The sequence below is a fragment of the Zingiber officinale genome, chromosome 5B (assembly GCF_018446385.1).
Source record: "Zingiber officinale cultivar Zhangliang chromosome 5B, Zo_v1.1, whole genome shotgun sequence".
Lineage (NCBI taxonomy): Eukaryota > Viridiplantae > Streptophyta > Magnoliopsida > Zingiberales > Zingiberaceae > Zingiber > Zingiber officinale.
In genome coordinates this window covers 121,673,587-121,745,675 of record NC_055995.1, presented here as the reverse complement: position 1 = coordinate 121,745,675, position 72,089 = coordinate 121,673,587, and the positions used below count along the sequence as shown (strand labels likewise).

The window sequence follows — 72,089 nt, the reverse complement described above, 5'->3', positions numbered from 1 at the left end:
ACATGAAACAATGCACAAAAATAAAATTTTTAATCAATTTAAAGGGAGGAGAGGTTCTGACATGTGTCAAGGGTTGGAGGATGAGTAATTTAAAGATAGTAAGAGGTTTTGACATGTGTTATGTGTCAAGAGTTGGAGGGAGGTAATTTTAAGGGAGGGGAGGTTCTGCCATGTGTTAAGAGTTGGATGAGGATAATTTAAGTGTCGAATTAGGAAAGTAATCTAAAGGAAGAGAGATTCTGACTATGTTAAAAATTATATAAAATAAAAAAATAATAAACAAAATTAATTAAAAATAAAAATTAAATAAAATTGGGGAAAAAATAAGAGTATAAAATAAAAAAATTGATAAAAAATAATAAATAAAATTGATTAAAAAATAAAACTAAATAAAAATTAAATAAAATTTTTAAGAAAATTAAGTAAAGAAGTGAGGGGTATAAAGGTCATTTATATGGGAGACAAAATCTAAAAAGGGAGAGGGGTGGGAGAAGAAATTTATATAATTAAATAAAAATAAAAAAATATATAGGTATTGATGAAAAAAATAACAAATAAAATTAATTAAAAATAAAACTAAATAAAAAATAAATAGGATTAAAAAATAATAAATAAAATTAATTAAAAATAAATCTAAATAAAAATTAAATAAAATTAAAAAAATATATAAGTATGGATGAAAAAAATAATAAATAAAATTAATTAAAAAATAAAATTGAATAAAAATTAAATAAAATTGAAAAAATAAAAAAAAAACAAAGAAAAAAAGGGTAGAAATGGTATTTGACAAGGAGAGAGAGGAAGAGGGAGGAAAGAAAAAGAGAAAAAAAATGAAATTTAGAGAGGAATAATAGTAGAATATTAAATATGGTTTTATCTTTAAAAAGTATTTTTATAAAAAAAAATATATAAGTATAGCGCATAAATATTTTTAATTTATTAATCAACTTAATTTATGTCAGTAAATTAATTTTTTATTAATGGGGACCCAATTGTCTTGAGCGACGATAATCGGTGGTGGAACGGTCAGTGACCGGCTATTGCTTCTGCCTCATAGTCAGCTAAATTTTTTTACTATTTTTTACATAATTTATAAATAGTCATTATTCTTTATAATATTTATTTTAATAAAAATATATTCATTATAATAAAACATTTAACCTAAATATATAAAATAAAATATTTATCTAAATATTTAAAAATAAAAAATAAAAAATATTTTTTAAATATATATTAAATTAATTGAATAATTTTATTAGATTTTAATTAAGTCTATTTAAATTATTTTTGATCATAACCGGAAGTTAATTAACATTATTAAATTAAAATTATTTAATTAAATCTAACTTTCTCGCTTACAAGCGACTAGTTCGATGCATCGCCAGGAGACGCGATGGCAAAATAGCGGTGGCGGTGAGCACAGCAGTGGCGGTCGGAGGTGAGTTACTGCCTACAGTACCACCTCACGCCCGCCTCGGCTTAGATACTGCTGCCGCAACTGATAGACACATCCAAATTATACCCTCCCAATTTTAGCTCATGCTTTTGTCTTTGGGAACCCATAAACATAGGTGTGAAACAGCTTACCTTCCCAGGTTCGATAAGCCCCTTCTCCTCTGCATCAGCAATCATGCTATACCCAATCCTGTATTAAAGATTCACCCCATCATAGAAAAACCACATCACGACAAAGAACAAGATGAAACTATTCAATTAAGAACCTAAGAAAAGCAAAACACTGATTCATCGAGACCTGTCCTTTACACTGGAGCAAGGCTCCATGCTCTCCAGCTTAGCAGCGATCCGAGCGACGCAGCCAGTGGCAACATCGTTGAGGTAAACCAGTGGAGTCTTGCCAATTAACTGCGAATCCGGAAACAGATCAACATAACAGATCCAAGGGATGTATCATAAGACCAAAAATCTTACCTCAGTGACATCCTTTGCAATCGAATCACCTTCCGCCATCCGTCAGATACTTACCTGTAACAAAATCATACATCCAGCACATGAAAACCCAATAATCCGGAAGAAAAAAACCCGCATGCTTTTAGTGCTCCGACAATGATTTTAAGACTAAAACCAGCGAAATCGATTCTAACAAAATAACTAGAGAAAAGAAATTACTCTAAGAACGCAATCAGCCGTCTCTGGGAACCACGAAACGGAAGAGAGGGGGGGATAAAAATCGATGCGAAGGAACGGCGACGCGAGTGTCGTATTTGTAGCGGCCCCTTCCGATGAATGCGATGTTTGATCCCTTGATTATATCGGCACGGCCGCTACGGTGCGGACTTTTCCGTTTGAAGGGGATTAACGTCAATGAATATGATTTTGCCTTTGGCCAGCTCCAGGTGAGGTGTATCGGGAAGCTATTTTGGTCCATTTAGTCAACTCTTTGGATATATTTGCAGGAAAATTCTCCTTGAGTCACTGTTATTTATGGACTGTTCCCAGAGTAATTTCTGCAAAATATCTGGGATTTTAAGGAAGTATCATCAAGAACGTTAATGGTGTGTGGCTAAGGACGAAGATAAGAAGAAGAAAAAAATTCAGTATCAGACAAAGTTTGAGCCAATGAAGACATGTTTTGGAGAATAGAATACAAGCAATGCCATTGTGGGAAGAACTCTATCGCGATATACATGATGAGATTGTAGTTGTACTTCATTGAATTTGCCTTATTTTGCTCTTCCTTTTTTCTTTACAAATCGCAAACACGACTGAAAAAATATACATAATATGGTGATATATTTTCATCCCTTGTCACAACACCAGTGATACACTCACCATCTGGGATCATTGCTATTCATTAACTCTACTTGAGAAAGCCATCGAATAATAGAAAGAACAAGTCGCAAATAATCTTGCCAACCAATGTTCATTGATGTTTTCGGTCAACGGCACTGCTGGAATTGGTTGGCCTTCCTATCCGGTTAGGCGCATTTGATTTCTTGGAAGATGATAATTTTGCTTGATTTGGAATCCTAAATTGCAGATTCAAACATAAAGAATAATCATGGTTAAACTAATGAAATGCTTAAAATGAAGGCATTAAAGAATGACGAAACGCCCAAGGAATAATTAAAATGCATGTGCAATGATGCTTTGAGAGAGTTGTAATTTAAATTTAAATTCAAAGGATGTCTTCCAAAGTAAACTAGAATTGTAATTCAAATGTGCAATTTTTTAGTCTATGCACAAGTTAATCAGCCCTTACTATTCTCACTGAGCCAATTATGATCGATCGAGCATCTGCATGCCAAATTAATTTCAATTGATCAAATCTTGAAACAAATAATTTTTTCTATATTCATAGAATGAAATTTTTTTCTATAACCAAGAACTCGAAAGCCCTTAAAAAAGTAACTGATTTCAAGATGCATTTACAGTACATAAGTTTATACAACAGATGAAAGCCGTGCATGAAAATTATGTATCATTCTAATTGGTTTGGTCGACTTAATAATGTTTACTGTCAATAACTTGTATCAAGCATAGTATAGAATGATATAATAGTTTTTCCCATGAAGAAATATACTGCAGTTTAGAACGAGAACAAAATGGGGTTTGTTTGTCAAATTCTATTAGCATCTCAAGACCCATAATACTAAATGCTAGAACGAAAGAATAAGAGGTCAAGAGAGTATATAGAGTTGTCTAGTTGCTCCATGGAAGTTTATGTTACTGAGTACAACTCAGTAAATACATTAGCTATGTAGTATGCTCATATTTACTTTATCAAAAAACAAAAAGTAATTCATATGCAATTCATAAAAATTGATGTTATTTCTAAAAGATATTTATGGTAGATTCAAGTCTAGGAAAATTACCTTATATCTGGTGTTTTTGTTTGAGGTTTCTTGATATTTGAGCCACTCTCATTGTATGTGTTATGTACATTTTGGAGATTGAATTGCCATAGCATTTCTGCTTCAGAAGAGTCGCTAGTTGCAACGTCTAGGTCATCTGAACCATCAGTTGCAGCATAAAATGACTCTTTTCTTTGCCTATTCATCTCGTAGCTGCTATCTTTTCCAGTGATGCCTTTTTTATGAAACTGTTCATCAGGATGAACTCTCATATCAGAAAGACTCTGATGGTAAAAGATATCAGGTGATGTTCCATAACTGCCATCCCAATCTATCATGGAATTGCCATCTGTAGCAACTGTGTCTTGCTTGTTCACCATGACTTTATCAACCCAGTCATTGTAGACAATTTGTTTATCATCCTTGTTAGGATGATTCATTCTCGAACTGCTTAAAGGCCAAGGAAAAGAGTCATTTGTTGTCAATAGATCATGAAGATCAAAACTTGGAACTCTACGTCTCAGCACAACATTTCCCCTGACCTGAGAAAGCACAGTAGTTCTGTGAAAAATACAAACACCAACAGAAAGTAATATTCAAGATTAAACCATATTTCAAGCATGCTGTCAGAGAAAGAAATTTACATTATTGCTTGAAATTGTGTAAATGACATGCTATTTTAAAAGGGCAATGATAAAAATGTCAACCAGAAAAGAGATACTGAAAAGGGGACTAACTTAGACACCAAATACATGGAAAGAAAAGGAAAAAGAATCATGCTTGAACTATATTTGAAAGAAATCATAGACAATACTGCTCTTCGTGTCAGCCAGAAAATTACCAATTGCTATGTGAAACTTTAAAGCATGGTAACCAGAACTTACAATTAGACAGTACTGTTGAACTCGCAAATTCATGGCAAATACACAGAAATGTGTATTGGTATATTCCCAGAGCTAGATTTATCATTTATGGCTGATCATCTAGAAATTTTTCAGAATTATACACTACACTTTTTTTCTATGACGTGTATTATCTAACAAAGCAATGACACCCGAATGGATGGTTTGGCTTGAACTACAATAGAACACTTACTTCAATGTTTCTAACTTCTTCCATTGGTTGTCTGTGAGTAGTTTGACTGCTTAGATAAGCCCCACTACTCTGTCGGCTGGGATGTACAGGTGATGGAGTTGCAATATGGATGGGATCTGAACTAGGTAATACATTCTGGTGATCAGTTTCCTTCCTTGCTAGGGCTTCTTTCAAGCTTGCTATCTGCAATATAGAAGCAATTGTATATAAGAAACTCAAAAGAGACAATAAGAATACCACAGATGCCAAAAAATAACACTAGTTATTGGAGTATATAAATGCTACTGAGAGAATAAAATAAATAACCTGCTGCCTTAGCGCTTTAACTTCTCCGCTTTCTTTATTCACTTGTGCAGCACCAAGCTCAACTGTGGAAACCCGTTCTGCAAATTTAAGTGTGCTAAGGGTTTCCCCGACAGTGTCCATTTCTGGACTTATATGAACAAACATCAAGGTCTTTGCTTGACCACCTATTTAACAAAGGATATAAAATTTTAAATCCAAATAAGATAAAACTTATTGATCTACATCCTTGGAAGAGAGCAACTTACCAAGAGAGTCTTGAAGAAGTTGTGTGAGTTTGCTATTTCTATAGGGAACATGTGAGCTCTTTTGTGCAAGTGCAGATATAACATCACCCAAAGCAGAGAGTGATTTGTTTATATGTTGTGCTTCTTTTAGCCTTTCTCCTGTCACTTCAGATTTGTCAACTCTCTCACTGCCCGCCAGATCAACCAGATGTAAGCATCCACGGAGTATAGTTTCGGAAGTCATATCTCTTCCTTGAACATGAACAGTCAAGCAACTGCATGTAACACAATTGAACAATTTATAGGATGTGAAAAAGAAAGTCAATAACAACAACAACAACAAAAACTTATAATGTTACCTATGAGATCGGCTGCTGCGATCATTCAAAGCTGTAGAACCAACAACACGATTCTTTTGTCCGATGTTCATTAATGCCATCACATCAGATGTTGATGCAACAGGTACTAAGTTTGCATTTGGAACATTAAGTCCTTTCTCCAAAGTATTCCGAATTTCTAATGTTCTTTCTTATCAAGGAAGCAAAAGATGTAAAGACAATTAAAGCATTACCAACAACATGAAGAAACATTTAGTATAACAATTCATTTTCATCCATTCAAAATTTCACAATGTAATTATAGACAGATATCAACAAAACAAAGATGATAGATTGTGAATCAAAAAGTCACTAGGTGAGAGGATATCTTTTGTTAATGCCTTCATTGAGAAGATCCCTAACTTGTTCATTGTATATCTCAATCATTTGAACAGCAATCTCATAAGAAAATGCACTCCTTCTTTGTTCCGCAAGTTTAAATAGATCGCTTAAAGCTCTATAATTCACACCAAATGTTTGCTCATTAAGAAGCTTGGGTCCACTCTGCACCCATGAAACAAATTGAATCATTCACTAAATGCATTTTAATTGTAAACCAAAATAAGCTATACTTCAGGTATCATGAAAATTTTGTTGTCCAAAAACACATATACTTCAAAAAGAAACATCAGTTATGCATCATACCATAGTGTAAGTCTTCCCAGATCCAGTTTGGCCATATGCAAATATACAAACATTGTAACCATCAAGAATGGAACGGATTAGAGGTTGTGTATCGGAAAATACTTGTTCTGCAATATGATTACATGTAAGAGTGATGCTTCACGAAGTTTTAAGTGAATAAATATGCATATCATATAACATATCTCCAATGACCTTGTGTTGCAGATGGACCAAATACTTTATTGAAGTTGAAAGACCTACGCCCTTCTTTTCCATTCTTTGAGGGAGTTATTATTGAGATACTTCCCTCATCAAAAGAACCAATGCAATTATTACTTAATTGTCCTGCTAAGAAGGGTCTTACTCTGCAATAGACCCTAATGCTCCCTGATATTTACAAAAAATAGTAAAAAGTTAGCAGAAACGAATTCCTCTATTACTACATAAAGATCAAATTCTTTTTTGTTTACCTTTGAGATCTTGCACTTGATTGTACAACTTTCTGTTCTCCTCAAGAACATGGTAATAGCCTGAAGCAGCATTGGAAAGACCATGTACACTCTCTCCTAAAATTCAGATTCCCCAGCAGGAAAATTGGCAATCAGTAAGAAAGCATTATATAATATTTGCATTTGTCAAAGTGTACAATTTGTGGCTTACCAAGTTTATTAAATTCATCAGTGTACATCATATGCATTACCTCTATTCCAACTTTTGTACTTTGGAGTGCATGCTTAAGTTCCTACAGTTGTAAATAATGCTAAAATTTGTTACTCTAGTGCCATAATATATTTAATTAATAAACAAATTGATGTATAGCTCTCAAACAGAAAAGGAACCTGAATAGCTTTATCTTGGTTGCAAATCAGTTGTCGCATTAAAATCTTTTCTTTTGACATCTCGCCTTTGGACATCTTATTAGAGCCCTGTTCTTTTGAATTTATGAAAATTCTTCCTCCAATTTCCTTTTGGGAAAACATAAATTAGTATACTTTTTAGTATTAAATCTGCATTTAGATATTTGGATAGTAGGAATCGTGCATTGTACCTCTGTTCCATTGTCAGAAGATAAAGGACCTATTGAAGCCTTCATATTGATTAATGTGCAATTGTTGTTGTCCTTCGAAATTGAATTAACCTGTTTGGTTAACCAATCATATGAATCAGCTGACTAATGATGCTCATTAAATTTAAAAAAAAAAGTAATGTTTAATTATAGAAAAATGATGCTCAAGCGGCAAGAAGAAGAGAGAGCTATGACATGTTTCCAGATTTCATTCAAATGAAGGAAGAGTTTTACACACGATGTAGACGAGAGTACCCAAACATGCATTATAGACGTCTATATTAATATTGTCCAACATTATAAACTAAATCACAGACTGCATGTTACTTGGCCACTATCCATATATATACAAGTCTGGACATAACAAATGCAGAAGAAAATAATCACGAAATAAAAGCACACTTGAATTTTCAGTGACAATTTTTTTTATTGACTTAAAAAGTAAACATTTTATCCTGCACCATCAAAAATGTTCTAAGAATTGGAATGTACCAATTTATTTTGTCTCACGATACGATGTTCAAATTCTTCCATTACTTTATTCAACAATGATTCCACAAGCTGCAACAAAATTTAATTTTCATGACACAAATAAATGAGACTTATTTTTAAAGAATAAATAATGATGCTTTCTAGAGATATTCAGCAAGATTTACCATAGGAAGTTCTTCAGGCTTCTTATTTGATAAAGCAGCATGTACCAGCATATTTAATGGACCAGAAGTTATCTGTTGCCAATGAAGACTTTAGTAAAAAGTTCAACTATTCTACCTGCTTAGAATTTTTTTAGTCTTTCAATTACTAACCGTTTCACTTGATTCAGCAGAGACATCCCCATCGAATAAATACGCATCTCGTAAGTGATCACTGTCACTCATAGATTGACTTCTTAGCAATGAACTCTTTGAATTCTCTGAATTTTTCCACAACAAATGCTTGCTTGAATTGGATGGTTTAAGGTTTGCACTAGATTTCCAAGTACCATGACCACCCATTCGTTTCCACGCAGCATAGCTCTTGAGAGAAAGAACACAATCAATAATCCTAGCACTCTTGCCTCCCTAGAGTTCAAGCAAACAGAGTAGAAAGTAAGAACTAGATAACTTCAAAGCTGATTTAATTAATGATTGTAGTTTTCCACAATGAATTAGTGTTACAATATCCATAAGTTTAGTAGTAAAATTCAATAATTTAAAATACCTAATTTAACTTTAACATAGAGAAATATCATTGCTTTCTGAGTGAGAAACCTCTACTTTAAAGAGTTCCAAACTCCACCTGTTCTAGGTCAGATGCCTCAAAGGTGGGCAGACCCATTTCTTGTGCAGATACAAGGAAGTTCCTCACGTTCTCAAAATACTGATATGCTGAGAGCGCTGCGCCATCTGGTTGTTGAATTGTATCCCCAGCAACCACCTGGATAAGAAATATCTTTTAGACTAAGAAAATCGCAGGTGGAGAGAAGAAAAGGGCATTGAGTTCATCAAGGATTCTAGAACATGGACAAAGATAAAAAAGCATACTTACTTTTGGAACTGCTCCGGGTTGAACCTTGTTCAGAGCATTACAGAGGATTATCCCATTCCTCAATCCAAGCCTAAGCTCTTCCTCCGAAGGCTCGTTGGGCAAACCTTTTGCGGCGACAACGCCCAACACCATTCTCAGCCACTCGGCTGCCTCGTTCCTCCTCGCCGCTGCCATTATATCGAACAAGACCTCTAATTTGAATCATCCGTCCGAACTCAAGCGAAACCATATATCACACAGGAAGTTTGTTGGGGAAAAAAAAATCTACGAGAAGCAATTAGCAACCTAATATTGCAATCTCCCTCAAAACAATCGATTAGAAAGATGGTAGAAGTAATTAGTAAAATGTACTACAACAAAATCAAATTGGATAAGACATCAGACATGAACATAGATTTTACCCGCTTCGTCGGCCTTCCTGGAGGCCAAGTTGGTATCGCTAAACCTAGTCCCGTGCTCCTTCAAGACATCTTCGACAACCGAAGCTAGCGACACAGACAAAAACCCCTCCGACGCCGACGCCATTGCCGACGACCCGTGATCCACGGAACTTCCAACGACGACAGGAATGAAGATTTCGAGATCGACGGAGGAGAAGAGGAAGGGAGAATCCAATTCCTCCTCCCACTTCCGTGGCCTGCTTTGCGGAGTGGAGACAGGAAAGGGTCCTGGAGTGAACCTTGTAGTGCCCACTTCTTCTGCCGCTGCTTCGAGTTATAACTACTCTTCTTTTCCAGCCTGCCTTAACACTTTATAAATTTCGAAACTAGTTGGCACCAAACTGCAAATTCTACGTGTTCAAATTCCCCTTATGAGTAATGAGGGCCTTTCCCGAAATTTAAAAAACGAAAGGGCACTGTACGTGCGAACAAGTCGTTGCATTTATTAACGTGGTGATCCTTGGTCCGTAATTACTAATCTATTCCTGGTCCTTTCATAATTTATACGGGGGATCGTGATTAAAATTGTGATCTTCTTAAGTGCTATCTTGTCATTTAAATTATAATTTTGGATTGAATTAGATAGTCAGAAGCCACCGGCGATAGATAAATTGTAATTAATTTTAGTTAAATTCTGACCAGATTCAACATATAAATTATGCAAAAAAAAACCAAAAATTACGAAAAAAAAAAAATCCGAACTCGGTATAAATTCGAAAAGTGGCTCGGATCCTGTCCGAAAGTTCACAAAAATTCGAAAGTTCCCGTCCGAGCCTGAACGAAAAGTGGCTCGGATCCTCCTTTGTTTTTGCCTTTGAAATAAATACTAAATCGGTGAACCCGGTTCAGTTGAAGACACGAGTGCGGTCCATTTGCCATTTGGTAGTATTGTTTCCCTCGATGGCCGCATGCGGACGGCGGTACGCGGATATATTATGCAACGCCATATGCGGGAATGTTAACAAATGGAGTGTTTGGCAATAAATTTACTGTAATAATTTATTTATTTAATTATAATATTTGAATGAATAATATAATGGTTTATTAATTTTTTAATAGTCATACTAGGATAGTTTTTATTTTATTAATTTTATCCTTTTTTATTTCAAGACAAACATCAACAACATAATCTCCTATTTGAACCTAATACTTCTAACAAAATACCTTTAGATTCATTTTATTTATCTATTTTTTATTTCAAACCTTAGTAAAAACTTCCATTTAGCCTCTCTTGTTGAACCTTAATAATCCTACATGACTTCCAAGATACTTCCTTTAATCTCTAATCATCATTTGCGAGAAGTATTACACAAACTCTCTCTAAACTAATTGATCATTAGATCATTTTAACATATAAAAAATGTAAATTATATAGAAAGGTAAGGCCAAAAAAGAACCCCTCTATGTTTAATTTCACAAAGGTCCCTCGATAAATAAAATTACCTTCCGCAAAAGCCGGTTCATATTCATAATCATGGCTATGGTGGGAGAAGCCTCACTTGTTTGCAATGATAGTGATAACACTTTAGTATGCACAATGAGAATTGAGTTTACATCTAGATAATTGGCTAAAGTTGATTGAAGTAACAAAACTAAATTCCCTTAATTGGCGCTAGATGATTATCATAGACTCTCCTTTCGCCGAACCACATGCCTCTTCATCATGTTCCATCTCTTTTCATTCGGCTATTAAATTTGAATCTCTGTGACTCGCGAATGAGGATGAATGGAAGCAACATAACAAATGTAAAGAGAGAGAACAAACTAAGCACCTCATTATCTAATTGTAAAGTGGTTGAAGATGGACAGCTCAACTCCTCACCAAAAGCTACAAAAAAGGTTATGAATTCATTCTTCTTCTAATCAAGGAAGAAGCGAAAAAAAAAAGGTAAGAAAGAAAAGATTTCAAATATCAAATTGGGAAGTCATAGATTGATCTTTGTTATGTAATCATGGTGCTTAATTATGCCCTTAGTAGAGTGCTTGATGGGTTATCTCTTTAAGTATATTTAGAGGTAGATCCTTTTAAGTTGTGCTATTTTCTTTTCTTTATATCTGGGAGTAACGATTATTGACACTTACTAAAATGTTTTTCTAATTGTAAAAACAAAAAACATTGTTTCATTTTTCCATTGATGTTTTCATAAATAATATAAAATTTATGAATCAAACAAGACTCTAATGTTAGTAATAGTAGCAAATGGATTTTCTTTAAAAAAATATATTCATACCTCAAGAAATTTTTTTTATTGTTTTAAAATTATATATATATACACACACAAGCGTGTTACTGGACATCCATGTTTGGTCTCGACGGTGAAATTGTTGGGGTTGAATCAAAGTTCCACATTGAAAAAATTTGATAAAGATCATGGGATTAAAAGAATGCATGATATTTTCATTGGCATGAGACCTTTTGGGTAGAGCTCAATAATAAAGTCATGAGGACCTAGGTCCAAAGTGAACAATATCATGTCATAGTGAAGATATGTGGACATCCTTTGAGCACAACAAATGGTATCAGAGCCATGGTCCAGACCAGATGCAATGTGGGCAGCCTTGAACGAAGTTGAGGGTGGGCCCGGAGTAGGTCAGGATGACTAGAGGTTTACGGGGAGACCTAGAGCAGATCAAGGTAACCGGATACTTGTAGGGAGGCGAGTAGGTCAGGGTAACCGGATGCTTGCAGGAAGAATCCGAAGCAGGTCAAGATTGACCGGATCAAGTTGCTTACGGGGAGGCTCGGAACATGTCAAGATGACTGGATGCTTGTGGGAAAGGCCCCGAACAGGTCAGGGGTGGCCGGATACTCGCGGGGAGGCCTGAAGCAGGTTAGGATGACTAGATGCTCGCGAGAAGGCGAGTAGGTCAGGGTGATCGGATGCTTGCAGGGACGCCCGGAGCAGGTCAAGGTGATCGAATACTCGCGGGGATGCCCGGAGCAGGTCAAGGTGACCAAATGCTCGCGGGGAGGCCCGGAGTATGTCAAGGTGACCGAATGCTCGTGGGGAGGCCCAGAGCAGGTCAGTGTGACCAGATGCTTACGGGGAGGCCAGACCATGAGAGTAATTGTGGTTCTTCATTTTAGGGTAGGATTGTTGGGGTTCAATCAAAGTCTCACATTGGAAAGATTTGGTAAAGATCATGGGGTTAAAAGGATGCATGATATCTCAATTGGCATAAGGTATTTTGGGTAAAGCCCAAGAACAAAGCCATAAGGCCTACGCCCAAAGTAGATAATATCATGTCATTGTGGAGATATGTGGACATTGCAAACATAGTATTACATTGAAAACACATAGAAAAGATCATGGGTTTATAATAGAAAGATATCTCCATTCGTATGAGGCCTTTTGGGTAGAGCCCAAGAGCAAAACCATGAGGGTTTAGACCCAAAGTGGATAATATCATACCATTGTGGAGATATCTAAATTCTTTTCGATTCTACAATTGGTATCAGAGCCCGGACTGCTAGAAGAACTATCCGCCGACTGTGCACAGGAGTCATGATCCAATCGAACCACGTGGGTGGAATATTGACCTCGAACAAAGAAGCGGGGGTCCCATGTCCGGATCAAGAGAACCAGACACTAGGCAGGAAGTACTAGTTGCGGCTAGGCAATGAAGTCCTAGTAGGTCGGATGGACTAAGGGGCAGGAAGTCGGCTAGGCAAGGAAGTCCTGGTAAGTCGGGTGGACCGAGAGGCAGGAAGTCCTAGTTGCGGCTAGGCAAGGAAGTCCTAATAGATCAGGTGAACCGAGGGGTAGGAAGTCCTACTGGGTGAGGATCGGACGTTAGGGAGCCTATGGTCCTTTGTTTGAGGGGGGATTATTAGGATATGAGACCTTTTGGATAGAGTCCAAGAATAAAATTATGAGGAGTTAGACTCAAAGTGGATAATATTATATCATTATAAAAGATATCTAAATTCTTTTCGATCGTATAGAGATGACACAATGTAGGGTTCTTAATTTTTTTCTAAAGTACAAGTGTTTTTTAAAGTTAATTTTTTTAGGTTTTCCATGCTGCTCTCATTTTCGTCGCTCGCCGACGCCACTTTCTTGTGATTAAAAAAAAAATGTGTTTTGTAAATTTTCTTCAAAATTGCACGACCAAAAGAATAGAAGTTATCAAATGAAAAACTTTTTTTTATAATACTAGTGATTATATGAAAACCTATTCCAAATATTGTTTTCAACAAACTACGAACCACAATACTTATATGTGAGATGAAGCTAGTTCTGTATATAATCGTATTTTTTTGTTAATCTGGTATAAATCATAGATCAATGAGTATACATATGAGAAAACTGAAGAGAGTATTGGATAACAATAACAATAACCTTGACGAGTGCCAAATTGAGTTTTCAAGTAAATATTGTTTTTCAAGAAGTTACTGTCACCATGATACGACCTTGGCCTCAACTAAACGAAGATCAATGCGGAGAAACCTAGGAAAAGAGTGGATCGAGGGAAATTCAAGCTAGGGTTTGAGCACAAATGACAGATTTTTTGCATGAGATCACCGGAAAAAGAAGTGGCACCATCAGTGAGGGATCACAGCGGCTGTGAGGGACGAAGATGCAAGGGCTACGGCGAGGCATGACGGTGGCAAGGGACAAAAATTAGGATGCGACAATGGACGAGGGATTGCGGCAAGGGCGGGGGACGTAAATGAGGGCGGCGAGGAAAACCTAAACTCTTCTCTGGTAAAGGAAAAATACTCAGTATTATTTTAAAAATAAAAAATAAAAACGTACTGAGTGTACATGTGCCACCTTAGCCGGTGCTCACCGTTGCTTATATATATATATATATATATATATATACACACACGGTTGCTCAAACATGGGTGTGTAGGGTAATATCCCTTATATATATTAAGCGGAGAAGATGATAAGTTGGGGCTGTGGTTGAATGTTTGACGATATGAAGACTCCACGTAGTCATGTAACACAAAGGTGTCAGTACCAGGCCAGGAAGAGGTTCTCGGCATTGACCCTCCGACGTTCAAGTCAGTTATCGACGATGTAGAGAATAACAAGAGTGTTGTAGCAAAGAGCATGTAAAATGACGAAGTTGCACAAACCTCCACCAGTAAATGGGAACCCCCCCTCCCTTTTTATAGTGTCATTGTAGTGTCTGTGTATACATCTCAAAGAGTATGCATATTTTCCAAAGCGTCCTAGGCAAAGACAAGTTAAAAAGTGTTTCTAACACTTTTCCTTAAGCGAACATGCATATTTCTGATGTGACAGGTTGAAAGCTTCAAAAGTACCATTTGCCTATGGAACATGTGCTCCTTTGTCAGTGGCGCAAACTCCCATAAGGATATGAGAAGATACGCAGGTGGGTCCCGCTGAAGGCCTAGCGACAACCACTCGGTCAAGACACCCCTACTCGGTCATGCATATCGGATCTACTAGCTCGTCTCTTTCCCTGTTTCCTGATTGTTATTGGTTACCTTCGTCTGACTGGACATGTCTCCCAGTCGGCGAGGCATGCTCGTTGCGGATTATCGTTTACTTCTCGATTCCATCTGCTGTCATCGGGCAAGCTGTTCGGCATACTTGCCCGGCAGATCAGGCTTCCCCTTCGTCCACTTGCCTGGTCGTCCGGACGACTAGCCGACCGAGACCTTTAATCATTTTTGACCTTGACTCCACATCAGTCGATTTTCCTTAATTTGATCTACCTTTGATGGGATTCCTCTTTATATATATATATATATATATATATATATACACACGGACCATTTCCTACGGATTATTATGGATTGCTCTCGTGAATTTGCCATGCCATTTTTAAAAATTTTTAAATACAACTTTTTTTCAATTTTTTCTCGTGTTTTTTTTTCCCTCGTTCTCCTCTCCTCATCGAAACTGCTCATCCGTGTGCTAATTGTTGGGGTTGAAAGGTTATAAACATAGTCCCATATTGAAAACACATGGGAAAGATCATAAGTTTATAAGAAAAAAATATCTCAATTAGTATGAGGCATTTTGGGTAGAGCCCAAGAGCAAACTATGAGGGCTTAGGCCCAAAGTGGACAATATCATACTATTATGGAGATATCTAAATTTTTTTCGATCTAATCGTGTCGGCCACTGCCCGCCCATTACACCTACCTCACTGGGATTCCGGTCGGATCGTAACCAAAATCTGGCTGTGTACCCATCTAAAATTATTAAACTTAAACTTCATATATTCTACCTCATTACATCTAATATATAGAAACTGAAATTGATCTCGATATTTTGATTGGCGTTGTAGAAACTGAAATTGATCATATATTTAGAAAGTACACGACCTAACTTATACAACTTTTATTAGAAAATATCGTAAATTCAAATATTATGTATTGAATTTTAATTTATATATATATATATATATAATGGATAAACTAAATTATAGGATGCGGAGTGAGGACACTAAATTAAAATTGAATTTAGTTCGAATTAAATCCAATAAGTAGGTGCGGAGATAAGGATTACATTAGTTTAAATCAAAATTAATTTGAAATTGATTTGGTAAAATTATCGCTAAACCAAGTTTAAGATTTAAACAGGTTTGATTGATTTAAAATGAATTAAGATTCTTTTTTTTTTTGAGAAAATCTTCTATTTCATTTTTTTTCTCTCCCTTTTCTATATACACATGTTGCAACTCCGCTATACTATATGCAAATCATTTTCTTTTATTTTTTTCTTTCTTTTCTTCTCCATTTGTTTCTTCTCCTTCTATTCTCCAATAGTAATAAACCTACAATTTTTAACTCTCTTCTCCTAAATACAAGAGTTTTTTTTTTCTTTTCCTTTCTCTTCTACAAATAAGAATCACATCATCAACTTTAGATCATATCAACTAAACCAAAGGTTATGATAAAAAATTTTCAATTTAAGTTTATTTCAACTCCTTAAATTTGAAATTTAAGCTTTTAGATAATGAAACTCGATCAATACTAATAAATATATATATATATATATACTAGGTGAAATCGATGAAAAAAACCCTTCCACATGGTTACTTGTTCAGTTTTTAATTTATCTTTCTATAAATTTGGCACCCTAGTACTCCTGTCAATTCGTTTCTAGATCAATACGGAAAAAATAAATTACGAATAAATATTAAAAAAAATGATTAATCAAGTTGGGTAACGTCGAGCCTGGGGTGATCGATCTGATCGCACGGAAATTTTCCATCAGCCACCAGGATAAATCACTAAATCAGGAAATGCTCGTAACGAGCAGTTCAGGAGCCCAACATCCTTTAATTGTGTGCCCATTTAAAGAAAAAATTCTTACAAATTCATCATAATTGAGACTCGAACCACAAATGTCTGAATAATAACTTAAATATCCTATCATTATATCATAATATGAGGGTAATTACGAATAGATATTAGCTATTAGAAATTAGAATAAGTGGCGAAATACAAGGGAGGCACGATTATAGGGTTAAGCGTGGGACAGTTGAGATCAGTATAGGACCTTTTTAGAAACATGGTCGTTTCATTATTTTCTTCTTGTGCCTTGTAACTTTCCCGTTTTAGATAGCTTGTCTCTCATAATTTAACAAATTATGTCAAATTGGCCCTTGCAAATTGCGACTTTACTTTACTACACGTCAGACGTCAAAGCATCCCTGTTTTGACTGCAAGCGGATCTGAATCGGTTCTTTCCTTCCTCCCTTTCCATTTCCATGGCGGACCGCGCAGTCGCAGACCCGTCGCAGAATCCCTCCTCCCCTCCTCCGGCCACCGCGGCGGCGAGGCCATCGAAGGGCGGCGACCGCGACTTTCTCCTCCACCTCGAAGTTTATCTCGCCCGCCGCGACGGCGTCGACAAGCTCCTCAAGATCTCCCGCTACGCCGCCAAGATCGCCCTCTCCGCCCCCTCCTCCCCGCTCCCCCCGGCCCTCGCTCCCCGCCTCAAGTCATTCGAATCCAGCGTCGGTCTCAGCCGCAAGGCCTTCCGCCTCGGCAAGTTCGTCCAAGATCTCAACGCCCTCCGTGCCGCCGCAGGCGGCGCTGCCCTCTCCCCTGCCGATCGCGTCCTCGCCGCCGTCGCATACGGCGGCGAGGGCCTCTACTATTTCGTCGAGCAGTTCGTGTGGCTATCCAAGGCCGGTCTCATACCCTCCGAGTACTCCCGGCGGCTCCAAAAGATCAGCGCTTGGGCGGAACTTATCGGCTACTTTGGCAGCGTCTCCCTAAAGGCACGAGAAGTACGAAAGATCCAGTCTTCGATCCAATCGAGGATCGACAGCGCGAAACCTGGAGAGGGCGACGAGGAACTAAGGAAACTGAGAACGAAGCTACTGCTGAAGCAGCTCTCCATCGTTCAAGACCTCGCTGACGGACTGATGGCTCTCGGCGACGTCAGGGACGGAAAGGGCTTCCTCCTCTCAAACACTCTACTGACGGCTTCGGCAGGGCTCTTTTCAGCACTCATCAGCACTCACAAGAACTGGACTTCTTGCTAAGGTAGTCCCTCCTCTCCATTCCTCTCAGAATAAACAAAGCTGAATGCATTCTTTGTTTCACTTTTAAAGTTGAATTTAATAAATGGGATTCAGTTCTACTGCTATAACTGAACCATTCTTGATTAGTGATTACTTTGCTTATTATGGATTTGTGAAGATTGCTCGATCGGTAGTGGAGCCATTAGCAATGTCTGTATATACATTTTCAGATACATCCACTTCTTCTTTCCCTTGTTATATCTTCTATCCAAGTAAACTGACCGTAAAGCTCATGGGCCTTGGCGGTTTGAGTTTACCTCTTCTCATGTTCCATTGTTGCTTAGCTTCTTTATTCTTGCCAAACTACCTTTATAGCGCATCCCTAATGCAGTTCACTTTCGTTAGTGCTCTTGGATGGTCCAATTTATCTTCTTGTGTTTGACTGATTGTTGCTCCTTGATCATCTTGAAAAAAAATGCAACTCGTCCATCAGGGAGAATTCGATACAAGTTTGCATCTTTCAGCGGCGAGGTATTAAAATCCTAATTACGGTGTGGGCGAGGAGCCTTTTGTGCTTTCAAATTTACCCAAAGCGAATCAACGGAAGGAAACAAATCCAAAATAGGAAATCCACTCACCATCAGGCATTAGTCGGTCACCGAGTCAAGCGGCCCACTGCTTCTTTCCCTGCTTGCAGACAAACAGACAGAGTTTTGGCTTCTATCTCGAACCTTTCTGGCCGAAGCGTCGTTGCGTCACCAATTCGTCAGAAAAACAAAAATTAATAATTATTCCAAAATAAACCAACCTCGTACTTCCACCTCGCTCCCTCCCATCGCCACGGCCGACCCCCACCGCACCGCCACCACGCCTCCCTCTCGCCCGCCGCTTATCTCCCCTCTCCCGTTCCTTCCTTCCTTCCTTCCTTCCCTGCACATTTTTTGCTTCCTGCTTAAGTAAATGGATCGGCTATTTCTACCCCCACCGGGCTTTCCTGGCTCGCCCTCCACCACCGGGGCCGCGCCGGACCCATGGAGGCCTTCTTCGACTCATGGCTCACCCGCCTCGACAACCTCCGGGCCGAGCTCCTCCACGCCGTCACCCACCGGACCGACCTCATCCCCAGCGCCGTCGATGCCTTCCTCATCCATTACCGCGACTACCGCGGCGCCAAGGCCCGCCTCGCCGACTCCGACCTCCTCCGCGCCCTCACCCACCCGTGGCTCACCCCCTTCGAGCGCACCTTCCTCTGGATAGGCGGCTGGAAGCCCTCCCTTGCCTTCCGCCTCCTCCCCGGCCGCTGCCTCCTCGCGCCGGACCAGCGCGCAGCAGTCGAACTGCTCCGGCAGGAGGTGGAGCTGGCGGAGCACCGGATCTCGGAGGACATGGCTGGCGCGCAGGAAGCCATGGCCGGCCACGCGGTGCTCGTGGCCGTGAGAGCCGGACTCCTCTACGCCAACGGGAGCGCGTGGGAGGCGGCCGTGGACGAGGTGTCGCGGGCGCTGAGGGCGACCGCCAACGCGGCGGAGGAGCTACGGGACGCCACCCTGCGGCGAATGGTGGAGATCCTGACGGCAGCACAGACGGCGGAGTTCCTCGCCGCCGCGGCGGAGCTCAGGCTCCGAGTGCGGAGGTGGGGTTTGCGACGCAACTAAAGTCGGTTCGCTTGAGATGTGCGGTCACCGACGCTGATCTCTAGTTACCTATACACCTGTGGTAGTTAATTGGTGGCCCTGCTTCGAGCAGTTATTAAATAAGGTAGAGCGCGCTGAAGTCATCTGTTTTCTAGTCGAAGTATTAATCAGAATATTATGTTGTAGTAAATTGTGGGGTTTTGATCCTACCGCCAATCTAGCACATAAAGCCTTGTGACTAGTCATTGAAAATCGAAGTAAAGATTATAAAAATTAAAGTGAAGGCAACCTGAGCTAAAAAAGAGCAAATTTTCATTGGACAAAATTCCTAGGCCTGAGCTCTTATTCGAATAAATATGAGACATTAGTTCGGGAATTTGCTTGCCATTACCAGTTAAGTGAGTTCCACCTCGTCCCCAAGTAAGTTTCTAGATGTTCCTCGTCCTAACAAGAGTAAATCAAAATACGAAATCCGTATTATATCAACAGCTGAAGCAAAAGGCTAATCATGAAGCTGCACGGATTGACACCGGACTGATAACTCCCAAAATTAGTTGGCTTAAATTGGATTAAAAATATAAATAAATAAATAAATAAGTGACATTAACAATCCATGGAGATAGTATCATAGGCGACATGAACGTCGCAACGCGGGTGAGGAGATTGCACTCATAGCAATGGGATGTAGTCAGACCACCACGAGTAGAATTTTTCCAATCAATAAATGGAGACGCAGGCGTGAACTATGATAAATTAACTTCAGCAACAAAATCACATAAGTGGATTCATCATTGTGAGTTGCATCTGCAACAACTCAGTTCTAGTTTGAAGCTATGGCAAAATAAAATATATTTAAATCCTGATGACAGACTATAGATGAAAAACTTTCAAGTGTCTTGACAGCACCATCATTACTGTACATCCCTAAGTTCCATCTTCACAAGTTTATTGTAAAACACACGATCGTGAGATCTCCCTGAATTACTTTCCAGGATAGCACTTTGCACCAGTTCCTAGCATACAGAAAAGGTTGGTTGAGGATGCAACCAAGATTAAGAACAACAGAAAAACAAAATGAGGAAAAGAATTTCCCATTAAAAATAAGTGTAAATGTTGGAAATAGATGGTACCAACCTTGACATGCCTGTTAGACATGAATTTGCCTAAATTGTGAAGAATGCACCTTAAATCTTGAGCCTGCAATGGTAAATATACAAAAACAAATTGAACAACCAATCATGAGAAAGAAGGGAAAAAAAAAAGATTGAAAGCAAGTAAAATGATCTTGCTGAATTACCTTGATGTATCCCACTCTGTTTTTATCAAAATAACTGAACGCCTGCAAATGAGAACATATGGCCATTGTTATCATGAAAACAACGTACCACCTAAAATGACCAAAAACTTCAACAAAATGAAAATTCAATAACCTCCAAAAGCTCCTTATCCAACAATCCATCCACTATGGATGCTTCCTCGACAGTTTTTACAGAAACTTTCTCATTCTTTACAGAATCCGTCCTGTCATCATTCTGTTTATTATCCTTCGTGGCTGCTTCATCGTCATTTGCAGCCTTATCGATGCCAGTTTTGTCAGTGTTACTTTCCTTCATAACTACAGGATCTACATCCATCTTAACATCAACTTCCGACTCAGTTTCCACTCTTACACCAGTATTATCATCCTGTACAGATATTCATAGAATTATAAAAACTCAAAAATCAAAGAGTTGGTAATGTGAAAGATTGCAAATCTGAGGGATCACTGAATAGGGTTTTTCCATGCTAAATTAAAATATGCAAAATGGGCTCCTTTTGAAAATGAACTCAATTAAGATTCCACAAAGTACACAGATGTGCATCTATTTTAACATTCAAAAATTAACAATGAGCTTAGCTGATACCTACTGTATTGCAATATTCATAATATTCAAATGTTTTGAGTAACCAGCATGAGACAAATAGGACTGCAATTGGTAAATGAATCAAACCTCCAACACTGGTACCCAAAGTAATGTTATATGTTATGCATGCCAAAGATGAAAAAAAATACTCCAGCTGCATTTGAATCTAAACCATTTAATATTGGTTGTGGATAAAGAAAGAAGTCTGAGAAGATCTAAATTAGGTCATCTCATTGGGATGGGAACTTATCCCACAGATCAACAGAAACAAATAAACAATCAGAACAAAATCACCTAGGGTAAAAAGGCTAGAATGTTCACATGATCAAACACAAGAATGGCACAAAGTAAAGAAAACCTTAATTATAACTCAATGAGAGGAACCATAGACATTAATCATAACTTGCCTTTTGAACTCCATTTGATCTAGAATCATCATCTGCTTCCTCCTCTTCTATAATTTCTTCTGGATCTTCATCCTCATCTATCATATCATCGTCCATTGCGTTGTCTTCAACTTTAGCTTCATCCCCTCCACCTGAAGAACTATCTATGCCCTTATTTTCAGGATCCATTTTGTCAGACACATCTTCCTTTACTAATTTTGTAGACTCACTAACAACATTTAAAGCTTCATCATCGTCTTTGTTCGACGTATCCTCCTTTGCAACAGGAGGGCTATCATCAGTTTTTGGACGTTTGGTAGGCGATTTCTCCTTTCCAGAAACCTTCTCTAGTTTTTCATCACGTTGTCTTTTCCGATTATTTCTTTTCAATATACATCTTTTATTCAATTTCTAAATATCAAAAAATAAAGATAGTTAAATTAAATAACAAGGCAACTCAAACAACAAAGTAATACATTTACATTATACCTCAAGAAAGGACAATAACTGATAGCCCATCCCAAACTGAAGCATTTCATTGAAGGCCTCAGCAAACAGGGAAAGCTGAAGAAATCCACATTTAAAATGGCGCATAAGACAAATATCATAATAGTGCAGATAAATATAAAATTACTTTGCATATTTATTATGCTTAGCTAACAATAAGAAATGGAAAACAGATATATGATTCTGTTACAACATAAGCACAAGAATATGTGTTGATAGATTAAATTGTGTATTTTTCAAGGGGGTATGTTCACAAGGATATAAACACTGGTTTATTTCAAGGTATACCATTCAGTTTGTAATTCAAGTTTTAGCCAGTGATGCTTGTTGCATGAGCATGTTAAATAGCACAACAAAGCATCATCACTAATAAGGCATTCGACCATGCCTTAGAAAAGACTAGAAATTATTATAGTATTTAATGTAAACAAACCTCAAATGATGATTCTTCTATGTCTTTATCACTATAATCTAGGAGTCCATCCAATGAGAGGGACACAGAACGAAGCTGCAGAATAAAAAAATTTAACATGTTAGGCAAGTTGGTCCAGGCATTCTGTGAGTGAAATATAAACAATGCAACTAAACATACTTTGGATCCCCTGCTTCGATGGGATTTCATAATCAACCCAGGATGCTTAGGAGGTTCTCCAGAACCTCCTTTCTCTTTTTCTTTGATAGACTTTTGGTGCAGCTCATGCTTTCCATCTCTACTCATCTCTTTTTCATCTTTTTTTCTCTCTTTTCCTTCTTGCCCACCTTTCTTAGAGTCTTTTTCTTTCACATTTTCCAAACCATTGACAGTCTTTGAGCTTCCTTTCTCTGGGATGACATCACTATCAACTGATTTAGTTTCCTTTGTCTTATCATTTGTCATTGTTATTTCATTCAACTGATCCTTGTTAGGAATATTAGATCCCTCTGTTGTCTGTTTTTCAGGAGTATTCACTTCAACTGCTGTTTCCTTCTTTTCCAAATCAGCTTTTACATCTTCCTTAATTTCTTCAGTGTTTTTGTTTGCTTTTGCATCCTTAGCTTTCAGCGTGGAAATTTTTCTTTTAATCACTCTTCTGATGATTTTCTTTTTTCCAGGTATCTTAACTTCTGTACCATGTCCACTGGAGCCCCCATCATGTTCTTTCTTCACTACTTCTGTTCCATCCATGATTGTTGACTCATTTTTAGTTTTCCCATCAGTTTGGGCTTCAGGTGAATTAGCTTTATCTTCCATAAGTGGTGACTTATCAAGAGTACCTTTTGTGACAATTGTAGTTGTCATAGTTGCAGGGCTCTGCTGATCAGAATTGCCATGTTTATTTTCTGTATTTTCATCTTGCATCACTTCCTGCTTGGTGATACTGTCAGCGCCAGCAATAATTGCTTTCTTACCAACAGCCTTTCCTTTCACTACCTTCTTAACAATTTTCCTTTTGGTTGTTTTTTTAGTCTCAGTTGACAGCTCAACAGAACCTTCACCATTCAAATTCTCGCTGGTTTTACTTTGTCCACCGTCAACATCATCTTTTCTTTCTGTATCAGCTAATGAAAGTATTTTTTCTTTCTGTTCAGATGGAATTTTATTGGATTCACCAACTTCAACCTTGGACTGGTCATTACTTTTCACATCAGCAGCCTCATCCTTAACCAAGTTGTCTTCAGATTTCAGTGTTCCAGCTGAGTTATTGTTCACCATTTTACTTTGAAAATTTCCCCCTGCATATACCAATAATGATATGCATAAACGATGCACTTCAATAAGAATGGATAAAATTACGAGGGAAGAAAACCCTCGGACTTACCTTGGCCAGATTCCTTCTTTTCTGCAGGTTTCTAGAATAGATGTTAAAAGACAAAAAAAAAAATCGTAATTTAATAGGGTTCTTGGATGAATTAATGCATAGAAAAAGCAATGGAAAACAGATTTGAGAAACAGAAGGAGAAAATAAACCTTCTCCTTTGAAACTCGTTCCCTCTCAGCCATCTCCTTCTTGTATGTCAGCCACTGCACTCGCCACTGATCCAATGATGGAAGGCATTCCGACAAGTTTGGCACATACAACACTGTAACTTCCTTGTGGCTAAAAAAGCCATCCTTTCCAACTCTATCATAGTGTATCTAACAAAAGTACATAAAATAAGATCTCAAATTATCATATAAATTATAAAAGAATACCTTCAAACCTACTAGATTATATGAAGAACTCAACGTATGCATTAAAGCAAATGCAACTTTCTGATTAGTTTAGTCAAGGACACAAGGAGCATATAACCAGCCTAAGATATGCAAATATAAAACATTGGAAGAAGTAAAATTTGGTAGAAGCAAAGATAAAAAATAATAAAAATACATGATTGGACCACAGAACCAATAACCGATCCTGCAATCTACATGCAACTTTGCTTTCATTGGTAGATAATACAGTAAGCACTTCACTGTCACATAAAAAGTAAGTGTGAAGATGTAATAGACATGTATGTGTTTTAATCCAAGTAGTGGTATATATATTAAATAATGTTAGCTACTAGTGAAACACTAGACTACTGCCTCTAACACAAGCTAACACATCATAGAATTAAGTCACAATCAGTTAAAGTCATCAGACCGGGTCTGCATAATCCATCCCACTGGAGTCCCTACTCAAGCAACCAGGAGACCTGAATAGGTTTGATACCCTGTTGAGCTACAGACAGGACAAACCAAATCCATCCCAAATTGAATATTTATTTGGGATGAACAGCCCCTTATCTCAACCAAGGTGGAATTAAGTAGACTGAGAACTCACAAAATAAGTGACAAACTCAATGAGTGACTTTTCAGTAAATTTCTGTGTTTCAGTATCATTTCCTTCTGTATAAGAAATGTAACTGCATAATCCAAACAAAGAGGAACGTTAATAACTGGTTCAGTGAGATTTCATTAGGCTGGTCACTAAGAAGACTTGGAAGTGCAAGACCACAAAACAAATCAAGGTCCACAACTTATTTGTGTAATAAATTTGCCTGGTCTAATAAGAGTGTAGGTATTCTTTGATAGTGCATACAAGATAACTTAACTGATCGGATTCTAATGCATAGGGGGAAATTATGATGTAAATAGAATTAATAATGAAGCATCTAAGAATAATTGGGGTCCAGACATTAATAAATGAAGCACAATTTAGGTGGTGTTTGGTTCTTTCCTAAAAATCAGAATGGGAATGGGAATGGGAATGGGAATGATAGTATTGTGGAATAGGAATGAATATGAGCATGAATATCACTCTTAAAAATAATATTTGGTTAGTTGAATATTTTCTATAGGAATAAACCAAAATTTCCTTTTTACCTTTAAGAGAAAAAATTAGATCGGAGAGAAAATTGAATGTGAGAGAAAAAGGTAGAAAACGTGTGATGAGAGAGGATGAGGAGAGAAAAAGTGAGATGGGAGAGAATCAAAAAAGACAAAGTGTGATGAGAGAAAATGAAGAGAGACTGTGTGTGATGGGAGAGATTAAGGAGAGAATGGGAGAGAAAGTGTGATAGGAGAGAATGAAGAGAGGGAAAGTGTGATGAGAGAAAATGAGAAGAGAGAGTGTGAAGGAAGAGATTGAGGAGAGAGAAAGCACAATGAGAGAGAAAACATAATGAGAGAAAATGAAGAGAGCGTGCTAGGAGAGATTGAGGAGAGAGAAAATACCATGACAGAGAGAGTGTGTGTGATCGGAGAGAATGAAGAGAGAGTGTGTGAGAAAATGAGAGTGTGATGAGAGAGAAAAGGGTAGAAAAAGTGTGACGAGAGAAAATGAGAGAGAAAGTGTGATGAGAGAATGAGAGAAAAAGTATGAGGGAGAGAGAGAATAAGAAGAGAGAAAGTGATATAAAAGAAAAATTGAACAAATATATTAAAGGTATTTTAATCCAAAATAATCTGGATGATATCCAAATTTTTGGATATGGTGAAACCAAAGGAGGTGAGTTTCATCATTACCAAAGTTTTTAGGTTTCATTCCAAAATCTAATTCCCATTTCCATCAACCAAACACAAGATTTGGAAATGTATCCAATTCCCCATTCCCATACCCGTGTACCAAACGCCACCTTAATATCCATCTACAGCTCAGATTGTATAAAATCAATCACATCTAATCAATAATAATAATGAAATGGCCTTATGAATTGCCCATCTACAGCTGAGATGGTATAAATCAATCACATCTAAACAATGATAATAATGAATTGATCGATAATAGTTTCCCTGGAAATATATTGGCCTTATAAGCCAAGAACGCTAGTGTTCATCAAATTTAAATGCAGGATAACCCAATTAATAAATACAACAAAAATAGCAAAAGCAAGAAAATCTCATCCATGTACTAAAGAATAAAAAAATTATTAAAAATTTTCATAACAATATTCAACAGACAGCTTTCCAAAAAATGGAGGGGGAAAAAGGAGGCCTAGAAGGCTACATGTAAGTATTTGAATAAGACAGCAATCTGTATGCTCAGATTATATTAGGAAACAATATGCCGAAGTCAGTTGATAAAGCCTGGCTATCCTTGCCATATAAAATAATTGCATTTTTCAAATGAATTAAAGAGATGTCAAATCATCTAGAAAGAATGAGGCAAAGGATAGATTAGATAACAGAGAACAACGTACAAAAGTTTCTTGCAGGTCACCACAGAATAGATTGATTTGATATTAAAATATTCCTTAGGACATTGTATCAGAACAACATATAAGCAGAAGTTTTGCAAACAAAGTACGGATAAATTTACCCCATGAGTGCACAAAAGTCGTACAAATAAAGAAAAAATAGTAAAAATGAAATTCAAATACAGACATATGTACCTCAAGGAAACGATTCCAATGATGGCAGCAATGTAGGTCAAGATGAGTTAAATGTTTGACATGTCTGCGAGAAAAAGAGTGCTTTGTAGATCAATTATAACTCACAAATATCGGATAATAAACCATACTAAAACAAATTCACAAGTAGCTTGCCTAATAGCTGTCTGAATCAAGGAAGAATCATCAACTTGCATATCCCCATCAGAAGTCATATGTGATGGACCTCCAATTGCCAGAAAAGAATGATCTTTCTTCATAATAGCAAACTTCAAGATGTTGTTAACATGCACTGGCCTCTCGTCATTGTCTTTACCAAAACACAACTCATTCAAAGCTTCAGCACTGACTCCACTCATCAAGATAACCTGAAAATAAAAATATCTTGCAAATAAGATCATAGATACAGAACCAATTTACAATATTTATTTAAAAAATACTTTATATAATTTTATTTTAACAGATCTGCTTGTACATTTTCTTTGTAATATCATTGAATGTTTAAAGCAGAAGGAAAATGTGCATTTACTTCTCAGAATAGTGGAAAATATTTTCATCAAGAAGAAGTTAAATTGTGTCTATGGTTATATGGCTATGGTATAGCAAAACATAGAGCAAGCAATAGCCTGGTAATGTAATATTGAAATACATTAAAGTACAAGCAAGCAATGATAAATTTTGAATTTGGAAGTCAGATAGTCAAGACTCAGATAGGTATAATATGTTCACGAGTACACAATTAATTCATGTTTAAACTACCAACAAATAGAAAGTGTTATCTACAGTTACATGACCATAGAAGTAATACAAAAAGAAGCATTGTAGTTTACCTTGGAGTTCCAAACAGTTTTAACACCCTTGGATTCAGAGGAGTCCTGCAAGAAAACAGGCCCTTTCTCCTCACTTTTATCTTCCACATCCAAGAAACTGTGCTGAAAGCTACAGAAAATAATATGGTACAACCACTTATTTATCACATTTGCCAAGAAAAGAAAATTAGAAAAATTAGTACAAAATTAATGGCGGAAGAATTTTATGGCCTCAAACCTAACAGGAGTATGAAGAGAAAGATTCAGTGTTTCCCTCGGCCAGTTCACAATAACCTGTGAAATATGCAATTGCAGTATCAGTGTATGTAATACAAGAACAAAAGTTTTGAACCAAGAAATTATATTATTGAATGTAAGTCGAACCTTCGAAAAATCTGCTGCTATCACTAGCCTAGGATATCTCTTGCTCAAAGACAAATGATCTCTTTCAACATCCACCAAGCAGAATGGATAAACCTGCCATCGTTATGTTAATCATTCCACAATATTACCATAAACATTTACGAAATGGATATAACCAATTAATAGTTTCAACTGTGCATTTTACATAGATATGTTGTGTCCCCAAATATATTATGTCTTTTCTAAGTCAACGCAAACATCAGAGCTTAACAAGTTTGCCAGGACAGAATTCTAATTATGATCACAGCAAAGAAGATGATGAACAAAGGGCAATTAAAGGAGCCAATAAATTCCCAGGCGAAGAGAGGAAAGGAGAATCCAACATAGAGAAGATGAACCAAAGTCTGAAATTAGGTTTTCAATAACTGCAAGTTGGACTAATAGGATTGCATCAAGTAGACATGACTGACAATCTAAATGAACGATTGACTATATAGTTATGATTCTATCTTTTACCTTGCAGATGTATTCTCTCTTTTTTTCTTTAACAGGTGAATGATGCCTTCAGTGCCAAGAACAAACAGATTAGTTAGAAAGCTGCAAATCAGAAGCAGCAGCAAGCAGCAGGCATAAATATAGCAGGAAGATCCACCTATGCACAGCCTCGCGATGTGGTGTTGCTCGACGAACAGCCTTCTCATCCTTTATTAAAGAAGAACCTCTATGATCTCTAATAGGTCTTGGTGGTGTTCGTTCTCGCCTTGCTTCAAGTGCACGCCTGCGATCTCGTTCCCTTTCCTTTTCACGACGCTCTCGAAGGCGTTCCCTTTCACGTTCTCTTTCGCGTTCCCTTTCGCGTTCCCTTTCTCGGTCCCTTTCGCGTTCTCTTTCTCGTTCCCTTTCACGTTCTCTTTCGCGTTCTCTTTCACGTTCCCGCTCTTCTCTTTCACGTTCTTTTTCTCTCTCCCAAATCAATTCTCTACGACGTTCTTCCTCCCTTAACTCGAGCTCTCGGCGGTAAGCATGCCTATCATCATTCCTTTCGTCCACCATGGAGACTCCAAGGGCTGGATGTGAACGTGCAAGAACACTAGGTTGATAATTAGACTCATGAGTACCCAGGATACCCTTTCCTGCAGCATAATCTCGACCAGGTGGCAACCCCACCCCATAAGCAGCATTCAACGATCCTTGGCCATACACAAGGTCATCAACATTTCTCCTGGGAGCTCCCCCTAAAATGGAAGCTGTTTGTCCACCATAAGCAGCACCAAAACTAGATAGACCATGGGGATCAGCATCCATCCTTGCACCATAGCCGCTAATTTCTTGTGAATGAGTAGGAAGAGTCCTTGCTGTATAGTATTCATCTTGTCTGCCAGAAATGCATATTCCATCTCAGTGCAATAAGATTCGTAATTTCCACTAACTACAAAGCTGTGAATGGAGCTGCATACAATACCAAATAAGCAAAAGATCGGTGCAAGACACCACTAATGTCGACCATCATTTTCTTAGTAACACAGGAATCTAATCATACCCACACATAATATTTAAATAGAAATGTACACGTAGCAAAACAGAGAAAATAATGGCATTGTCTTATAAGTGCATCAATATACCTTATCTCTGCACCCGATTGCAGTTGCTGAGCTTTCAGCAATTGTTGTCGCAATGAAGCCTTAAAAAAATGCATAATAGGATGATCAATATCTGCACCTGCAGAAACAAATCATAAATAGGATAAGAGTCTATAAGCAAGTACCTGGTCCATTCGATCATGCAGTTCAACCTGCAAAGATAGACAGATTTCCAAGTAATTTAAGAACCAAAATCATCAATATAGCTAACATTTAACAAGGTGTAATATGGAACAAGTATTAAGGCACAAAAATAAAAATGAAAACCTGATGACGACTATTGAGAGAAACAGACTCAAGGTATCTTCTTGATGAATCAGTCTGCAAATCTCTGCCGGCAAAAGCACCCTGATGTTCACCATAGTGCCTCCTGTCTGCTACACCATAATCAGGATTTTTTACTGAAGAGAACTGATCCCCTTTCTGGGAATATGCATGAGTAGCTGCAGAACCATAGTCATCAGTTGTAATGCCCAAGCCTGATACAAGAGTTCCAGATGGGAACTTGGATGGCTCTGCCAGGGCAGATTGATAAGCAGATTGACCTTGTAAGTTGGATGATGAAACTGCTTCTTTAGTGCTCACTACACCAACCTAAACCAGAATATATGCTTCAAATGTTAATGACTAACTCAGGCAACTAATAATCAAAGTAATCAGACTTATAACAAAATATCTGGTCAAAAACATATTCATGGCTACAAAAAGTTACTCCTGGAGGAATTCAACTATGCAAACCTGAAGCCAATTTCAGCTGAACAATAAGGCAAATGTCTATCAGCAACAACCGAAGAGGTACTCATCCATTTTTACATTGCATTTTTCATTTTATGGTTTTTTCCTCATTACTTGTAAACAGACTGTGTATACAGAAACTGAATTCCGCTAGTACATGTATATGAAAAGCAAGAGAAATATTCCTTTGGAAGCAAAGATAATAAAAAGACAATGAAAAGCAAAGATAAATTACAAACTGATAAACTTTATTACATTTTGATAGCTCCAAATATATTTCAATGTAACGAGTCTTTTTTTCAAAAAAAAATACTTTTACAACAACAATCAAGTCTTATCCCACTAAATAGGGTCGGCTATATGGACCCTTCTACGTCATTAGGCTTTATTCACTACTATATCATTATCTATACTTAAATTTTCTCTTGTTTTATTATTGCTAACCAAGACTTTTTTTGTTTTCCTCTTCCTCGTTTAATGTACATATTTTTCGTAGTTTCACATTACCTAATTGGAACATTTATTGGTCGTCTAACTATATGTCCATACAATCTTAAACGTCTCTCAAAGTTTTACCTCAACAGATGCACCTCTCTCTAATGCACTCATTTGTTATTCTGTCTATCCTCATATGTCCACACATCCATCTTAACATCTTTATCTTTGCAACTCTCTCATGTACATAGTAGATATAACCGCCGTCTTATAAAACTTTCCTTTAAATTTTAAAAGTATTTTACGATCACATAAAACACCCAACGTTCTCCTCCATATCAAACTACTTACTTTATTCTATGTAAGACATATCTCTCACCTAAACACTTAAAGCTCTCAATTCAGACAACACATTATCTCTTATCTTAACAATTGTCTAATTATGTCTAATATTGCTAAACTTAAATTCCATATATTCTGTTTTTTACTCTACTAAGTCTAAAACCTTTCACTTCTAATGTTTCACGCCAAGATTATAGTATAGCATTTATTCCTTCACATGTCTCATCTACCAAAACAATATCATCTGCAAACAACATGCACTATGGTACCAGTGAGTTCGTCCATGATTAGTATAAAAAGATACGGGCTTAGAGTTGATCCTTGATGTAATCATATTTTTATTGAAAATACTTCAATTAATCCACCTGAAGTCTTCGCTTCAGTCGTTATATCCTCATATCCTTAATTAGTTCAATATATACTATGTTGACACCTCTCTTTTCTAGAATTCTCCCATTAACTTCTCTTGAAATTCTAACATAAGCTTTTTCAAAGTATTATATTGTGTAGATCTTGTTTTTGCTCCCGATACTTTTCAATTAGTTACCAAAGAAGATGTATAACTTCTATTGTCGACCTTCTAAGCATGAGGCCAAATTGATTTTAGATGATCGAGGTCTCTTCTTTCATTAAACTTTTTTCTATTACTCTTTCAAAAGTTTCATGGTATAACTCATTAGTTTAATACCCCTATAGTTTGCATAATTTTGAGTGTCTCTCTTGTTCTTATATAAGGGAACTACAATCCCTACCTTCAATTGATTTGGCATTTTTTCGTTTTCAATATCATATTAAATAATTTTATAAGTCATGCAATACAATATTTCCTTAGGTACTTCCATACCTCTATCAGAAAATCAATGGTCCAAAGGCCTTTCTATTTTGCATCCCATTTAAAGCTAATTTTACTTCTGAAATTGAATTCTACGATAAAAATTTAAATTTATATAGTCATTTGACCTACTTAAATTACCTAAGTTAAGTTGATCACCTAAACTTTCATTAAAAAGTTGATGAAAAAACGACTTCCACAACTCTTTTATTTCTCCATCATTTACTAGTGTCTTATTGGATTCATCTTTATTACATCTTATTTGAACAAGATCTCTATCTTCCTCTCTCTTACTTTAGTAATTCTATAATTATCTCTTTCCTCTTGTTTTATATCCAATTTTTGATATAACAATTCAAAATTTTATTTTTTGCTTCATTCACTGCTTGCTTAGCCTATTTCTTAGCTATTGTATATTTTTTAAGTTTTACTCGTTCTTACAAATATATAATTTCTTATAAGCTATTCAGTTTTCCTTCACTTTCTCCTATACTTTCTCATTCCACCACTAAGATTTCTTAGTTGGTGGTGCATGTTCCTCTTACCTACTATTTAACTTTGATACCATCTTATCACATATCATATTAGAGTCACCGTATATTTTACCTAATGTTTGTACTCCTATCTTCTTCTTAAATATGTTTTGTTTCTCCATCTTCATCTTTTAACTTTCACTACTTAATTCTAAGAGTCATGTATATTTTTCTTCTATTGATATTATAACTTAAATGTATATCCAACACTACTAATCTATGTTGACCTTGCCATTTTTATAAATCATTTTATTTCTCTTCCAAACCATAAAAAAGTCAATTTGTAATTCATTATTCCCACTTTTGAATATGACGAAGTGTTCTTCTCTTTTATTAAAAAAGGTATTAGCTAGTATAAGGTCATATGCTATCACAAAATCAAATATAATTTTCCCTTCTTTATTTATTTTTCAAAACTCATAACTCCATACACTCATTCATATTCCTCATTTTTCACTCAAACATACTCATTTAGATTGACTTCTATTAAAATCATTTCATTTGACAAAATATTTTATAATACTTTATTTAAATCATCCCAAAACAAAATAGTATATAAAACAAAAAATTAGATTTTAAAACATAGCCAATTCATTTTGACAAAAGGTTACTCCTATTGTGTTTCAGAAGTACTATTATATAAGATATTAATTCAGAATATAAGATCAAAAATGTCACAAAATTTAAATCCTAAGTTTATACATTTACTATTTTTTTCAGTGGAACCTAAGCAAATGATATACTACATGTTATCTCAAATAGTTTACTCTCTCCCTCATTAAGCGAACAATTATCTCTCATCACATCTTTCCATATATCTAAAGGTTTGTTTAGAAAAAAAGAAGAAAAAAATGTGAGGATATAATATGAAAGAAATTAAATATGCTATGTATCACTTCAATTTTCTATGTACTAAAACACATTTGTTAACCTAAACCCAAACTTCACTCAAACAAATAAGAGGCATTCTTTAAGCTACTAGCTATAGATAAAATTAATAAACTAAATTACAACTTGTTTGCCAGGTGCAAAAACTTGTTTTCTAAAATTTAAGAAAAACTAAATTATAACTTGTTTTTAAATAAAATTAATATAATATGAAATTGAGTTTTATATATTAGTATGAATTTGAAATTAAATGTTTGGGTAATTCTTACTATCAAATATTTAATAATTTTATTTTTGATAATCCATGTATCCAGCTCTTCAAACCGACTAATCGTAAAGGTGACTGGCTCAGCCCCACAGAAATTTACCACTAGCCACCAGATAAATCCAGAAGTGCAAATGGCTCATCGCTCCGTAGCCAACGTTCCAGGGTTATTTTCGCACGGGAGGAAATTAATCGACAACCACAGCTAGGAATTGACCCGTGGATGCCTAGTTCACTATGAAAGCGTGTTACCGTTGCATCATAGACCGGGGGAAATATTTAATAATATTAATACTACATTAAGTACATATATTACTCCATTATACAACATTATTCAATATAAAAATTATTCCATTGTACAACATTATTCAATATAAAAATAACCACATGAAAATTTGCAACATCATATAATTAGATTATTGTAAATGTATATATTCTTACAAATACAAAATTACTCTTTAGATGATACTAAATTACTGATTATCAAAATTTGACCCTTAGATGATACTCAATTACTAAATATTATATAATTTTATCAAAATTATTAACATTAATAAAATTATCAAATTTTGCATAAGCATGCAAGTTTATCCAGAATCTAAGCCAGAACACGTCCAAAAAGGATATCCATGCAAACAATTTAGAGTTAGACACTCATAAAAAATTGAAGGAAAGTCAAGAAATCTGTAAATGAACATAACAAGCTTAACGAGAATCATTTTTAATAAACAAGTGACGTGCAACTTTATGAAAGACTATAAAGGGCATCAATAGTCCCCCACCAAACTAAAGAAGAGTTATGTGGGAAGTTGGGTTAACTACTGTAAAAATAAAGCTAAACTAGCATTAAATAAAATTAAAAGGTAAAAGGTTTCTTCTGCTAATTAAGGAATCCATGATATGACCTGTTGCACATTGCTAGCAGCAGAAGAACCATAAACAGCGGCATATGGTCCTCCATATTGTGCTGTTTGTGAAGAATAGGCTCGGTATGAGTTCATGTCTGCATCTGAACTGCCAACAGTGTTCCCACTATAGCCACTACCAGCCTGCAAGATTGAGATCAAATGGAAAGTTGATGATGTTAAGACGCATAAAAAAGAAAACCAAATACAAAAATGCATTGGCCAAGGTATTTGAATGTTCGCATGAACTTCACATAAGAGAAAGAACAAGAAAAGTATGCTCACGATGTGCCCATATGCTTGTGAGGAACCATAAGCCTGCTGCCCGTAGGGAATGTTCCCCTTGGAAGGGTACATCTCCTTTCTTCGCTTAGTAAAATAATCCTGCCTCAACAGGTAGATAAATATTGAGAAACATAATCCATCAACAAAGGCCTAGAAAAGTTCTCCCCTCTTAAACCACCATTCCCCCTCTTCTCTCTCTCTCTCTCTCACTCACTTTGTGTTGTCTACACTCTAGAAATCTATCTTCTTACTAGCTGGTCAGAGAAGATCAATAAAATTCTTTATAATCATAGGGAGAGAAGCAGATCTATCTCTAGGATCTCAAACATTCGAGACGAGAAAAAAAAAGAATAATCTCTAAATAACACGAGAGAAAAAAAATGATCGATCGATCGAGAATTAGAGACACTAACCTAACGGAAGAGACGGACAAGTCGAGATTCCAAATCGATCTCCTCCAGAGGAAGAGGTCGAAAGAGCACAGAACCCGAGCGACGGAGAAGATAAAGCGAGTCGCTTGGAGCCGGGAACGGAACCGACGGATAACAAAGGGCAGGAAGGGGGGCGTGAAGGCCCCTGTTATGTACGCCACACGGTTGCGAGCGGTCTAGCAGCGCCGTCGAGTCTTAGGAGATCTACCGACAGGATGCTGCCGCGTGTCCGAGGGTTTCTTACATGATGAATAAATCTTTATTTATTGTGATGGATGGACCGCTGTTTGTCCGCTGATGGATGGATGGATGGACTGAGGTTTTTTTTTTTTTTTTTTAGAAAATTTGTATGTATTTGATTGACAAATATAACTTTACATGTATTCTTTATTGAAAAAAAAAATTATTTTCAATTCCTAGTTTAATATACTTACCTAATTGTCTCTGATATTTTAAGTATAAAAAATCTAAAAATGAGTATAAATTCTCTTAAATTTAATACATTAAATTAGAATTTAGTATATTTTCTATCAAATTGAGTACGATTCTTTTTTCACCTCAATTGGATGGAAATACATTGATTTTCTTTAAATGGTACTCAATTGGATGGAAAATATACTAGATTTTCTTTAAATGATACTCAATTGGATAAAAAATATATTAGATTTTTTTCAAATTGTACTGAATTTAGGAGAAATTATATTAAATAGGAAAAAAGTCGTACTCAATTTAATAGAAAATATACTCGATTCTAGTTTAAAATACTGAATTTAATAGGAATTATACTCATTTTTAGACTATTTATACCTAAAAAATATGAAGGGTAATTTTAATAGAAAATATACTAGAATATACTAGATTTTCTTTAAATGATACTCAATTGGATAGAAAATATATTATATTTTCTTTTTACATGGTGCTGAATTTAGGAGGAATTATATTAAAACAGGAAAAAAAATATACTCAATTTAATAGAAAATATACTTGATTCTAATGTAAAGTATTGAATTTAAGAGGAATTATACTCATTTTTGGATCTTTTGTACCTAAAAAATCTTAGGGGTAATTAGGTCACAATATTTGCATGAGGGAGTTGAAACAAATAAAACTTTACATGCAGTGAGTGGAAATAAAATTTTTTATAAGTAGGGATTGCATACAAAATTCAAGTTGTGATTGAGGATTTTTTTCTATTTTATCGTTTTTTTTAAGTGACTCTATATAGGCATATTAAACTAATAATTATAGTTTCTTATTATTATCTTATTTAAAGTAAAAGGGCAATAACAAAAAAAAAAAAAAACACCCTTTTTATTTGAATCATTCGACATTCCTTTTTTGATTTTTGATAATTCCATTGCACAGCCCTCCCTACAGAATAGGACTGTTCTCTAAGCATACTATTTGATCAGTTTGATTTTTGCTATAACAATTTTAATTTTTTGACAAGGCAATTTCATGTTTTTGCTACACTATAATATTAATTTAATATTCATATTATAATATATATAAAATTATAATTCTTACAACTAAGACTTGTCATATAACTATTAGAACTCCGAACAATATTTATAATATAGCAGTTATAAATCATAACTGCCACAACTCAAATTTATCTTGTTCAACAATATCCATATTATAATAATTATGAAATCTAAACTATTATAATACGATTCAAAATTTAATATGTATGAGGGAAAATAATAATTTAAACAATATATTTGAAGAAGTTGTGTCATTTTATAAAGCTAATAGATGGGATGCTCTTTTATGAAAAATAATTTAAAAAAAGACACCACTTTGATTATTACGATAAAATAGGAGGCCCTTTTGATTTTTGCCCAAAGTAAAATACATGCCAACTTTAATTTCTCACCTCAAGTCATTGGATGAAATCTCTTCTCATATTATTTAGCTGAATGCTCACCTCTTATGGATTTTTAAACAAGACAAGTAATTGAGTTCAAGTTCAAACATTACACTCTCGCGCAAGAATTAATAATAGAATCAACAAGCAAAACAGGTTCCTATGAATTTTACATCTCGGGCAATGGTGTACCAATTAGAAGATAGAAAGTGCCTGTTTTGTGGTTTGTTTGATGGGAAACTGAGGACTAGGATCACACATAACACTATTATACTTTCCGAGGCTGTCAGCCGCATGGTATGTTTTACAAGTATACTTGTAGATTGTAGTGCATTTGTAGCTTACTTCTCTTGAACTTGTCATAGAGTGTCGATCGGTGTGAATGGCATGGCTTTAGTTCTTGCAACTCGGTATCCTATGAAAACTGAAACACAGAAAGAAACTACTGAGAGCAGCAAAGCAAATGCAGAAGCTGAGTTCCATGAACCATTTGAGGAAGACGAGGACAGCCGGGAAGAAGAAGCTGATGCAATGTCCAAAGGTAACCAATTGCAACTGGCAGAAAAATGATCAGATTTGCTCCAAGCTTTCCCATCGGTCGGATACCAGAATGCAACAGCCACCTTGCTGGCCTGACCGATTGTGAATTGGACATCCTGCAACCAAGGAGTACACATGATTGTCTTCTCATTGGAATCTGAATTTGTAACCAGAAACACTATTCAGATTTCGAACAATAAAGAATGCTCAGTAGAGGGAATCTGAATACTTGTTGGAAATGGTCCATTGTCCTCAAGGGTCTTGAGAATTCAAAGAAATAAGTACCCTTTTCGCCACCTTTTCCATATGGACTGTCTTCCTCAACCAAACCTGGACAAAGACAAGACAATAAAGAATGAGGGAGCTAAGAATTAAAGCAAAGCAGCAGAAAATTTTGCCAAACAAAACAAAATTTATAGGCAAAACCACTTTCATGTCGTGCTCAGAGATAAAAGAGTTCTTTGTAGACTGGTGTAAGTAATTACGATGTTAATTGTCAAGTACAAATTCTGTCTTAGAAGATGACAAAGCCCAAGCATAATACACTATAGTCAAATCATTAAATAAATGAGAATGAAGCTCACACAAAACTGAAAGAGCAACAACATAAAACATATTAAAAGACACATGAATGAAAGTGGATCTGTAAGAAATCATACATATCGTTCACATTGCATATCTTAGCTCACAAAGCTATTCTTCATTCTGCAATATCTACATACTAATCCCTAGTATAGTCATGGTCATTGTTCAACAAAATTTGTATCTTTAGCCTGTCTACTTGTGGGCAGTTTTGCTATAGACAGATAGGGTAACCCGGTGCACAAATCTTCCGCCAATACAAAGAAGGGTCAGACCACATTAGGTCATTTTTGCCATCATCAGATCTCAAAGAAAATTTTCTGATGTTTCTGCACTAATTTAATTTGACATGGAGTTTTAAGGGAATTGACATAAACAATTACTCAAGTTTGATCTGACATGTCTTCCCACAAATGATTTTGTCCTCTCTTGTTTTCTTAGTTCTGGTGTTTGAAAACCACTCCTAACTACACATGACGACCCTTGTCCAGTATTGAACAGAAGATGAATCTGAAATGGACTGATCATATTCTGAGAGAACATAAAATTTAACTTACTAATCCATTTGTATGCCACTAAACCTCATAATCTAAGGGTTGAATCATGTATCAATTATGTATCTCTGTATTGAATCAGAGGTCTGGACATGGGTTGTGAAATTGTAACTTCGTTCTACACATGCCAGGATTTTGTCAAAACGTGTCTAACAAAGTTATTCAATAAGTGATAGTAATTTCCAGTTTCCATTACTGAAAGGTTATCAAGTCAATATGCATATATTGTAATGGCTCTTGGAGGATCTGATGCACCATGTGCACCTGTGAAATGGATATCTTCAATAGGAAAACTAACTCTCAGTTGTGGATCTCACTAGAAGGTTACTGAAATACATGATCATGATAAGTGGACAAATAAAAGCTTACCTGAATGAAAGTTTAGACTACTGTGCCACCAGGCTCCTTGCCAATCATTTTGAGCATTTGAAGTATTTGCTGAGAAAACAAGGGCAATCAAATGATGGCTTCTTTTCAAAAACAGAACTTTAAAATAAAGACATGGCAAACTAAAACTTTGTTATTATCCGTTATAAAAGAAGAGATAAAAATTCTATTATTTTTTTGGATGTAAAAAATAAGCAAACAAATTTGACAAATTTAATTAACTTAAGCTTACAAAATAAATCAGAGATAAATTATCAATGTCAGAAAACTTGGTGAATCAAAGGCATTGTTGACATGGTTTTGCAATAAAAAAGGGTAGAGAAGACAAAATGCAAGACCCATTAATAGGCTTTGAAGTAAGAGAACTAGCATTTAAGAGGACAGGAAAAAAACAAATATAACCAAAGCAACACAAGAAATGGCATAACTAAGTGGAGCATAGATAATGTCAGATGTATCAACACAAACCTCCAAATCAAAAATAAATACACACTTGATGCTGTAACTTAAAAAGCTATAAAAGAGCAGGGGCAGGGAAGTTCATACTTACAGTACATTGCCTTTTTTTCTCAAGGCAATATATGAGTGGATTTCATTCACCCAAATAGATTAAAATAAAATCAAATACAAAGAGCAGATATTGACAGCAAGTTTCATTCTATAATCCAAAACAATTGATAATACAAAAGGGTAATTGTTGCCTTGTATTATATCAATAAAATATAATTACCTGAAGGGCCAATTCCATCAAGATTTCGGCAATGAGGATTCCATGCATATAGATCAACTAGGTGACCAAAACTACAAACAGAGAGCATACAGCTCAGGTTCTGGACATCAAGTGAATATCTAGTTAAAATACAAACTGAAATGGATTATTTTACCTATCTTTCCCAGTCCCATTTAAGTTGTCCATGAGATTACCACCATATAGCCGCCCGGGAATAGCATTACCAAGTGAAAAGTGCATAATGTCTACTTCATGACCACGGCAGCTTTTAGCAGTGCAAGTACCAGGCATGTCAGCACACCCTCCCATCTAATGAAAAAGAGCATGGTTTCACAAGTATATTTGATATATTTTATAGATCAGAAAAAAAAGGCAATTTAGAGAAGTAACGAAGAAAAGTATTTTACAACAGACAAAGTTGATTTTGAAATCAATTAGGAATGTTTCATTAAACTCAGAAAATATAGAAATGATGCTCTGCAACTAAAAACTCACATTCTGATATGTGGCATTTTCCCCCACTTGAAACATGAGAGCAACAGAAGGGCATTGTTTACTGTTTCTGAATTTTTTTTAAAAAAAAAAGGAATAATCAGAAAATTATTTCATGCAAATGCATAATGATGAAATTCATAAGATTCTGATAAATTTTATATGAAATTGTCACAGCATGTGAAATAGGACAAGAAGATTAAGCTAATAGCCATTGCATTTGAACAAAATAATCTTGGTATTGAGTACAAATTAGGAAAGGAGATCAAATGTTGCTTATCCATAGCACACTCACACAAGTTCACTAAGGATGGACTTAGTGGGTTACACTTTACAGCTTTATTTGTAACCTCGAGAGTCAATATAAGACCTCCAAATGCAATAGTGAGTTCTGAATATTATGGAAAGAGAAAGAAATAACAGTAAAAATTCTCAAATTATTTGGGATCAGTAAAAACTAAAAACTTACAAGAACCATTTCCCCTCGTAGAAATAACAATATGTATAACAACAAAAATACTCAAATAAAATGTCCCTCAAATATGTTACTGGCCTGACTAATGGCTTTGTCGTTTTTCTTAGAGACAGCTGGATTCTTGTTTTGTCAAAATGATTATGCCATCATTAGCAACTTTAGGAAACTCTCCTTTTCCAAAAAAGCAGAATTAATTATCTAAATATTGCATCATTACACATTTATATAAGCCATAATGAAATGTCAACTACCCTGGCAATTTAAATAATCAATCAGTATGCCATAAAAGCAAAAGTTCTTACCCAGTGGAATAAGCATATTCACCATTAACTTGAAGCATGAAGAATACATTAATGCCATCATGAACAGCCTGAAAAAAATATTAACAAGCATAAACAAGTCAATTGGTGAAGCTGTAAGTCTCATTAATTCAATAAAATCACACACATCTAATGAGTTCAGATAGAACCAGAAACTATTTGGTACATGCATGGGCATGCATCATAAGAAAATTCAAATAGAAGCTCACTCACTCGGCAAACCAAATAAAAATGCAATTTCATAATTGAGTTGAGGAGAGAGAAAGCGGCTATGGTGAGACGACTACGATTCTAGAAATAGCCTTTGAAGATGTAAAACCACGATGAGTTGGCTAGTTGGGTGACAAAGTCGCAAATTATGGTCTAAGAATGCTGAAAGAGCCCTCATTGAAGGGTGAAGGAGAGGCTGTCAAAGCTGACGGAGATGAAGAATGAAAAATAGTTGAGGGCAGAGGGAACTCTGTCAAAATGTGTAATTAGGCTCTCAGGAAATCTGAGGCCAGTAGGGAAGTGAGAACACTAGCACTTTCATCTCCAAGTTTCCTCTTTTATTTTGTCTTTAATGTTATTTGTAAGTAGCTTATTATGAGTGTTTGCATTTGTGAACTCCAGAGGTTGGCAGTTGTTATAAATGGACTCAAGCGATCAAAAAAGAAAAATCTAGGCCCAAAACATGGACCAGAACAAAGAACCTACAAGCTAAACAAATGAATGCCATGAGCATGAGTTAGGTAACAGAGACATCTTATCAATTAGATTCAGACGTAACAAGTAAAAGCAAATAATTTGGCCTTCCCAACATTAATTGTTTGATCATTTATGCTATAAAAGAGGGACAGTATGGTTTAACACCATGGTAAAGGAGCTTCACGCCCAAAGAACAAGAATTTCCCTCGAAATTGGCTTCGTCATAATTTATAACAAACGTATCGTGCACAACAATATATATTATCATTATGTAACTGTATGCTATCATACTGATCTTGTAATCAACATGACTAGACGACCAAGGCAAAGTAGGGACGCCAAAGGTGATGAAGGGAAGTGAGGTAAGTATGACCGCGGTGAAGTAGAATATCAGGATGTGAACAGGTAGGCATCCCTGTGCGGGCTGTGCCTAGTTCTGTAGAGTCCAAGTTGCAGAACAGATTGAAAAAGATTAGAACTACTATTTCCTTGTGTTTGCGCACTGTTCGCTTTCCTCGGAAGCTACCAAGTTGATCATATCGCGAACAACAAAGCTTCCTTTGACTGGTTCAGTCGGAGAGAAAAAGGATTCATTGCCCATTCGGTAAAACAAAATCATGGAAAAAAATCCGTTGCGCGGAACGAAAGAAAAAGATCCATACTTTGACTACCAATTGCCCGCCTCCATAGGCCTTATCCTCGTCAAAGTCAAGCGCAGGAAGGAGAGGAAACTCAGATCCATCAATGTCGGCCCAGTCGTCCGCGTGACCGTCGACGGTGATCACTCCGGGCTGGAACCCGGCGAGAACGCGGACATCGGGACTCGCCCCGCAGCTGTGCTCCTCCTGATCATCGTGTTCATGGCCTCGTGCGACACGAATCGAGGAGTGGATGAGGAGGAAGAGGAGGAATAGGACGAGGAGAGGACGAGGCATCGCGGCAGCCAAGAATTGGGAGGAGCTGGGCGAGGAATCGGGGCCGGCGGAGACTTTTTGACAACAACGGAGGGAAACACAAGTCTGACCAGGACAACTCACAATTACCATTCAGCCCTTCCTTCTCTTTCCTGAATTCTTCATATTTGAAGGGGCTGGGTGCGTAAATTCAAACGGGAGCGTCAAGGAAATCCACAGGCGGCAGGAGTCACAGGACAGCCACGTCTTGAGCCTTGTCTATCGAAAAAAATTCAGTTTATCCCCACAAAATTGAAAACTTTTGCAATTCGCCCCTGAGAATCTGACGACTTGATATATCACTCTCCAAACTTTGAAATGTGAGGCCGGAAAATTTCATGAAATCTTGAAAAAAAATGACTAATGTTAACGAATAGCTCCTATACAGATCTCCCATAATTGAGATAAGCATGAATTGCCTCAACTACTTGTTTAGTATATATTAAATTCCATTTTTCTGTACTAGCACATTCTTATTTTTAAATATAATAATTTATACATATAATTATGTGGAGGCCGACCACAGTTTGAACTTCATTTGGATAGGAAAATGCACCTTGAGCCTATTCTGTTAAATTGTTTTTGTATATTAACTCTTAAGATATTCGAATTTTTTAATCTGACATAATAATGTCAATTTAAAACATAAAGTAAAACGGTCAGCCCATAAATACTAGATAAGTACCTTGACTCATTGATAAAGTTGGGCATAAGGATGAGTATGTTGCTCTTTGATTTAGTTTTTTGGGCATGTGCGTAAGTCTTGCCAATCAACGGTATGATTTGCAATAGCCTATAAGGGTTGTTGAAGTACACGTCAAATAGGAGATCGATTTAGATTGTAGCGAATAGATATGAAGATTAAACATGCGAAGTTTGAGCATTTGGTCAAACAGGGCTTACAAGAAAGGTAGGTTATGGCATGCGGTGAGCGCATACAATGCAGCACAACGGATGAAGTAGTAAAAGGATTGTTTCACATAAGCCCATGGAGTCGGGCTTGGGCCAAGTACAGGGGTGCAGGCTGACCTTTGGCATGAGTCAAAGCAGCAAATGATGTAGACAAACAGTTTGTCCATACAAGATGACCGTTGACAAAACTTCATACAACTATTTATAACCATTTGTAACCATCAAGTCAACCATTGCCTATGCATGATAGATACGCAACGTTGGGGCAATGGCAATGGCAATGGCAATGGCAAGGCAGAGAAGGAGAGGAATATGTGAGCAAACTATAAAGAGTCCACTTTGTAACCCTTTATTATTGTGAATATGCTAAGAGCTTTTCCTCTACATTGTGTGTTTCTTACTTGTGACTTTGTTGTGCCTTTGGCATATGCATTCTCTTGTATTTTGGTAGTGCGTTTGTGAGTTAAATCAAGTGTGGGACTTGGTGGCCACGCAGGAAAATTTTTAAGGTAGAAATTACCCCTGTTGTTGGTTGGTCCTAGGAAGATCATACTGGCTCCACTGTACAAAAATTTTGTATAAGTGTCGAACATTTCCTAAACAACCTATTGTGTTCTTTAGAAATTAAATTAGGAATCGCAAACGGAACTTAACATTATTGATTCTAAATTTAACTTATCTGTTCATAATGGTTTAGATTTGGATCGCAAACGATGCTTAACATTATTGATCCAAATCCACCTATGTTATAAATTCAATTAAATATTAATTTTTAAAATTGACTTCCAGGACTGCATAGCGAGACACTAGTCCTTCTTGGGTATGAGATCATCCACCACCACCTAGACAAAGCCTTTTAAGGAAAGCTAATATTTAATTTCCGTATATAACTCTAGGTTTAACCAAAAAGAACAATCGAATCACAAATTCGAAAAATAAAAAAAAACACAAACTCGAATCACAAATTCGAAACTCTAGAATCATATGCCTCTTGTGTTTGGAATTCATACAAAGAAAAACTAGCATGATGCGGAAAACAATTACTAGTTATACCTTTTCTTTGTATGCTAATAACCTCGAGATCTTCTGTCGTATTCCTCGCCTCCTCTTGGACGTCGTGTGGGCGACGATCCTCTAAGACGAACATCACCCAAAAGCTCCTTCCTCCTCTAAAATCCGGCCACTGTTGGTTGCTACTCGAAAAACCTAATGGTTCCACTGTACAAAAATTTTGTACAAAGGTCTGAACCTTTTCCTAGCTATCATGTGTTCTTTTAAATTAAACTTGGATCGCCTGCGGAACTTAACACATTTGATCCAAAGTTTAATCTATTTGTTCTTTTAGGTTTTGACTTGGATCTCCTGCGGAACTTAACACGTTCGATCCAAATCACCTAAGTTATTAATTCCATTAAATATTAATTTTCATAATTGGTTCCCAGTACTGACGTGGCGAAGCACATGACCTTCTTGGATATGGGAGTAACCACCACCGACTAGACAAAACCTTTTAAGGAAAGCTAATATTTAATTTCCTAAAATAACTTTAGGTTAACCGAAAGGAACAATCAAATCACAAGGAAAAGAAAAAAAAACAAAGAACACAACATCGAAAATAAATTCGAAATACTAGAATCGCTTGCCTCTTGTATTTGGTATTATTTCCAAAAATAACTAGTATGATGCGGAAAGGAAAAATACTAGTTTTACCTTTTAGAAAGACCTCTTGATATTCTACCGTATTCCTCTTCTAATCCCAGACGTTGTGTGGACAATGATCTTCCGAGACGAGAACCACCAAACCACCTTCTTCTTCTTTCCTTCAAGTTTCGGCCAAGCAAGACTTTCAAAGGAAGAAGATCCTTTTCCACCAACCAAGCTCCAAGGAATGCAAGCTTTCTCTCCTTCTTCTCCAAGCTAAGATCCGACCACCACTTGATCTCCAAGAGAAAAGAAGGTTTCGGCCACAAAGATGGAGAGAAGAGAAAGGGAAGGGCCGGCCACACCAAGGAAGAAAAGAGGGAGAAAAATAATAGAGTTGTTCACAATGAAGCCTCCTCTACCCCCTCTTTTATAATCCTTAGTCTTGGCAAATAAGGAAAATTTAATAAAAACTTCCTTAATTCTTTTGCCATTGAAAAGGAAAATTTATTTAATTAAAAATAATTTTCTTTTCATCATGTTTAATCCCTTAATCAAGGAAATTTTAATTCACACAAGAATTAAAACTTCCTAATTTGCTTCCGGAAATTTATAAAAATTTCTCAAATAATTTTTCCCTTCATGGTGGTTAATAAAAAGGAAATTTTATAAATTAAAATCTTTCTTTTAAACATGTGGATAAAAAGAAAGTTATCTCTAAAAATTAAAATCTCTTTCAATCTACAAATAAGGAAAGATATCAAATCTTTTCTTAATCTTTTGTAGAAACTTATAAAAGAGAATATTTAATTTTTAAACTCTCTTTTAAATCATGAACATGTTTAAAAAGGAAAGTTTTCTTAAAATTTAAAATCCACCTTTTAATCAACAAATAAGGAAAGATTTTAAATTTTTAAACTTTCTTTTAAACATGTGGATGATTTACAAATAAGGAAAGTTTTTACTAAAAATTAAAGCTATCCTTTTAATCTACAAATAAGGAAAGAGATTAATCTCTTCTCTTAATCTTTTGTAGAAAGCTATAAAAGGAAATTTTAATTTTAAAACTCTCTTTTAAACCATGATATCCACATAAGAAATAATTTTAATAAAAAACCCTTTTAATATTCTAGTGGCCGGCCACCAACTTGGCTCAACCATTTGGTCTTGGCCGGCCCTAGCTTGGGTTCCCAGCTAGCTTGGCCGACCCCATTGGATGGGTAAGAAGGTGGGTATGTGGTGGGTATAAATCTCTATATACAAGAGGCTACGATAGGGACCGAGAGGAGGAATTGATTTTGGTCTCTCGATGAAATTAAGCATCCCGTGTTCGCCCCGAACACACAACTTAATTTCATCAATAATAATTCATTCCACTAAAGAACTATTATTGAACTACCGCACCAATCCCAAATTACATTTTGGGCTCCTTCTTATTATGAGTATGTTAGTCTCCCTGCGTTTAAGATAAAAAATGTCCACTAATTAAGTAAGTTACTGACAACTCACTTAATTAATATCTAGTTCCAAGAGTAGTACCACTCAACTTCATCGTCATGTCGGACTAAGTCCACCTGCAGGGTTTAACATGACAATCCTTATGAGCTCCTCTTGGGGACATTCTCAACCTAGATTACTGGGACACAATTTCCTTCTATAATCAACAACACACGCTATAAGTGATATCATTTCCCAACTTATCGGGCTTATTGATTTATCGAACTAAATCTCACCCATTGATAAATTAAAGAAATAAATATCAAATATATGTGCTTGTTATTATATTAGGATTAAGAGCACACACTTCCATAATAACTGAGGTCTTTGTTCCTTTATAAAGTCAGTATAAAAGAAACGACCTCAAATGATCCTACTCAATACACTCTAAGTGTACTAGTGTAATTATATAATTAAGATAAACTAATACCTAATTACACTATGACCTTCCTATGGTTTGTTCCTTTCCATCTTGGTCGTGAGCTACTGTTTATAATTTATAAGGTACTGATAACATGATCCTCTGTGTGTGACACCACACACCATGTTATCTACAATATAAATTAATTGAACAACTACATTTATCATAAATGTAGACATTTGACCAATGTGATTCTTATTTCTAGATAAATGTTTATACCAAAAGCTAGGCTTTTAGTATACATCCTAACAGCCACCACCACCACCACAAAGAAATAAAAGAGAGCAAGGGGAAAGGAAAAGGGGGAGGGCTGACCACAAGAGGGAGCACAAGCAAGAGAATAAGAATTGATCTCTCATGAGGCATCTCCTCCCCTTCTTTTATAATACTTGCCCAAGGCAAATAAGGAATGATTTTTACAAAATTAAAATCTTCCTCTTATTTTTCCTTTCCTCTTTTTTAATTCCTTTTTTCTCCTCTTGATTGAATGGTTGATTGGTCGGCCCCTTGCTTGGGCACCAAGCAAGGGTGGCCGACCCTTAAAAGAAGAAAAAATAATCTTGTAAAAATTTTATAAGCAAAGAAGAAAAGCTCTTATAAATTTTTACAAACTCTCTTTTAAATTCCTAATGTGGATTTTAAAAAAGAAAAATTTAAATTAAGTTTTAAGATTTAAAACTTCTCATTTAAAATTTCCTTTTTTAACATGGTTACAAAAAAGAGGAAAGTTTCAAATTTAAAACTCCCTTTTTAAAAACTATGAGGATGGTTAAAAAAGGAAAGTTTTAAAACTTTAAAACTTTATTTTAAACCATGTGGCCTAATTCAAATAAGGAAAGTTTTCTTTTTAAAAATATCTCTTTTAAAACTTGTAGATATCTACAAAGAGAAGATTTTAAAAATTCAAAACACCCCTCATACTTTGAATTATATGGTCGACCCCCTTTAAAAAACTTGTGGCCGACCCCCTTTGAGAGACTTGTGGCCGACCCCTAGCTTGGTCACCAAGCCTTGGGTCGGCCCCCTCTTGGACACCAAGATGGGCTTTTTATAGGTGGATATGAGGCATTAATGAGGCTACGACAGGGACCTAGAGGAGAAATTAGTTTTGACCTCTTGACGAGCTTGAGTATCCCGTGTTCGCCCCGAACACACAACTCAAGTTCATCAATAATAACTCATTCCACTAGAAAGTTATTATTGCACTACTGCACCAATCCCAAATTATATTATAGTCTCCTTCTTATCATGAGTGTGTTAATCTCCCTGTGTTTAAGATGTCGGATGTCCACTAATTAATTGAGTTACTGACAACTCATTTTAACTAATATCTTAGTCCAAGAGTAGTACCACTCAACTTATTGTCGTGTCGGACTAAGTCCACCTGCAGGATTTAACATGGCAATCCTTATGAGCTCCTCTTGAGGACATTATTAACCTAGATTACTAGGACACAGTTTCCTTTTATAATCAACAACACACACTATAAGTAATATCATTTCTCAACTTATCGGGTCTATTGATTCATCGAGCTAAATTTCACCCTTTGATAAGTTAAAGAAATAAATACTAAATATATGTGCTTGTTATTATATTAGGATTAAGAGCACACACTTCCATAACAACTAAGGTCTTATTCTTTTATTAAATCAGTATAAAAAGAACTTACCTTAAATGGTCCTGCTCAATACACTCAGAGTGTACTAGTGTAATTTATCAATCAAGATAAACTAATACCTAATTACACTACAACTATTCCAATGGTTTGTTCTTTTCCATCTCAGTCGTGAGCTACTGTTTATAATTTATAAGGAATTGATAACATGATCTTCTGTGTGTGACACCACACACCATGTTATCTACAATATAAATTAATCAAACAACTACACTTAACTTATAAATGTAGATATTTGACCAATATGATTCTTATTTCTAAGTAAATGTTTATACAAAAAGCTAGGCTTTTAGTATACATTCCAACACCTATGACAACTGTTGGTGCGGTTAGCACTAACGGTCTAACTCAGGTTTTGATGAATGACAAATTAGGTTAAGTTAGGTTTGTCGTTGTCTAATACTCTGATCGAGTATGCAGGCGAAGTCCAGACAGGTCGACGGGCTGACCGGATGTCTAGCACGAAGCCCAGCTAGGTCGACGGGCTGACCGGATAGTTGGCACGAAGTCCAAATGGGTCGAAGAGCTGACCGGACATTTGGTACGAAGTTCAGCTAGGTCGACGGGCTGACCGGATAGCTGGCACGAAGTCCAGACGGGTCGAAGGGCTGACCGGACGTCTGGCAGGTAAGTAAAGGTAAGTCACTGGAGGAGAGTGACTGTGAAGACGTGTTCCCGGGAAGGGAACTTAGGCGTCGATCCAACTTAGATCCATTTCAGAAATCTAAGTTGAGATCGTGACTAGATTCCGATCTCGGAAAGACGGAATCTAAGTCATACTCTTTATGTTAAAATTATAAACTGTGCTAATACTTTATTTTGCAGGATATACATTATATATTTGTCTCGGACTAACCTTGTCTTGCAGGAGAAGGAGTTTCTGGAGAAAGGTGGTCCGAGCGCCCGGAGGGGATCCGGACGCCCGGAGGCAAAGTTTATCCTCCTCACGTTGTCGCCACGTGGAGCCTCCTGGTTGGGTCGGCTACGTTATGGTCGAGGCGCCCTGAAGGTTCCAGGCGCCTCGAGCCTCCTATATAAGGAGAGTCAAAGGCGGAACTCCAACAACAACTCTGAATTCAATCTCTAGTGCTCCTGCGATGCTACGAAGCTCTTCCGACGACCTGCAAATCAAGTGTTCTTTCTTATTGTTGTCGGTATTATCTTTTAATAGTTCTTGTACTTAATATTGTAATTCTATTTACGAACTATTAGTGATTGCCCAACGAAAGCACTCAACGAGTGCGAGCCTTGGAGTAGGAGTCGACAAAGGCTCCGAACCAAGTAAAATTGGTCTGTGTTAGCATTGCTTTCTATTTCCGCTGCGTACTCGCTACGATTTGTTTTTAATCGCTATTCACCCCCCTATAGAGAACTTTCACAATCCAACAAGTGGTATCAGAGCAGGTGCCGCTCTGAATTGGTGCAACCACCAATCGAGTAAGGGGGGTTCTTTTTAAAAGAAAAATAGATATTGTGTATCTTACCCATTGCCTATGACATGATGTTCAATCTCAAGGAACTATTCGGACACCAGAATCGGGCTGCTAGGCAGGAGAACAATAAAGGTGTATCTTATTCATTAGTTGTTGAAACATATTTAACGGTGTTATCTACCGGTACTTGGTGTGTAGATACGGGAGCCACTGATCATGTCTGTAATTCATTGCAGGGGTTCCAGGAAATCGACGACTACATGAAGGGGAAATCACCGTCTACATGGGCAATGCTACGAGAGTGGCGGCTGTTGCAGTGGGAGATGCTTATTTATCTTTTGATAGGAATAAAAATTTGATTCTGAGAAATTGTCTTTACGTACCATGTTTTAGAAAGAACTTAATTTCAGTTTCTAAATTATTTATGGATGGATATTATATTTCTTTTGATGACAAAGTAGTTGTTAAGAAAAATAGGGTGGTTATCTGTTCTGGTGCGTTGGTTGATAATTTATATACTCTTAATCCAATAACTTCCATGATACAACAAATGAAAATTAATAACACATCTTCTAATTCTAATAAGAGAAAGTAACATTCGAAAATGAACCAAACGTATCTTTGGCATCTAAGGTTGGGTCATATTAACTTGAGTAGGATTCAAAGGTTAATAGTCGATGGACCTTTGGGTTCATTGGTAATGGAAAACTTTCCGACCTGTGAGTCTTGCTTGGAAGAAAAAATGACCAAGAGGCCTTTTAAGGCTAAGGGGTATAGAGCCAAAGAAGTATTGGAATTGGTTCATTCTGATTTGTGTGGACCTATGACTATCCAGGCAAGAGGTGGTTTTGAATATTTTATCTCTTTTATAGACGATTATTCGAGATATGGGTACATTTACTTGATGCGCTGCAATTTTGAGTGCTTTGATAAGTTCAAAGAGTACAAGGCTGATGTGGAGAAAGGTCATGGTAAAAGTATTAAGACACTACAGTTTGATCGTGGTGGAGAGTGCCTCTTAGGAGAGTTTAGGAGTTATTTATCAGAGGTCGGGATTCAATCTCAATTGTCTACACCTGGTACACCCCAATAGAATGATGTGGCAGAACGAAGGAATATGACTCTTATGGAAATGGTTAGATCAATGATGAGTTATTCAGAATTACCAAATTCATTTTGGGGATATATATACTCTGGAAACGACGACGTACATTCTGAACTTGATACCTTCTAAGTTAGTACCCTCTACACCCACAGAATTATGGAATGGGCGTAGCCTAATTTGAAACACATTCGGATTTGGGGTACTCCAGCACATGTGCTGAAGGGAGATGCTGATGAGTTGGAATCACGTACAGAAGTTCGCTTGTTCATGTGATATCCTAGAGGAACGAAAGGTGGTTTGTTTTATAGTCCTAAAGATCAGAAGGTCATTATTAGCACCAATGCCTGATTTTTAGAAGAGGACTATGTAATGAACCACAGACTCATGAGTAAAATTGTTCTTGAGGAAATAAGAGAGGACACTTCTACTTTAGTACCAACGGTACAAGATGAGATACCACAAGTAACTACAACACGTGTCACAAATAATGCACAATTATATATAGTGTCTCATCGTAGTGAAAGGGTTATTAGACAACTTGATAGATTCATATTTTTGGGAGAGTCTTTGGACTTGATCCCTGGTGAACATGAAGTTGATCCCTGGACATATGATGAAGTAGGCTTCGAGATCTTAGAACATCCGGCTTGATGAAGTAATCTAGTCTTATGGATTCATTCAGTGTTCAGATGAGTCTTGTGTATACAAGAAAAGTGACGGAAACATCGTGGTATTTCTTATACTATACGTAGATGACATTTTGCTTATTGGCAATAATATCAAAATGTTGTCAGACATAAGGGTATGGATGTCCAAGCAGTTTGATATGAAAGACTTGGGAGAATGTGGACGTATTCTTGGGATCAAAGTAATAAGGGATCTCAAGAAAAGGATGTTGTGTTTATCCCAAGCTTCATACATCGATACTATCCTAGCTCGTTTTAGCATGCAAAACTCCAAGAAAAGTTTTCTACCTTTTCGGCATGGAGTACCTTTATCTAAAGAGATATATCCTAAAACATCAAAGGAAATAGAGGAGATGAAGGCAGTTCCTTATGCTTCGGCTGTAGGAAGCCTAATGTATGCGATGTTATATACGAGACCGGATATGTATTTTATCGTGGGCATGGTTAACAGATATCAATGTAACTCAGGACCGGGACATTGGACTGTCGTAAAGCATATATTAAATTACCTGAAAAAAACTAGAGATTATATGTTGGTTTACTAGGCAGATGATTTGCTCCCTGTGGGTTACACAGATTCGGACTTCCAATCAGATAGGGACAGCAGTAAATCAACCTCGAGGTATGTGTTTACTTTGGGAGGTGGAGCCATAGCATGGAGGAGTGTTAAGTAGAAATGCGTTTCAGACTCCACCATGGAAGTTGAGTATGTGGCAGCCTCTGAGGCAGCCAAAGAAGTTGTATGACTCAGAAACTTCTTGATGGACTTAGATATGATTCCTAGGTTGCCCAAAATTATCACAATTTATTGTGATAACAGTGGTGCAGTAGCAAACTCGAAGAAACCATGAGCCCATAAGGCAAGAAAATACATTGAGCGTAAGCACCACCTGATACAAGACATCGTAAAACAAGGAGAGGTTGTTGTCGCCAAGATTACATCAGCAGATAATCTGGCAGATCCTTTCACTAAGGCCCTTCCGGCGAGAGCTTTTGATAAGCATGTTGAGGGGATGAGAATCAGATGTATGACAGCATTTATGGCAACATAGTCTTTTAGTATAAGTGGGAGATTGTTTGGATGTATACTATAAACCTAGCTTTTGTATGAACATCTGTTTTGAAATGAGAATAGAAGATCATATTATCGGTTCTTTATAAATTATAAATAGTAGCTCACAACCAAGATGGATTAGGACAAACCATTGGAACGGTTGTAGTGTAATTTGGTATTAGTCTGTCTTGACTATAAAATTACACTAGTACACTATGTGTGTATTGAGCAGGACCGTTTGAGGTTGTTCGATTTGTACTGACTACATAAAAGAACAGAATATCTATTATTATGGATGTGCGTTCTCTTAATCTCTATATAATAACAAGCACGTATACTTAGTATTTATTTCTTTAACTTATCAATGAGTGAGATTTATTCGTTAAATCAATAGGCCCGATGAGTTGGGAAATAGTACTATTTATATGGTATGTTGTTGATTATAGAAGAAATCTGTGTCCTAATTATTTAGGTTAATGATGCCCCCTTGAGGAGCTTATAAGGATTATCATGTAAACCCTGCAAGTAGACTTAGTCCGACATGATAATAAAGTTGAGCGGTACTACTCTTAGAATTAGATGTTAATTAATTGAGTTGTCAGTAACTCATTTAATTAACGGACATACGATATCTTAAACACAGGAAGTTTAACGCACTCATGATAAGAAGGAGCTCATATTGTAATATGGGATTGGTGCGGTAGTTTAATAATAACCCTTTAGTGATATGAGTTATTATTGATGGACTTGGGTTGGATGTTCGGGCCGAACATAGGAAGCCCAAGCCCATCAGGAGGCCTAAACCAATTCTTCCTCTAGGTCCCTATTGTAGCCTCTATATAAAGTATCGCATCCACCCATCCATAACTTGGTTTGGTTTAACTTGATTTTGGTTTGGTTTTCTCTATTCTCCTAGGGCCGGCGGCAAGGTTATAGAAAGGGAGATTTTTTCTAAACAGAATTATGTTATTTTTCTTTCTTTGTAACCGACGACAAAGGTTATAAAAGGAGTAGGTGGTGCCCCCTAAAACCTAATTTTCCCACAAGCCTTCTCTTCTCCTTACCTAGGGTCGGCGGCATCCCACCTCTTCCTTGGTGGTTGCCCCCCCCCCCCCCTCCCCCCTCTTGTTGGAATGTATACTAAAGCCTAATTTTTTGTATAAACATTTATTTAGAAATAAAGAATCACATTGGTCAAATGTCCACATGCTAAGTGTAGTTGTTCAATTAATTTATATTGTAGATAACATGATGTGTGGTGTCACACATAGAAGATCATGTTATCAGTTCTTTATAAATTATAAACAGTAGCTCACGACCAAGATGGAAAGGAACAAACCATCAGAACAGTCGTAGTGTAATTAGGTATTAGTTTATCTTGACTATATAATTACACTAGTACACTTAGAGTGTATTGAGTAGGACCATTGAGGTAGTTTCTTTTTATACTGACTAAATAAAAGAACAAGGTCTCAGTTATTATGGAAGTGTGTGCTCTTAATCCTAATATAATGACAAACACATATATTTAATATTTATTTCTTTAATTTATCAATGGGTGAGATTTAGTTCGATAAATTAATATGTCTGATAAGTTGGGAAATGATATTACTTATAGTGTGTGTTATTGATTATAGAAGGAAACTGTGTCCTAGTAATCTAGGTTGATAATGTCCCCAAAGAGGAGCTTATAAAGATTGTCATGTTAAACCCTGCAGGTGGACTTAGTCTGACATGACAAAAAGGTTTAGTGGTACTACTCTTGGACTGAGATATTAATTAAAATGAGTTGTCAGTAACTAAATTAATTAGTGGTCATCCGACATCTTAAACACATGGAGGCTAACACACTCATAATAAGAAGGAGCCCAAAATATAATTTGGGATTGGTACGGTAGTTCAATAATAATTCTTTAGTGGAATGAATTATTATTGATAAAATTAAGTTAGGTGTTCGGGGCGAACACGGGAAGTTTAATTTGATCGGGAGACCAAAATCAATTCCTCCTCTCGGTCCCTATCATAGCCTCTTGTATATAGAGAATTATACTCACCACATATCCACTTCTTACCCACCTTATACCCATCCTACCAAGCAAGCTTGGAACCCAAGCTTGGGCCGGCCAAAGCAATTAGGATGAGTAAGATGGTGTGGCCGACCCTAGCTTGAACCCAAGTTTGGTGTAGCCGGCCACATCATATTAAAAAAAAATTATTTTTTAAAATTTTTCTTATGTGGATTCCATGGTTTTAAAAGAGAGTTTAAAATTTAAATCTTTCTTTTTTATAGCTTTCTACACAAGATTAAGAAAAGATATGATATCTTTCCTTATTTATAGATTGAAAGGAAGATTTTAATTTTGAGAAAACTTTCCTTTTTTGTAACTATGTTCATGATTTAAAAAAGAGTTTTAAAATTATAAAATTTTCCTTTTATAAGTTTCTATAAAAGAATAAGAAAAGATTAGATATCTTTCCTTATTTGTAGATTGAAAGGAGATTTTAATTTTAGAGATAATTTTCCTTTTTGAAAATCATCCACATGTTTTAAAAGAGAGATTTTAATTTAAAGAAATTTTCTTTTATAACCAACCATGAAGGGATAAATTATTAGAGAAATTTTTTATTAAAATTTTCGGAAACAAATTAGGAAGTTTTAATTCTTGTATTAAAACTTTTCTTGTTTAGAGCTTGTAGGTGGTCGACCATGTAGATAAAGAAAAGGAAATTATTTTTTAATCAATTAAAATTTTCTTTTCATGGCAAAAGGAATTAAGAAAGTTTTTATTTAAATTTTCTTATTTGCCAAGACCAAGGATTATAAAAGAGAGAGTAGGGGTGCCTTCATGGCTAACAACTCTATTCTATTTCCCTCCCTCTCTTCTTTGGTGGTGGCCGACCCTATTTCTTCTATCTCTTCTCCTTTTCTCTTCCTCCTTTGTGGTCGGCGGCATCAACACAAGAGGAGTCCTTGGTGGCCGGTTTTAGCTAGGAGAAGAAGGAGAGAAAGGAGACTTTGTTTCTAGCATCCCTTGGAGCTTGGTGGTGGTGGCCGGACCTCTACATCTCTTAGAGAATTGGTGGTGGCCAAATCTAGCTTGGAGAAGAAGGAGATTGGTGGTTCTCGTCTCGGAAGATCATTGCCCACACAACGTCCGAGAGTAGAAGAGGAATACGGTAGAAGATCAAGAGGTTATTTGCTTACAAAGAAAGGTATAACTAATAATTGTTTTCCGCATCATACTAGTTTTTCTTTGTATGAATTCCAAACACAAGATGCATATGATTCTAGAGTTTCATATTTGTTTTGAAGTTGTGTTTCTTTTGTTTTGTTTTTCGGATTTGTGTTTCGATTGTTCTTTTCGGTTAAACCTAATGTTATTTTAGGAAATTAAATATTGAATTTCTATTAAAGGCTTTGTCGAGGCAGTAGCGGATGATCTCATACACAAGAAGGCCTAGTGCATCGCCATGTTTGACCTGGAAGCCGATTTTAGAAATAAATATTTAATCAACTTTATAACATAGGTGGATTTGGATCAATAGTGTTAAATTTCGCTTGCGATCCAAATCTAAACCATTAAGAACAGATAAGTTAAATTTGGAATCAATAATGTTAAGTTCCGTTTGCGATTCCTAATTTAATTTCTAAAGAACACAATAGGTTGTTTAGGAAAGGTTCGACACTTATACAAAATTTTTGTACAGTGGAACCGGTACAATCTTCCTAGGACCAACCAACACCTCCTCCTTGGTGGCCGACAGATTGGAGAAGAAGAAGAAGAAGAGAAGGAAGAAAATTAGAAGGTGGTCCATCCTAGAGCCTCCTTTTATAACTGGCGGTTTGGAGAAACGAGAGGAAAGGTGGTTGTTGCCTTGGTAGATCACTATCCACACAACGTCCAACAAAAGTAGAGGAATACAGCAGAAGATCAAGAGGTTTTTAGCTACAAAGGAAAGGTACAACTAGTTCCTTAATTCCGTTGTGTAATTAGTTAGTTTTCTTTGTATCATTTTTTGGAATACCAACACAAGAGGCCAGCGATCTTGTACTTCGATCAAGGTGTGCTTTGATCATTCAAGAACTTGCTTGATTGATCAAACGCATGTTTGATCGAATATACGGGTTGCTAGGAAAAGTTCTGTTCTTGTATAATTTTTTTTGTACAGTAAAATTGAAACAGAACGGAATTCCAACGCCTTCAACTTGAAGAAGTTAATACTTGGACGACAATTTCAAGATAGTTGTACTCCTTGAAAATGAGAAAGTTTAAAATGTTTACTCTTGTTGTAAGAGTAAAATATATCAAAATTTGAAGATTTGGACCTAATCAACCTAATTAAATTGACACAATTCAGTTAAAAGCAAAAGAAATGTCAAGTTATGTTTTTGACATTTTCTTGGGAAGAAAGGGACAACTTAGGACTATTCTTTAAGTTTAACAATTGGTTTAAGAATAGGGATACTTAGATAGATAATTTAGCTATATTATTTATACTAAATTGTCATAATTGTTTACTCATTATATGCTATGACATTATAAATTTACATTCAGAATTTTTATGAAAAATAAAAATACTATGTCACGTCATACATACATCATGTAGATATAGTATGTTTTCTTTTGAAACTTATTCATTTTAATGTTTGTCATAAATCATCATGCAATATTTTAATTCCTTGTAATTAAGGATAATGACATTAATCAACAAGTGACATCCTAGGTGGATGATCAAATTTTAAAATACCTAGATAGAAATGCATGATTACTTAATTTAGGACAAAACCAAAATTTACATCTCACAAAAATCATAAGTTAACTTGTTTGTATTTTAGTACACATTAGATACAAGTGAGATGCTAGAAGGATGAACAAAACTCAAGATATTGATTGACTGCATGCTTTTGAGTTTTAAATTCATCAAAATACATAGTTTATGTGTTATCCAATTATTGAGAAAGCTAATGTACAAGTCATATGCATTTGGCCTAAGGAACATGGTTGGAAATTGATTTTAAAAATGATTTTAGATAATTTGGAAAACCTTAATGAAGGTTATCTTTTGATAGGAATCACCATTATATAGTTAGACACAAACTTGGAATAAACATTGAAGTTTTTAAGAGTTTCCAACTTTGTATTATTCTTTGAAAATAAGATATATTTTCATATAAAACTATTTTTCCTTAATAGTATATGACATAACTAATGTCTACACAAAATTTAGTGAATTTTTGGTAAATGTAGTATTAGTTAGAAATTTCTAAAATTTGGTCTGATTTTGAAATCAGAAATTTCAGAAACCTAATCAACCAGCTGATTGATTGGGCATGTTCGATCGATCAATTGATCGATTGAATCAGGATTTCCGCGAGCAATAGCTTACGGGATCGATCAATCGATCGATTCAACCCTGCCTTGATCGATCAGTTGATCGATTCAAGGGTATTTTCCGTGAGCAGAAGCTAGCGGAATCGATCAGTTGATCAAATGAATCCCAACTTCAATTGATTGGAAAAGCTGATTTTGACTGTGTTAGTATGATTTTAGTCCATTAATCCACCTTGAGTTACATTAACTATCCTTAACCCTATGAAACTCATTTAATTGATTGGAAAAGCTGATTTTGACTGTGTTAGTATGATTTTAGTCCATTAATCCACCTTGAGTCACATTAACCATCCTTAACCCTATGAAACTCATTTATAAACATTTAAGGGTAGCTTTCTTATTGAAACAAGAAAGGATTGGTTAAGAAAGATTAAGTTGGAGTTTAGGATGAAATGCACATTCAATATTGATTCTTGAACCTCAAAACTTTAAAGTTTAGATTTCCTAAAGTTTTAGGAACTCCAAGTCATTGTTTGTGCAATGACAAAAGGTTAGAGTATGTTTTGAGGAGAGCTACTCCTTAAACACATGAATTATTTTTAACAAAACATTTAAAGGTTGTAAACCTTCATTATTATGAATGCTCTATGATAAGCATTGTACAATGGAAGTATGCTCTATGGTGAGCATTGTGCATATAAAAGGTATGAGACTTTCATTGTGATGTTGTGTACAACAAGTGATGTTATGAACAACATGAGATAATTCTTAAGTAAAAGAGTTTTTGATGTATACCAAAGGAGGAGAATGTAGGGTTTAAGTTGAGAAATTCTTCATATTCACATGGGGAGATTGTGAAACCCTCATGTTAAGGGGGAGAATGAAGAAAATCATCATTCATGCTTTGGCATGAAGAAAAATTGAGACTATGGGATTAGCCTAACTTAAACGTATTGCTAAATATCAAAAAGAGAGAATTGTAGGTGCAATTTCCCCTGGGTCAAGATTGACCAGGTTGACTATGTCACGCCCCAGAGGAGTCTCTGTCCGAAGAAATTTCGGCAGCATCTCCCCTGTACGGCGGACAATATGAAACTTTCTACATATCACATATACTTCAGCCACAGGCGGCTGGAATGATAACAAAAATAAAAACAAACACCACGCAGTTTATAAAGATATTCAGCCTCTGGCTGTCACAACCACGCAGTTAATAATAGTAATCAATAATAGTAGGACTCTGACTCGAAATCCACCCTACTCCACTACACTCGTAAAGCTCAAATCCAACGAACTCACCTCTTCTACCGTCCAGGCAGGCATATAGTAGAATAAAAACCAAACCATCCAAAAGACCATCAAACGGTAACAATCCGTACAATATCCATAATTAAAATCCAAAACAAAACTAAAACATAGTCTGATGGAAGAAAAACCAAAATAAAGCAAATAACAACCTAGTAGAGAACTAGCTCTACGTGCAGATGGGGGGCCAGCGACTGGAACTGCTCCGGACAGCCTCAATGGAGGCGGGTGAGTCCAACACTCAGCAGGTACAACTGATATGCATAATAAAACAAATAATAGACAACACTAATCATGCGTACAGTCTCCTGAATACGAGGAGGATAAATGCAACTGAAATGAAATCAAAGATAACTGTACTTGCCGGATCAAAGTATAAAGGTAACTGGTCGTCAGACCGGGAGTCATAATCCTGTATGCATGTCAATCAATGCATCCAAACAAATGCAGCATATAAGTGCAGCAATCACAAGCAAATAAAAATGCAATAAATGCATATGTCAACCCCATACTCGAAATCAATGCTCCTGTGCAATGACAGAGTAAACGGGATGCTGGTACTTCTGTCCTGTGACCCCAAATCATAAATGGGGAGCTCAATGCTCTCATCTCCGGTACACGATGACGGAAGGATATCTCTGCCGGCTACCAAGTCTCCGACCAACGGAGCCAAACAAAGTCCACCATCTGCCGGCTACCACGCTACCCTAAATGCCAACGGAGCCAAACAGAGCGGAATTGACTGCCGGCGGACCAACGGAGCCAAACAGCAGAACCGCCACACACCAGCCAGATATACAAATCCATGGGTGATGTGTGCAGTACATGTAACTGGCGATGAGCTCAACCAAAGTAGAGCCGACAATCGCACAGCATGCAATCATGATGCATGATACTGAACATGGCAATCTCATGAATAACATGGCATGATCCATATAAATAGATACAAAGTGTGTACCACAAGAAGACGTATCAAATAGAAGGTACACAAATCGAAGAGGGTATCAAATAAACCCTAGATCCAGAATATAACAGAGCATGTGGTTAGGTCACTACCTAAGGCATATGTGATCAGGTAGATAATATGCAGTGCAGAATAAATAAACAAACAACATGTACTAATCATGTAGTGACCAACCGAAATAAACAGGTAACACAATTACTGTTATATGTTAAACATATTATCATGCATATCAAAAGACACAAGTCAAAGTACCCGCCTCCGAAAATAGAAAGATCCAATCCAACTCCGAGATACTCGTCTCGAATCAGAGCCCTGTGTAAACAAATACATTTACTTTTATTTAGCTAGAATACAATAAATAGCTAAATAAATCCTAAATATAAATTTAGAGATAAACTCTAACCCATCAATCTCAATCTACCTAAATTAAATCCAACGGTTAATTAGGGTTAAATTTCAACTCCCTAACCCTAAGATTAGGGTAAAACCCTAATCAATATACACAACCCAAACCTACTCATATTCATCCATCTAAACAATCGAATCAAAACCATATTCTAAAGCATATATAAAATGCCCTACACCTTACCTAGATTCACAGTCGTCGTAGGAACCAGTAGCCACTGAATGGAGAGGCTATCAGAACCGAGTAACTGCTGGAAACCCAATTAACGCCCTACAAATGGTGATGCTTGAATCCACAGCCAACATTAACCTAAGTCCAGAACTTCCCATTAACAAAATTAGAATTCTGATACCAAACTCCCAAATTAGGCAAAAACCAAAGTAATCAAATCCCAAATGCCCAATAAGGCTTACCTACTCGATATCCTCTCTTCCGGCAACTGATGATGTGAAAGTATCTGAAGGATCAGATGAGGAAGAGGGAGGAGTCGGCAGAAGTGGAAGGAGTTCGGTTAGGGCACAACGGGAAGAACTGATGTCAAACAAATGCTAGACACAGCGGCTGGAGGCTAGGAGAAGGGCCGGCGGTGGTGAACTAGGGCACAAGGACGGCATCGCTGGAGTCGGGGCAGAGGCTAGAGTCGGGTCCTCGGCTGCGTTGGCTCGAGAGTCGCCGGCGCTGTCCCGTGCGGCGGCGTCGCTGTCGGGTAGAGAAGGCGGCTCGACAAAGACCCGAGAGAGAAGAGGCTCGGCAGCGTTGAGATGCTCCGCGAGTGGTTTGTGCTGGCAAAGGAAGAGGAGAAGAGGAAGGAGAAGAACCGCCGAGTGGCCGGCGGTTAGGGCACGCCGGCGGTTAGGGCAAGGAGAGGGTGCGGCTCGGCGTCGGGGGAGAAGAAGGGAACGGCGTCGGGGAGAGGAATAAAAGAGAAAAGAAAAACAAATAAAAAGGAAAAGAAAATAAATAACTTTTCCTCGCCTAAATGGGGTAGCCTAAACAGGCTTTCCCGGGCCCCGTTCTTGTCCCCGTTAACTCGTCCATACGAGCTCCGAAAAATTCCCGAAAAATGTCCTAAAATTCCAGAAAATTCCCTTATTAATATTCGCCTATTTTCTGGTATTTTACATTCTCCCCCACTAATAAAAATTTGGTCCCCAAATTTCGTTATCTACCATCAGCAAGTACTAACAACAGATATAGAGTATAAATGCTGAACGGTAAATAAATCACATACCTCAAGTGAAAAGATGGGGATATCGAGCTCGGATCGTATCCTCGAGCTCCCAAATAGCCTCCTCGTCCGAATGATACTGTCATCCGACTTAACCAGCCAAATAGTCTTGTTCCGCAACTGACGCTCTTTCCGGTCAAAAATCCAAACCGGAACCTCCTCATAGGTGACGTCAAACTAAAGGGAACTGAGATTATCTATCAACACATGTATCGGATTGGGTATGTATCTCCTCAGTATAGATACGTGGAATACGATGCGAACGCCTGCCAAGGACGGCGATAGTGCCAACCAGTAAGCTACTGCTCCAATCCTTTCCGAGATCTGGAAAGGTCCAATGTATCACGGAGCTGGCTTACCTCTGAGATCAAATCTCTTCACCCCTTTCGTGGGTAAAACTCACAGAAATACATGGTCGCAAATGAAGAACTCTAAGAGTCTCCGACTCCAGTCAGCATAACTCTTCTGGCAGTCTTGTGCCCCTGACATCCTCCGTCCGATAGTAAAGACCACTCTGCCCCGCTGAGCTCTATGAGATCCCAACAACTGGGCCTCTCGGATTCTCATCCTGATCGACGACTGAGCAATTATGGTAACGAGACTACCCTGCTCGGTCTGTCCCTGCTCCTCAAGGTCTAACACAGAGAAATCCTGAATCAAATCTGTGACCACAACTCGGTGGCAAGCTAAAGTCCCTCTGGACCTCTAGCTAAGTGCATCGGTAACCACATTAGCTTTTCCCCGGTGATAGCTAATGGTACAAATCATAATCTTTCAGAAACTCCAACCATCTCTTCTGTCGGATATTAAGTTCCTTCTAAGTGAACCGATATTTGAGACTCTGATGGTCAGTGAAAATCTCAATGTAATATCGTACAGGTAATGCCGCCAAATCTTCGGGGCAAAAATAATAGTGGCTAACTTCAGATCATGTACAGGGTAGATCTTCTTATGCTCCTTCAACCGACGAGAAGCATAAAGAGACTACCATATCGTGCTGCATCAGAACAGCGCTCAAATCCTGAATAGATGCGTTGGTGTAGAGGACATATCCGTCCTCTCCAGAAGGTAAAACCAAAATCGGAGCCGACACTAGTCTCCGCTTCAGCTCCTAAAAGCTGGTCTTGTCATCCTCAGTCCAAGTGAACTTCACGCCTTTCCAGGTCAGGCGTGTCAGTGACATAGCTATCCAAGAGAAACCCTCAACATATCTCCGGAAATATCGAGCCAAACTAAGGAAGTTGCGAGCCTCTTCTATAGACTTCGTCTACTTCCAATGGCAACAACCTCGATCTCCTGTGGAACCACAGTATACTCCTACTGGTGACCGTGTCTCAAACATCTCACAGAAGACAATCAAAATATGCATACTGATCTTCACATCTAGACGTTTCCATTGTAACATCTCTAGAACTATGCAAAGATGAAATGCGTGACTCACCGTGGATCAAAAATAAATCACAACATCGTCAACAAAGATAATGGAAACCGATCCAAACATCATAGGAATGCCAAAATCATCCAGTCTCTGAAAACCTCTAAGGCTTCCTAACCCTAATAGTAAAACCAATACTCATAATGTCCGTATCACAGACATTTCTAACCATAAGATCCCTGACAATAAATCTGAAATATGATCACCAACGATATAAATCACCAAAGAATATATCCTCCAGTGTGAGAGCAACGCTCCATCACAGGAAACATCACATATGTGGGAGCAACGCTCTACCACAAGAAATCCTCAATATGTGGGAGCAACGCTCCACCACAAATAATCTGAAATAGGTATCTGCAATAAATATAGGAGCTATGCTCCGCTACCAGCAATCCGTAATATGTGGGAGCAACGCCCCACCACAAAACAATATATAAGTGCCCCAAGGCACCTAACTATCCAGCTAAAGACTGTACAAGATCTCTCTACCACAAATCACTGTGGTTAACCTAGGCTATAACAACCTAGTAAACTAATCAAATCCATCATCAACTCTATCAGCATTCTAGTGGTTCATCCACTGATAGGAAAATTAGTTGATGGGTTAATCCAACAAACGACATAATGCAGTCACTCCACATTCTGCATTCAGTATAAGTAAAATCATCATACTGCTACCAATGTATACACCTAGCACACATGCTCACACAACATATGTATAATCAACAAAATCCTCCAATTCTTATACACCAAACACACTCACAACTCAGGTATATTCAGTATGATACATCCAACAATACATACCGAACACGTGTGCAAAATCAACATAGGTAAAATCGACAATACACCTCAAACAACCTCACATGGCATATATACATCTATGCCAAGAGTATAACCAACATATACTTCCAATAAAGCATACTTAACCCAGGTGCACTCACATATCAAACATAATCAAAAAGATACCTCAGATACCACACCAATACATATGTACATTTCATAACTCAGATTAAATCGATAAAATACCTCCATCAAAACACCACCGATGTACTTATACTACAACTCGGATTTAATCGACAAGATATCTTCAATAATACATTCAGATAGATACACCGAACTACATATCTATGATCCACAAGAAACCTTCAACCATATCAGAACATAGATACATATACTACTTGCAAATGGACAGTCCACCCAGGACTCCTTCAACACATAACAATCATCATATACGTGCAATATAGACATGCAAAATCAGCATACCAGCTCAATCAAAGAGACCAACCTTATGCTACCAACACTCATGGGTTACGGGTATATCTAAACAAAATTCATGCATATGTATCAAGCATGAATACATCAATCAAAAGCAACTCAAAATGGAGCAGTCTAATCATCCAGTAACAACCCTGCTCTAAGTTCAAAGGAACTAGTATCGGACAAGAAAAATATACACAGCCGTGGTATAACATTGCAAGTCAATGTCATACCCTACCAAGACTATATCAAATGGGAAGAATTTTATCATCACAAATCCAAATGTACTCTCCCAGTATACACTAGTAACGAGTGTATCCCATAAGTGTTAAGCAATTAGCTCTACACTTCCTTACATCAGCGGGGTCATATATCCCAATGCACCCTCCAAGTTATCCCACCAGGTATATACAATTCACGGTCAAAATCTTCATGGAATAGGATACATCGATCCTTTATAACCTATCCAAGCCGATAATGATTTATGGCTAAATCAGTCATTTTTCACGTCAGTACAAAACATGTACTCAAATGTGCTCTAAATACATAACTAAGCACAAATAACCTAAAGGTTCAAACCTCTAAGAATAGAGTATGACAATCCTCTACTGATCAACCAACAAAACTAAATCATTCATCTACTAACTAATCAAGAATACCTTAATCCTCCACAAGCAACTAAGGTATATCAAACCACGATCAAATGGTATACTACATTATCAAATAACTAAATCAGTTCATGGGTCAATTCAACACTAATACATCATCTCAAACTAGAGAATGTCAATCCACATAATATCATATGAATAAATGTGTACGACCCAAAAGAAAAAGCTAGAATTCAATATCATCAAGACACCCTCATTTTTTTTTATCCTCAAAAATATCAGCCCACTAATATCAGATGAATAAGTCTCTACTCTCCATGAGGGTAAGTTAGCATTCAAAACATCAAATCATTATTTATCCACATAGTTTAATATCAGATGAAACAAATATCAATTTTATCATCCTGTTAACTAACCACAATTAACCAGATTTATTAAAATCAAAAATCTCATAGGCACATAAACTCTCTAGCTTCCAATTTATAATCTGATCACCAATTATAAACATCAACCTGTGAACACCATACATGATACTCACTATATCACCATCAATGACAACCCAAATAAAAGATCATCAAAATAGTTATCCACTAAAAGATCATCAACAACCACATAACATTTACTCTCTTAAATCATTAGAAATCAACACATCAAAATATCTGATCTCACAATATCCCTCAACCTCAAACCATTCTCAACAATGATCAAACATGGTAACTCCCCAATAAACAATTTTCATCGTATCGGGTACCCTAATATCCAAAAGATATGAGTATAAAAACTCAACTGACTAAGTCAACAGGAATAGGTAAGTGTCATCCACTACCCAACTAACAATAGTAGAGACTGGTATGTGCCTCCATCTCCTACTAGTAGTAACAGAAGATAAAACTACTGATGCTATGATAAGAAAATCACTAGAGATAATAATCCTTGATATCTATTAAGGTCAATCATGCTCAATGGATAACCCATCACATATAATATGTGCTACAATATCCAGACAAGTACTAAAGATAAAGTGCTAATACATGTCATAACTATCAAATTAAACATCATACCTATATGCCGTCTGGAGATGTTCCATCGCTGTCCAGCCCCCAAAATTGACCTCGGAATTCCGTACGAGAAAAACAAACACCGGAAATCCATATAAATCCAAAACGGAAGTCCATAACATAATCGAAACGGACAAATCCGTGCAACCGAAAATAACTGCCCAGACTAATCTGTCTCACAACTAGGGCTAGTATAAAAATGTCCAAAATACCAAACGCAGGTATCACACCCTGCTCTGATACCAATGAATTGGTATCAGATAAATCCCGAAAATCCAACACACAGAAATCAAATAAATATCGCCAAACTTTGGCGCGCTGATACCCAATAAACTGATATCAGATTATTCAAAGTATCCATAATACGAAAACAAAGATCGTAAAATCCAAACACTGATACATCGTATACCTGCTCGATACCACTAAATTGTCACGCCCGGAGGAGTCCCTGCATCTCCCCTGTACGTCGGACAATATGAAACTTTCTACATATCACATATACTTCAGCCACGGTAACTGGAATGATAACAAAATAAAACAAACACCACGCGGTTTATAAAGATATTCAGCGTCACAACCACGCAGTTAATAATAGTAATCAATAATAGTAGGACTCTGACTCGAAATCCACCCTACTCCACTACACTCGTAAAGCTCAAATCCAACGAACTCACCTCTTCTACCGTCCAGGCAGGCATATAGTAGAATAAAAACCAAACCATCCAAAAGACCATCAAACGATAACAATCCGTACAATATCCATAATTAAAATCCAAAACAAAACTAAAACATAGTCTGATGGAAGAAAAACCAAAATAAAGCAAATAACAACCTAGTAGAGAACTAGCTCTACGTGCAGATGGGGGGCCAGCGACTGGAACTGCTCCGGACAGCCTCAACCTGAAAAATATCAACAATGGAGGCGGGGTGAGTCCAACACTCAGCAGGTACAACTGATATGCATAATAAAACAAATAACAGACAACACTAATCATGCGTACAGTCTCCTGAATATGAGGAGGATAAATGCAACTGAAATGAAATCAGAAGATAACTGTACTGACCGGATCAAAGTATAAAGGTAACAGGTCGTCAGACCGAGTGAGTCATAATCCTGTATGCATGTCAATCAATGCATCCAAACAAATGCAGCATATAAGTGCAGCAATCACAAGCAAAATAAAAATGCAATAAATGCATATGTCAACCCCATACTCTGAAATCAATGCTCCTGTGCAATGACAGAGTAAACGGGATGCTGTCGGAGTACTCCTGTCCTGTGACCCCAAATCATAAATGGGGGAGCTCAATGCTCTCATCTCCCGGTACACGATGACGGGGAGGATATCTCTGCCGGCTACCACGCTGAGTCTCCTGACCAACGGAGCCAAACAAAGTCCACCATCTGCCGGCTACCACCCTAAATGCCAACGGAGCCAAACAGAGCGGAACTGACTGCCGGCTGCCACGCTGAGTCGCCTGACCAACGGAGCCAAACAGCAGAACCGCCACACACCAGCCAGATATACAAATCCATGGGTGATGTGTGCAGTACATGTAACTGGCGATGAGCTCAACCAAAGTAGAGCCGACAATCGCACAGCATGCAATCATGATGCATGATACTAAACATGGCAATCTCATGAATAACATGGCATGATCCATATAAATAGATACAAAGTGTGTACCACAAGAAGACGTATCAAATAGAAGGTACACAAATCGAAGAGGGTATCAAATAAACCCTAGATCCAGAATATAACAGAGCATGTGGTTAGGTCACTACCTAAGGCATATGTGATCAGGTAGATAATATGCAGTGCAGAATAAATAAACAAACAACATGTACTAATCATGTAGTGACCAACCGAAATAAACAGGTAACACAATTACTGTTATATGTTAAACATATTATCATGCATATCAAAAGACATAAGTCAAAGTACCCGCCTCCGAAAATAGAAAGATCCAATCCAACTCCGAGATACTCGTCTCGAATCAGAGCCCTGTGTAAACAAATACATTTACTTTTATTTAGCTAGAATACAATAAATAGCTAAATAAATCCTAAATATAAATTTAGAGATAAACTCTAACCCATCAATCTCAATCTACCTAAATTAAATCCAACGGTTAATTAGGGTTAAATTTCAACTCCCTAACCCTAAGATTAGGGTAAAACCCTAATCAATATACACAACCCAAACCTACTCATATTCATCCATCTAAACAATCGAATCAAAACCATATTCTAAAGCATATATAAAATGCCCTACACCTTACCTAGATTCACAGTCGTCGTAGGAACCAGTAGCCACTGAATGGAGAGGCTATCAGAACCGAGTAACTGCTGGAAACCCAATTAACGCCCTACAAATGGTGATGCTTGAATCCACAGCCAACATTAACCTAAGTCCAGAACTTCCCATTAACAAAATTAGAATTCTGATACCAAACTCCCAAATTAGGCAAAAACCAAAGTAATCAAATCCCAAATGCCCAATAAGGCTTACCTACTCGATATCCTCTCTTCCGACAACTGATGATGTGAAAGTATCTGAAGGATCAGATGAGGAAGAGGGAGGAGTCGGCAGAAGTGGAAGGAGTTCGGTTAGGGCACAACGGGAAGAACTGATGTCAAACAAATGCTAGACACAGCGGCTGGAGGCTAGGAGAAGGGCCGGCGGTGGTGAACTAGGGCACAAGGACAGCATCGCTGGAGTCGGGGCAGAGGCTAGAGTCGGGTCCTCGGCTGCGTTGGCTCGAGAGTCGCCGGCGCTGTCCCGTGCGGCGGCGTCGCTGTCGGGTAGAGAAGGCGGCTCGACAAAGACCCGAGAGAGAAGAGGCTCGGCAGAAGTCGGCAGCGTTGAGATGCTCCACGAGTGGTTTGTGCTGGCAAAGGAAGAGGAGAAGAGGAAGGAGAAGAACCGCCGAGTGGCCGGCGGTTAGGGCACGCCGGCGGTTAGGGCAAGGAGAGGGTGCGGCTCGGCGTCGGGGAGAGGAATAAAAGAGAAAAGAAAAACAAATAAAAAGGAAAAGAAAATAAATAACTTTTCCTCGCCTAAATGGGGTAGCCTAAACAGGCTTTCCCGAGCCCCGTTCTTGTCCCCGTTAACTCGTCCATACGAGCTCCGAAAAATTCCCGAAAAATGTCCTAAAATTCCAGAAAATTCCCTTATTAATATTCGCCTATTTTCTGGTATTTTACAGACTAAGCTTGAGTTGACTCAAATTTAAGTCTTGATGTTTGAGTTTTGATATTTGACAATGTATACAGATTGCATATGCAATTATCCGTTTGGGAAGATTATTGGTATAATTCCCCTCTGGTCAAGGTTTAACTAGTTTGATGTGAAGAAGAGTCAAATAGGTCATGATTGACCAAATATTTGACTGAGAAATCCTAACTGGAGGTTAGGTAAAGACATGTCCAATAAGAATGTTGGCAAAAGATGAAAATCCAAGTGGATAAGTATTGACCAGACCCTTGGTATGGAAGTCTCGGTGAGTGAAGCTGGGCAGTGGGAAAATCCTAATAAGAGAAAACTAGGTGATAAAAAGCCCTGGTGAGTGAAGTCAAGTGAAAAAGTCCTAGTAAGTGAAGCTAGGTAGATGAAAATTCTAGTAAGTAAAGCAAACAATTGGGAAGTCTTGGTGAGTGAAACCAGACAGTTGGAAAATTCTGGTGAGTGAAAGCATGTGAAAAACCTCATTGAGTGAAGCTAAGCAGAAGGGAAGTCTTTGTGAGTGAAGGCAGATAGTGGAAATCCAAGTGGGTCAAGGCTCACTGGACACATGGTGTTTTGAAGTCCAAGTGGGTCATGGAGGACCGAACACTTGGCACGAGATGGTGAGTTCAAATGAGTTAAGGTTAACCAGATACTTGACACAAGGAAAGAAGTCTAAGTGGGTAAAAAGATTGACTGAACACTTGGTGACGAAGTCACAGCAGGTCAAGGTTGACCAAATGCTAGGCAATGAGTAGTTCCAACAAATCTTAGTTGGCCGAATGTTGGAAGTGGAACCCTAAACTTGTGTTTGATGAAATAAGGCTAGACAATCGATCAGTTGATCGATTGACCCAAGCCCAATAGATCGATCGATTAGAAATCTATCACAAAAACACACACAAAATTTTCCAATCGATCAACCGATCAATTAGGACACTCTAATCGATCAATTGATTGATTGAAAAAGGTATGAGGCAGGTGGAATCGATTCTGGAGAAATCTGCAAGAGCACAAAGGCACTTTGAATCGATTGGTCGATCGATCAAAACCTCCACAATTGATTGGTCAATCGTTTAGGATATGACCATTGAGGAGGTTGCAAAGTTTGGAGGTGAGGATCGACTGGATTTGATGTGACAATCGATTTGGAGCAGACCCAATCGATTGGAAGCCCTAAAAGTACAGATATAAAGACGACAACGAGTTCAAACGAAGCTAACTTTTCACTCCATCTTCTCCGCCAATTCTTGAAAGATTTGGAAGACAAAGTGCTACTGTATTTCCTATTTTCAAAAGACACTCAGCAAAAAAAGCTCTTGGAATTCAAGGTTCAAAGTATTAGTCGTGTTTCAATTTGTATTTACATTTGATTTCTTGTTTTGAGTTATATTTTCTTTTATTATTCTTGAGTTGTACAAGGTTTCTCCACCTCGTAAGAGAGTTGTTTTAATAGTGGAGAGTGCACTCAATGTGAATTCTTAGATTAGTCATCTTTTCTTGAGGTAAATACTAAATAAATCCTAGTATTAGTATTGAAGAGTTTGTCGCATCAAATTTATCCACTGCAACAATATTTACGAAGTGAGCAAGCGA

The 72,089-nt window shown here is 37.0% G+C and overlaps 6 protein-coding genes across 7 annotated transcripts in view; 2 read left to right on the top strand and 4 right to left on the bottom strand.

Moving 5' to 3' along the window:
- The window catches only part of LOC121985694 (cysteine synthase-like), a 5,976-nt gene extending 3,692 nt beyond the window's left edge, over positions 1-2,284 (bottom strand). Inside the window, exons 1-4 of the mRNA XM_042539294.1 lie at positions 2,128-2,284; positions 1,930-1,983; positions 1,754-1,863; positions 1,588-1,645 (exon numbers count right to left, since the gene is read on the bottom strand). Coding sequence (XP_042395228.1) covers positions 1,588-1,645; positions 1,754-1,863; positions 1,930-1,968 — 207 coding nt within the window. The 5' untranslated portion in view covers positions 1,969-1,983; positions 2,128-2,284. The remainder of the gene's footprint in view (positions 1-1,587; positions 1,646-1,753; positions 1,864-1,929; positions 1,984-2,127) is intronic.
- Positions 2,285-2,593: 309 nt separating this feature from the next.
- On the bottom strand, positions 2,594-9,718 carry LOC121985693 (kinesin-like protein KIN-14F). Its single transcript, XM_042539293.1, has 19 exons — positions 9,433-9,718; positions 9,032-9,198; positions 8,783-8,920; positions 8,311-8,565; positions 8,161-8,232; positions 7,997-8,065; positions 7,487-7,576; positions 7,278-7,403; positions 7,099-7,180; positions 6,909-7,004; positions 6,652-6,825; positions 6,460-6,566; positions 6,143-6,318; positions 5,797-5,958; positions 5,459-5,712; positions 5,214-5,377; positions 4,908-5,090; positions 3,834-4,354; positions 2,594-2,987 (listed from the first exon to the last, which is right to left on the bottom strand). The coding sequence occupies exons 1-19, from the start codon at positions 9,554-9,556 to the stop codon at positions 2,882-2,884; spliced, it is 3,066 nt and encodes a 1,021-aa protein (XP_042395227.1). The 5' UTR covers positions 9,557-9,718; the 3' UTR covers positions 2,594-2,881.
- A 7,364-nt stretch (positions 9,719-17,082) lies between these two features.
- Positions 17,083-18,389, top strand: LOC121985691 (peroxisomal membrane protein 11-3-like). Its single transcript, XM_042539291.1, has one exon. The coding sequence runs from the start codon at positions 17,173-17,175 to the stop codon at positions 17,953-17,955; it is 783 nt and encodes a 260-aa protein (XP_042395225.1). The 5' UTR covers positions 17,083-17,172; the 3' UTR covers positions 17,956-18,389.
- A 575-nt stretch (positions 18,390-18,964) lies between these two features.
- LOC121985692 (protein DOG1-like 4) lies at positions 18,965-19,777 on the top strand. Its single transcript, XM_042539292.1, has one exon. It carries the CDS (start codon positions 18,966-18,968, stop codon positions 19,587-19,589), a length of 624 nt encoding a protein of 207 aa, XP_042395226.1. The 5' UTR covers position 18,965; the 3' UTR covers positions 19,590-19,777.
- Positions 19,778-20,307: 530 nt separating this feature from the next.
- On the bottom strand, positions 20,308-35,775 carry LOC121985690 (protein SHORT ROOT IN SALT MEDIUM 1-like). 2 transcript variants are annotated; one of them, XM_042539290.1, is made up of 24 exons: positions 35,641-35,775; positions 35,228-35,326; positions 34,943-35,086; positions 30,553-30,601; positions 30,275-30,450; positions 30,133-30,159; positions 29,990-30,048; positions 29,020-29,742; positions 28,884-28,929; positions 28,389-28,481; positions 28,243-28,298; positions 28,026-28,134; positions 27,352-27,563; positions 27,199-27,262; positions 24,314-24,481; positions 24,165-24,195; positions 22,958-24,078; positions 22,799-22,873; positions 22,348-22,422; positions 21,880-22,269; positions 20,999-21,253; positions 20,866-20,907; positions 20,703-20,765; positions 20,308-20,581 (listed from the first exon to the last, which is right to left on the bottom strand). In XM_042539290.1, exons 2-24 carry the CDS (start codon positions 35,297-35,299, stop codon positions 20,480-20,482), a joined length of 4,152 nt encoding a protein of 1,383 aa, XP_042395224.1. In that variant the 5' UTR covers positions 35,300-35,326; positions 35,641-35,775; the 3' UTR covers positions 20,308-20,479. The 2 variants fall into 2 exon arrangements, with proteins under 2 accessions (XP_042395224.1, XP_042395223.1); XM_042539289.1 differs by having other exon boundaries at positions 30,275-30,601.
- Positions 35,776-37,543: 1,768 nt separating this feature from the next.
- Positions 37,544-43,353, bottom strand: LOC121985688. Its single transcript, XM_042539288.1, has 8 exons — positions 42,955-43,353; positions 41,588-41,655; positions 40,814-40,880; positions 40,473-40,627; positions 40,319-40,389; positions 39,571-39,639; positions 38,295-38,395; positions 37,544-38,181 (listed from the first exon to the last, which is right to left on the bottom strand). Exons 1-8 carry the CDS (start codon positions 43,336-43,338, stop codon positions 37,885-37,887), a joined length of 1,212 nt encoding a protein of 403 aa, XP_042395222.1. The 5' UTR covers positions 43,339-43,353; the 3' UTR covers positions 37,544-37,884.
- Between the last annotated feature and the right edge of the window lie 28,736 nt (positions 43,354-72,089).

Excerpts from the sequence above, each read along its gene's own strand:
- LOC121985693 (XM_042539293.1), bottom strand. The coding sequence starts at position 9,556 with ATGGCGTCGGCGTCGGAGGGGTTTTTGTCTGTGTCGCTAGCTTCGGTT. Across the intron at positions 7,404-7,486 it reads CTTCTGACAATGGAACAGAG|GAAATTGGAGGAAGAATTTT; the intron begins GTACAATGCACG and ends TTTTCCCAAAAG. Across the intron at positions 5,091-5,213 it reads TTAAAGCGCTAAGGCAGCAG|ATAGCAAGCTTGAAAGAAGC; the intron begins GTTATTTATTTT and ends TCTATATTGCAG.
- LOC121985691 (XM_042539291.1), top strand. The coding sequence starts at position 17,173 with ATGGCGGACCGCGCAGTCGCAGACCCGTCGCAGAATCCCTCCTCCCCT.
- LOC121985692 (XM_042539292.1), top strand. The coding sequence starts at position 18,966 with ATGGAGGCCTTCTTCGACTCATGGCTCACCCGCCTCGACAACCTCCGG.
- LOC121985690 (XM_042539289.1), bottom strand. The coding sequence starts at position 35,299 with ATGTACCCTTCCAAGGGGAACATTCCCTACGGGCAGCAGGCTTATGGT. Across the intron at positions 28,930-29,019 it reads CATCGCGAGGCTGTGCATAG|GCATCATTCACCTGTTAAAG; the intron begins GTGGATCTTCCT and ends TTGGCACTGAAG. Across the intron at positions 20,582-20,702 it reads TGTCTAACAGGCATGTCAAG|GAACTGGTGCAAAGTGCTAT; the intron begins GTTGGTACCATC and ends TCTGTATGCTAG.
- LOC121985688 (XM_042539288.1), bottom strand. The coding sequence starts at position 43,338 with ATGGTAATTGTGAGTTGTCCTGGTCAGACTTGTGTTTCCCTCCGTTGT. Across the intron at positions 40,628-40,813 it reads AAAATGCCACATATCAGAAT|ATGGGAGGGTGTGCTGACAT; the intron begins GTGAGTTTTTAG and ends CTTTTTCATTAG. Across the intron at positions 38,182-38,294 it reads CAATGGACCATTTCCAACAA|GATGTCCAATTCACAATCGG; the intron begins GTATTCAGATTC and ends CCTTGGTTGCAG.